At 40.1% G+C, this 72089-nt stretch overlaps 1 protein-coding gene across 2 annotated transcripts; it reads right to left on the bottom strand.

The window, feature by feature from the left end:
- Positions 1–11683: 11683 nt before the first annotated feature.
- On the bottom strand, positions 11684–51043 carry fam49al (family with sequence similarity 49 member A, like). 2 transcript variants are annotated; one of them, XM_066674062.1, is made up of 12 exons: positions 50700–51043; positions 30295–30387; positions 24962–25042; positions 20235–20356; positions 19782–19887; positions 17811–17947; positions 17571–17648; positions 17299–17415; positions 15353–15432; positions 15045–15171; positions 14618–14688; positions 11684–13983 (listed from the first exon to the last, which is right to left on the bottom strand). In XM_066674062.1, the coding sequence occupies exons 3-12, from the start codon at positions 25029–25031 to the stop codon at positions 13920–13922; spliced, it is 972 nt and encodes a 323-aa protein (XP_066530159.1). In that variant the 5' UTR covers positions 25032–25042; positions 30295–30387; positions 50700–51043; the 3' UTR covers positions 11684–13919. The 2 variants fall into 2 exon arrangements, with proteins under 2 accessions (XP_066530159.1, XP_066530158.1); XM_066674061.1 differs by lacking the exons at positions 24962–25042; positions 30295–30387; positions 50700–51043 and adding exons at positions 24334–24413; positions 28259–28417.
- Positions 51044–72089: the final 21046 nt, after the last annotated feature.

Genomic DNA, 72089 nt, shown 5'->3' with positions numbered 1-72089 from the left:
TCACTATTGTCCCCACTGATCATTAATTAAACCTCTAAATCTAATATGTTCCTCAAAATTAAATATTTGTATATTCACCGAAGTAACTTCTAATTAAACCCCACCCCTTTCTCCACCCACTACATCACTGCAGCTTGAAAGACCAAACCTGCAAGTATTGATTCCATAAGTTGTGACATAAGGAAACCCTGGCTCTCTTTGAAACACTGCAGTTTGAAAGCGGATGTGCTCCACTATGGTGTTAACTGCTTATTTTGCATGGTACCCTGTACTAGCCTGTAAAGAAGACTTGACTTTTAGGGTCATAAACAATTATGTTCCCAGATTGTCCTGGAGTGTGGGGAGTCCATAATCCAGTCTTTTCTCCTCCGACCTTCTCCCAGTGCAGTCCCAGTGCCGTCCCAGTTGTGAATCATAAATATGAAATGTTAAATATTTACAACTGGGAATGCTGTAGTTTGGAGTGGATGCCGACTCCCAAATGTGAAACGTGACATTAAAGTAATGCTTAAAAGACCATAAACCATTAAGGGCCCAACTAGGGTTATCTGCCCTGTTTGTTTCCATGTAGTTTGTGAGAGACTCCCACTTGCTCTCGCAATGCATCAGTTCATGAGATGCTCTTGTAAGGTTTTGCGGACCAGAGCTGTCTGTAGGTCGTGAGTAATCTGAAAATGTGTGGAGTTCCAGTCAGGCCAGGTTGTGTAGTGTTGGGAACATCTGAGGACTAACAATGATCAGGCACTGGAAGCTATCATGTGTGGGGTGTCTCATGTATTTTACATTGGTTAAGGTTTTTAAATCCTATATAAGGCATGAGATGAGAGATGCAGCTTTGAGACATGATATTTGATGGTACATAACTGAACCAAGTCATTGTTGTGATTACATTTCAGAAAGAACTTCAGTCCATAAATACATGTCTGCAGTATGGATAATTACCCTAGACTGTGTTTTGCTTGTTCCTGTTTATCATGCCTCCATTATGTGACATGCAGCTTAAACCCTGTTACGTTGTCCACGTTAATACTTCTGCATAAGCACTTCATTTGTTTATGGATCTAAATGCTGAGGAACACACTGGTGCAGGCCTTGATTTCCACACCCTCCTCTCTTCCTGTGTGTGATAGAGGGCGGTTGGCAGGGCTGCTGGATAATCCGTTTTCCCCGTTTGAGTTGGCCGCCTGCCTGCCTGCTCCACTCTGTGCCCCTGGTTGAACTTAGATTTCAAATGCTCCCTCGCCACCATAATAAATATGTCTTTTTCTCACAGTCATTTTCTCTCAGACTATGTTTTAATTTCTCTCTCTCACACATCACTGCAACTTTTAGCCTGGGTCTGTGAGGAATAAAAGTTAGATCTCCTGTCATTTAAATCAGTCCATGTTGTTCTATAATTTTGGTGCGGTTCATGCACTAAAATACCACAGTACAGCAATTCCTTATGGTCTCTCTCTGTCTCTCTGGTTTACATGGAGTCAAATGGCTTTATTGGCATTTGGAATAGTAATGAACATATTAGTGACTTACCACAAATGCAGTATTTGGTAGCAACTGTTGCTAGGTTGGGAAAGTTTTACAAAAGGTTAGCAAAAACCCCATCATAATGATAGATGTTCTGAGATGCTACAGACACTGAGATTCCAGTTTAAAATAATGCACTACAGACCTGAGCTGTTAATATTAACCAGTACTAGGCAGCGCATAGCTTTAGCACACAAAAACAAAATAAATCCGTGGGATCACTGTTTCACCTGACAATATTATGTTGATTTACTACACTGCTGGGCCTCCATGCAGGTGTTTTGGTAAAAAAGGGTTTCTCTTTAGGTTCAATGAGACGTTTGCCAATGTTCTGGAGACCTTGAACAACCTTGTAGTAGTTGGTACAAGGACATATCAATAAATAACTGCTGCCAAAGCAATGAAAGGAATACTTAATTGCTTAATACCACTTACGCTGATAATGTTGACGACAAAAAGATAATTACATTTGTTGATAAGGCCTCAGTGGACCATAACAAGACCGAATAAATGATACCTCCTTGTTCAGGCCGTCAGTGAGAAGCATGATGTTCTTTCTCACTGCTATATTCTTTGGCTGTGTCCTTTTCTTGCTTTCTCAGTCGTGTTCTTCTTACACAAGGTCGTAATTTAGAACGTACATGACATTTTATATCTCAGTTGATAAATGTGTCAAAGTCTGGGAAAATTCAAGGCCATTACTGAGAACTCTTTAAAACTATCTTTCCTATATATCCTTGTCCAGCAGCAACTTTCAAGCTCAGATTGACTTCCGGTTTTCTTCTATGCAGCTGCAGTGTTGTATTCTGTTGTACTCTGCTTGCTGTAATCATTTAGCAGCCATCTTATTTGCATGGCTCTGATTACAACCACAGAGCAACGGCTAACTGCTTTCCTAGGAATCGCCACGCCCTGTGTTTGTGTGAGAGAGACAGAAGACAGCTTTTAACTTAAATTTCCATCATCTTAATTGTCTGAGAAGGGTGGGTAATGCTATGTGACTTTGAATGTGGCTGTACAACTTTACAAACTTGCCAGTAGAGGTATTGGGTTTATGAAACTACCTTCAACGCAGTAGTAAAGTCATAACACCTGCACCCTTTGTTTTCCCTCTCTTTGCTGGCCCTAGTTTGCTTTGTTGCGGAAATGATCTTGGATATAACTGATAATGGCTGAGTGTGTTTTTCAGATGCTTTTACGCATGTTCACGAGGAAACCACCTGGTCAATAAACAATAACGCATTTTTGTTCCTCATTGCCAGCTGGATTAGCACCAGAGATTTCCTGTTGCCTACACTTTGAGAGAGAATGCAATCTGCCATTTGTTTCTTCTAACTCTCTCTCTTTTTTCATTCTGTAAAGTTGGTCCAGAATTATTTGGAACGAGTTGTCCTGTACGTATTACCATTTTAGAGATACTGTATTCAAGGCATGTCAGTGTTCGCAGAACACTAGAATTTGTCAGTTCTACTTCTTTAATATGCCATTCAACTGTTCACATACAGCTTGTGTAATCTCAATCCAACCTCGAAAAGCATAAAATAAAACAGACAATCCCGATCAGTCTGGAAGAGCTTAATACACAGTGCCAAGGATAAATTAGTAGAGTATATAGTCCATCAGCATTAGGACCAGCGTTCTCTAGAGTGATGGAGCGCCATCCTATACGTTTGGGATAATTTGGAATGGCTTTTGTGATTCAGAGCTGCTCATCCGACTACACTACTGCTCTCTCCTTACATGCTTGGGGCTAAATGGTTTCAAATCCTTACGGCACTGTTACAAAATGCATTGCAAACCCTCCCAAATAAGAAGCAGTTACTTCAGCAGGGAAACTCCTTTATGAATATCCTTAGTTTGAGATGAAGCATTGGAAGAGCAAACTTTGGACAATGTACAAGTTCTTAAGACAAAGGTTATTTGAAGAATTAATTTGTGATGTCTCTTGTCTTTCAAAATATCAGCTCAATTTCTCTTTCTCTCATGCAGCAACACCCTGTGTCCATTCACGTCTCTCCTTAAATTAAATCAGTCAGGGTTAACACAATGTGCCGCATTTGCAGGGTTAATTACGTGGAAGCGAGACTGAATCAGGCTGAGGTTGTTTGAGGCAGCTTGAGCAGCCTAATGAGTAAATGGATTTGTGCGAGTGTACGGTGGCATGTTGTTAGTGGGTTAGTGGGAGAAAGGAGGTAAGTGACCTAATAATAAAGTGGTTTAAGAGGTTTTTACAGGCCTGACAGGCTTCACCGTCTTGACGGGTTCAACGGAGTCGGCCAGCTGGTTCCACTGGTTCCTCTGAGAATAAGATTGTGAAGGAGATTAACTGGTTTATGCATGACAGCGTTTTGTGGTCAGTTGTGCTTAAAGGTGTTATGAACAGTGAAACTAACACATTATTTTAATGTCAGGTTTTTAAAGCATGTGCCAGTCAGTAGCAATCTAGATAAAACAGTCAGTGGCAATACGTCTCAACATAGAGAAGTACAACTGAAACTAATTTCTCAATACTGTTTCTCAGAGAGGGAGAGAGAGATGAAATGTAACCAACTTGGAAAACTCAACTCAACATTCAGTAGGAGTCAATGTAAAAACTATTCCGTGTCATTTTGGAGCATTGCTATTGGTCTATTCATCGTGAAATGTTCACACAAAGTGAAGGATAACTGTTGTGTTCAAGTGATGTGGGAAATTTAAAATCGACGATAATGGAGATACGATTTTCTTTGGCCAGCCTTGTTTTGATGTCTAAACTTTAAGCTTAAACTCTGGTTTTATTGAAAGTAGTAAATGAAAGCGCACACAATCACTCAGCACACTTGAGAATCCTTGAGGGAAGCTAATGTTCTGGCCCCATGCCATCTATAAATGTGTGTGGTATGATTTGTGTTGTGCCAAAGTACATGCCACAAATGATCAAACAGTGTTGTATACTGTGTGTATTGTTTGTGCGTGTGTTTGGTTAGTGGCTTGTTTGTAATATGTGTATAAAGTTTTTATGGTGTGTGTGTGTGTGTGTGGTGGAGAATGTTACAGCAGTCCTGCAGATTTCCTGCATGGTTATGTAATGCGGGGGCTGCTCTTTGCTCCCACCCTCCTTTCACTCCTTTTTCTTCCTTGCTTGCCACACCTCCTCAGCTTCCTGTTTTCTCAGTGGCACACTGAACCCTTTCCCAGGGACAGGAAGTGGGGTGGCAGGCAGCTGCTCAGCTGTAAGGAAGCCCCCCCTTAATACACAAATGGACACAGAGACTTGCAAACACACTAACACATCCCCTGCAGAGCCTTGGGCTTGAGCTTTAGTCCCTGTCTGTGCCTCTTAATGTGCTTATGTCATTCATCCAGAAGCTGTATTTCAGTTGCAGCATCTGTTTACATTGCTTGTTCATATTTTTGTGGCCTCTGTATTAAATGGTTTTGCTCGACTAAGTCCCTGACAATGACATGTTAGTCATACAGAGTACACAAGTAAACCTAATTACAATATACAGCCAGCGCCATACGTGCAAAACTGAAAAGAGACATTCTGTTCATTTACCGCAATAAGATTTGTTGTCCTTTCTTAGTTTTATTCAGATTTTAATGCTGCTAGTTATTGAACATTGCTGTACTAAATTGTATGTTGTGACTGGTTTTTAAAGCCAAATATATATTTAAAACAACCAGATTTTCATTTCATTTTCATTCATATCTGATGGATGATTCATAAGATGATTATTTGCTTGTGGGGCCCCTTTAACTGTACAGACTTACACTAGCTTCATTCTACCAACGGTTATTTATAAACTACAAAATACGCACAGCATGTGTAGAGAGGAAATGAAGCAGGAAGTTTTGCATCATAACCTTGAATACATAAAGAAGGGTGAATGTACATATGGGTTAAGCTTCTACTCAAGTCCACTACGTTAAATATTTTGGGGCTAGTGCCAGTTCATCTGAGGTGCTAGTTGAAGCTGGTGGAAATTGAAAATAAACGTTTTATATAAATTTACTGCACATTATTGCAGCACAGAGCCGTGTGTGTGTTTGAGTGGTTTGCATGTGGTGTGATTGGTGTCTGAGCTGAGAGACTGTACTGGGCTTGAGTGTATGGGAGAAAAAAGCGTTTTTACTGCTCTAAGTGTCAGATAAGTGATCTGTTCTGTGAGGCCTCACGTCTCTCTCCTCTTTTCTTCACTGAGCATGTTTGTTTATCTCTGAAGCCGGTTGCCTCGTGCCAAAACGCGGGAAAAAACCTGGGCGTTCCCTCGCACGCCTTTCGTCCCCACGCTTTCCTGCTCGCGCCCCTCTATCTCTCTGTCTCATGTGTCCAAATTGTCTTTACCCCGCTCGTGCACTGTAATATTCCCCTCTTGCTTGTACACTTGTCCGTTGGACTTTTCCCCCTCTTTTATGAGTGTTTTTGCACGTTGCCTGGTTACGGCTTGTTCGCCTGGCCGCCGGTTGCCGGGACACGGAGGAAGAGGGCGTGGTCATGAACGCTCTGCTGCACTCTTGCTGCAGTTTTCACGCGCTGCTTTTCCCGCGCCTTTGCAGCCGGGTGCAGGGGGCGGGGCTCTGGCACAAAGACAGCGCAGCGCGCACACCAGCCTTTCCCGCCAAATGCCTCGCATGCAAATTAGCTGCTCACCGAAGGCGGGGCTAACGGTCGACTGCGGCAGCGTTAACCCTTTCAGTGCTTGTCCTAGGGAGCGCAGGGAGTGTGTTATGTAAGTGAATGCTCTCACCTTTATGTCCAGACTTATGTAACAGAAAAACAAAACGTCTCCTGGAACTGGGACATTTTAGTCAAGCAGCTGTTTCTCCACTTAGAGATCCACAAGTACACACTTTAGAAAAAAAGTCTTGCTATATTTTGCAGTTTGGATTAGAAATGCTTTTGTTCTCAGATGTTTTACAATTCAGTACATTTTTAACAGTAGGTAGTGAGACCTGATAGATCTCCAAGCCTTACAAAAATACTTTTAATGTAATGCTAAAATATGTACTGTTTTACAAGTAGACCCTTATATTGAGTTTATTGTAAAATGAAGACCGTTTGGACTGTATATCTACTGAGGGTTTGACTTTCTTCCATACCTCAAAATGTGCCTCTTTCCTGTTTGCTCTGAGTTCCCGTGGATAGTGCTTTCAGAACTTCAAGTTGTAGATTTTACACACAACCTTGTGGGGGTTACACAGATTTCCATTAATTTTGTGGAAATTTACCATTACGTTTTCCTGTTTAATCAGGACCATTTACAAACCATCATTGTTTTTGTGCTTGTTATAAGAACTGTTACAACATACGCAGAAACAGCTTGAAATATTTGTATGAATTTTTTCCCCTGATGAATGTAACTAAAGTATATAGAAAACATTAACTTTCAATTTTAATATTTATTCAAAATACAACTGCGGTGGGTGGAGGGAACCCCAAAGCAGGATGTAAAGTGTTTGAACACAGTACACCGAAATAGCCCATGAATTTAATTTTGGTCAAAACATGACTGCATGTTCAAATTAAATATTATAAAAGAGACTCTTACTTCAGGCTTTCCGTACAGTTCGTCAGTTCTTTGCACTAGCTGCTCTTCCCAGATGCAGCGTTTATGCAGTTTTAGGTGGTGTTTTGCTGTCTTTTCTAGTTAACATGTTCATTAATCCTGTACATTTACTGTCTGCTGGATGTATATTCTGTATGATTAATCCATTTTGTAATATTTAATGTGTTAATGTCTTACATTGGCCCATGAGCCTAAAGAGGGGAATTATATTGCAGAATGTTTATAAAGCCTACTTGATTTGGCTTGAATAGAGGTGAAGTGTTAAATGTATCTGAGTGAGGCAATGTGCACCCATGTTAACTGACTTTTGTCCATAAACACACCACCTCTTTTAAAGCATGCTGTGTGGGTGTGTGTATGGAAAGGGTAAGGTACAGTGCACTTGTTTTTGTGATTTAAGTGCAGGTGCTAGCAAAACAATAGTGTAGTCACCTGCCACGATTTATCTGCAACAATGGGACAAAAACAGACAAGTATAAAGGTGAGGCAAAAAAATGTGTTTGTTTATGTTACTCGGGGATATAACTGATAAAACGGCTTAGCCGGTGCTGTTAAACGGAACAAAATTACACTTTCATTCCAGCTGCCCCAAAAACATTAAGCTGCTGTCATGAAACAGATTAACAGGCAAATGAGTCTGTAACCGTCCATTGTACTAAACAAACCACCTCTAGATACCCATTAACTCCCTCTCCAAGTACTTCCCTCTCTGCCTCCCTCCCTCTGTGGGGTGCCAACGGCTCTCACTCATGTTGGCTGCTGTGTTTGCTTTGGCTTGCACCTGTCAACGGACCCACTGCTCCCCTACCTACCTGGAAACTTCCCAAAAGTGTGGCTGATACCAAACCCGGTCAAAAATGAGTCATCAGAGTGACCCAGGGCTTTATTCCCTGTAGCAATGGGCAGCTGCAGCTTGGCCTCACTCGCTTACAATCCATGTATTATTTCCATCTTAACTGGACACGGCCATTCCCCTTATTTACAAGCTTTTTATTACTGTAAAAGGGACGCCATTTGAAAAGCACATTTTGCCTTCTGTTTTGAAATTTGCTTAAGTTTGTAAACTAGCAAAGCGTACCTTACTATTAAAAGTTGCTAAATGTACCATTTTGAATGGCTTTTGTGACGTGAGAGAACATCCAAACCATGTGCATATATACATCAAGGAAATGTGTGGGAGGTTAGCTGAAAGGTATGTTGAAGTTGTAGTGAATGTTGACAGCTTGGAATGCTTTTGGGGGGGTGGGGGGGTTACTTATGTTAATGCAGAAATAATCAGATAAATGGAGGACAAACCCTTTGTCCAACTAATTACTAACTAATGAAATGTATGAAAACTTCCATCCAGTGTATAATTTATACTTGACCAAACATGGTGGTGCAGCCAGCAATAAGCGTCATATCTATATCTAATTATTTTCACACTATGGCTAAAACATTCCTACTTAAGTACTTTTGTCTATTCCTGTTTTTTGCAGCTGTAACAACTTCTATGTTTTTGTTAGATTTGAAATATCTTTGTGAGGATATGAAAACATTGTCAGAAGAACATTAGAGAAGTACTGAAGTAGGATGATTTAGTTTAGAATCACAACCAAATACTAGAGGTCTTTACACCTCTCTAGCCCACACTTGGCATTGAGAATGGTTAATCTCAGCTGTACCTGATGCAGCGTGTCCCGTTATATTTCTTGCTTTTCTATTGAGAAAATACTTGACGTATTATTGAACTGTGTTGTACCTTAAATACCTGAATTCACTCATTTTAAGGGATGTGTTTCATTTAGACATAGTTTATGCTCCAATACAAAGAAAAAAAACAAAAACCCTCTTGTCGTGATTAGTGAAAGGCAGTGCAGATACACACTCTGGTACCTGTGTTAAAGTCAATATGTCAAGAGGTTGAAAAACGACTTCTTTTAATTTCCTCCTGTCCAGTCTACTGTAAAAGAACTGACACATGACCAAGCAACACGAACAGCCCAAAGAAGAGCTCAGTCCTCCACGTACTTAACGTACCTTGAGGAATTTATTCTCCATGGGGCTGGTGGTGGTCCAGAAACTGCCTCTTTTTGGGTCTTTTTTTAAACTCTCCCATGACAGCATTCCAGTAATAGCCCCACACACAATCCATATCTCATCTCCGGTGGCTCTTGCCCTAGTTCAATGGAGTAGATAGAACACATGCTGGTGTCTAAATCCACAAACACATCTTTACGCATTTAAATGTGGTTCAATATTAAACCAACATTTTCTCGTGGCAGTGACCTAATGGAATAATGTTAAATACGGTTATAATTACTGTAGGAAGGTAAATAATGTTAAATAAAACAATTAAGACGTGTGTGCTGTATACGATTCATTTTATAATACTGTGCTGCCCTCTAGTGACTGTATTCAAGAACGTCAACTTTTAGGAGCAAGGTGTGCTGAGCTCTCCCTGCCTCTAGTCTCCCCCTAGTGAAACAACAGAGTCAATTCAATGAAGACTGCACTACCCTTCGCTTACTAGGATGCAATCAGCTATAAAACAGACATCACAGACCGAAATTGTTTATTCACGACCGTAAGCTGGGCTCGATAGTGCAATTATGTTTAGACTAAAGGTTGGGAGTTCAGCATGGCATTTTCCAGTGTTTGTGAATAAAATAACTTGTCAGAACAATATATTCATTCATTCATTATCTGTAAGCGCTGATCCAGTTCAGGGCCGCGGTGGGTCCAGAGCCTACCTGGAATCATTGGGCGCAAGGCAGGACTACACACTGGAGGGGGCGCCAGTCCTTCACAGGGCAACACACACATTCACTCACACCTATGGACACTTGAGTTGCCACTCCACCTACCAACGAGTGGTTTTGAGCTGTGGGAGGAAACCCACGCGGACACCGGAGAACAAACCAACTCCTCACAGACAGTCACCCAGAGCGGGACTCGAACCCACAACCTTGGCGTGACTGTGACACTACCTGCTGCGCCACTGCGCCGCCCACAATATTTATTTTTTTAAATAATGAAATCTGAGCACAAAACAAAAATGCTCAAACATCAGTAAAATCTATCTATCTAAAATCTAACAAAAAACTATTACGTTATATTGAAATGAACTGTTCCTTCTCCTACAAAGTTATGGAGCTGTGTATTTCTGACCGAGGGTTCTGTAGGTTCCTACCACAGAGGCTTCACATGCGACAAACTTGAAGAGTATTTGACTGCAAACCAGGCTATGGGGAGGGTACAGATGCCCACACTCTCTTGATTAAACTGCACTACTGCTTTTATAGCCTCTCTCTCAGGATTAAACTAACTCCCAGGGGGAATACATAGTCACAGGAAAACATTCTCCTTAACAACACACTCACAGAAAGAAACCACATGCATCACACCCCCGCCCCATATCTTTGGACTGTTCCACGCAGAAGTCGGGTGATCCTTATATTCCTCTTGTAGGGGAACAGGTAAGTGCATTTCACAATAAAAGTCTTTTGCGTCACAGTGACCCAAACGTCCTCGGGAGATCAGGAATAAGAGAGTGTTCCATTATCATGTATATATCCCATATATATATAATTTCTTATTGTGGTCGACGAAGCATGCCATACATAACACTTTCACTGAGCCTCAGTGAGGAGAGGAAATAAGAATTCACTCTGCATTAGTTCCAGGCAGCACTAGAGGAGGGTAGGGTCAGTACCATGGATAGCAGCACTCTTTTTGAGGTTCTTCCCCAATTGTTAACCCTTTTTTTTATTTTATTTTAGACATATAATTCATTAACCATGTGGAACCCAGTGCAGACTGGGTCAGTTATGGAGGGACCTTTTTATAAGTTTCTGGTGTGAAACGATGCCTTGTATCAGCTTGGTTGTGACCGGAACAAGGGGTTGCCATGTCTTCTGTACAAAAATTTGTTGTATAAACTTAAACTATTTAAAAAATGATTTTAATGTTTCTATTTTTTCTACATACGTTTAAAAGACTGTTACTTACCCTCTACCCTTTGTTGAAAGTTCACGCAGAAGATTAGATACAGATAAACAAGAAGCTTACATTTATCCAAAATGACCCATGGACTTACAGCTGTTTTAAATATGTAATGTTGACAGTGGTAAACTATTGGAGGGTCTGAAATGAAAGAATGAATGTTTTTGGATTTTTTTTTCTTGTTTTACAGTCCCTTTGGCTTTATACGTCTCCACAATAAATGAAGTACCTTTGAGGCAAAATCCTTATCTCAAAACTATGGTAAATCAACACACAAGGCAGTGTAATTTGGAGAGTTGGTTACCGGCACCATTGTTGTGAACACTTCTGAGAATGTTTACTAAAATACAGCACTTTATATTAAAACAGTCCGAATGCTGTTGTCTAAATCTTTAGATACATAAACAGAAGAGTGGATTTCATCCTAAAGTTGATATTATTAGTTTTAATGACAGACAAAATCATATGATATTACACAGATTCTGAGTGGGGGGAAAATAATCGAGCGAAAAATCCACAAACCAAACTGGACATAATAAATGACAAGTTTATTGTTGCACAAAATGTACAAAATAACAAGCAAATGGACAGTCCCCAGCCCCCCCACCCCCATCCAACCTGCCCATCTCTTTACCCACCAATATGAAGTTGAAGATCTGGAACCTATGACTACAGCAAGTCCAATAGTCCGAGCCAAATGCATGGTTTCTTACAGACAACACACACCCAATTCCGATTCACTGAACAATTGAAAATGAATAAAAACACGGTATTTACACAACCTTGTCTGAAGTTTTACAGCATGCCATCTATATTTATACAGAATATGTTTGTGAACATACCCCTGTATAAAAAATATACTGTAAGATCAAATTAAGTTAGACTAAGGGCTATAGACATCGAAAGAACAACACTGCATTTTGTTGTGTTTTAATTTTTTTTAAATAATTTCTTTTTTAATACCCACTCTTTTTTATAATGTGATTTTTTAAAAACAATTTATTCATTTACTAAAAGAAACATCCTCTAGCTGAACTGAAGCACATTTGTTTGCGCAGGCCTCTTAGACGCCTGGTGGAAAATCTTATTCACGTATTTACACCAAGACATTCTGAGTTTTATTCTGCTCTATGCCCTTTATTGTGTATGTGCATGTGTTTGTGTAAGTGTGTACAGTACCAGACCACAGTCTAAAACCACCCTTCATTCATTTAATGTCAAAGTCAAAGCTGTCACTAACAGTTACTTTACCCCCCTTTATTTTAGAGATATAGAAATTGTCTAGCAATCCCTCCACTGGGAGAAGACAGTCCAACAACAAGAAGCAATTTCTAAGAAAAGGAAACATGTCCTACACTGAACATTGGAGATATGGAAAACAGTCCCTGCAGATTTCTTTAAAAATGAAAGCAAGGATCCCAAAAAGAACAGAAGCTGTTATAAGGCAATATAAATATATATATATATATGCCCTTAACGGCCATACTGAGTGGAAATTAAATGAAGGATGGTGTCTGACCATTGATGAGTACTGTGTGTGTGTGTGTGTGTGTGTAAATGTAAGCAAACAGTATGATCTCCAGTGTGTTAGGAGACTAGACCTGCCTGTCAGTTGATTGTGTGTCCAAAAAGGCAATATCATGGTCATTTGGCCATAGTCTGTGACCATAGCAGAAAGAGGACTGCTATCACTCTATTGATGCTGTGTTTTTACTGCAGGCTCATGACAGGTTGGCATCAAACCGGCTCATTTGATCCTGGGCCTAGGCCATCACCACTCGGTGTATTCCTGCATTGTAATAGACACCTGCCAGGCCACAGATGAGATACAGTGGTAGAGAAGCAGCTATGGCACTGAGCAAAATGTGAGACAGTTTCATGGCTTACTCAGAGTTCCAAGAATGCCCTTCCCAATGGCTCACTGGAGCAGAAATACCTTAGCAAACGTTCTTATATGTACAGCCTTCCTTCTGTTCCTGAACATTTGACTGTTTATACTATTGTTGGCACAAACAGCTGTATTGGAAAAACAGGCCACTGCCTATTGCAGTTGTTACCTCAGTGGAGTATTGCTGTACAGCACTAGTGAATAAGTCTAACAAAATGCTTAACTTCTTTACAAAACTATCCTGTGCTTCTTTTGAGTATATACAGCAACATAAATTAGTCTCTTTTTAGAATCGCTTGTGGGTTCCTGTTGAGAAATGCAGAAATAGCATGGTGTGACTGAGATCCTGTGTCTGTAACTCACAGGACAAAACAGAACAGAGCGCAGCTGCACCAAGGAAAACCACAATGGAAGAAGCATGTCAATGAGAGTGAACGTGTTAAAATCCAGCTGCATGGAAACGGATTGGAGTTAACCCCATCATGTAAAGCCATTTCAAAATCTCTGTGGTGAAGGGGAGAGTCAGCATGGGTTTCTGTGTGCAAAAATAATCTCCAGAAGTATATGAACATTTGTTCTTGATTTCCTGTTTTCCTGACCATATGCTTATATTATAGTCACTCATATTTATCTTCATGTTCTAAGTCATCGTATCTGGTAGGCCATGGTTCTGTTCCAGTTTGTACTTTAATATACCTAGATATATATATTTCTATAATCTTTTTCATGTTTTTTTTTTTACAAAATCAGAGACATGATGAACAATTGACAATATATATTTATATATTTATAGACTTTTTCATATTCCTTTCTCTCTTTTTTTTAGGCTATTGAAATCGAGATAAGTTTGCATTTTATTCTTGTAAACAAACAGGTTTCTGAGGTTGCTTCACCCAGGACTGCCAGCCGTCGTCCTTCATTCCCTGTCAGTCGCTTCCACTTTTCCCTCTCTTTCATCACTCTTTCCAAATGTCTCATTGGAGCAGAGCACGGATTTGTTTGGAGGTGCTGTCATCGTTTAGATGTCTTGTTGTATACCTGCAGGACAGATGCAGCACAGGAGGAGGTTGGAGTGTTAGATGACGAGTAGATCTTCTGAATCACCTCAGGGTTCAACTATATTGCTTTTTAGGACAAATGAACTTGAGCACCAACAAGCTGTGGCTCTACAGCTAGAAAATGTATTCTAGGCCCAGGCCCTTTAGGCGTTGTTACTGATTCTTTGGAACAGAATTCTATGGTCTCTCCTTTAGAAAATCAACATACAACTCTGGCACCAGCTATTGATCTCGTTATTCACATTAATTCCACATTGTAAATCTCAGCAAAATCTTTTAAAGGAAACAAAAACACTATATACAATTGATATATTTTTAACAGAAGTGTCTTAAAAGTAATATCCCGTTACTAACACAGTTGCAAGAACATTTTTCAGTAATTCCGGATCAGATTAGAGAATAAATAGCAAATAATATGAACCCACAAACCAATACACATTCTCTCCAGATCCTTCAAGGTCCTACATCCTCAGTGGGTTGATTTTTCTGCTTGTTTTTCATAGAAAAACTGACTTAACAAATTGCACATGATAAAAAAAAAAAGAGCATCCATGATGTATGTGCTTTACACCTGCAGTACAGTATATACATGTAGACAGATGAATGTGACTCACCTCAGTGCATTCAGCAGTCCCTCCACACTGTTTGAAGGTTGCTCTTTCAGCACCTTGATGCAGCCCTTCATCTGCAGGATAAACACACACACGCTGCTTTAGAGAAAGGTCAAATACTTCTGATCCTTACCCCCACTGTGCCTTCAAACACACCCTCACACTCCCTAATGAGCAGTTGTGGTACATATACACACACACACAATGCTACTCCACATCATTCAAGGAAATTGAACATTGGCATCAGGAAAACTGTACTGAAAACAGACTCCCATTACACTACACTAGTATATCATACAGTTTTCGAGGCACAGGTATGTTCAAGTCGAACATCGTGAACAATGAAGTTGGCTAAGTGCTTTGTTATAATTTGTAGCTGTAAAAGTAGGGAAAGAAATGTAGAATTCAGCAATAATATGGAGTGACTTACATCAATCTTGGAGGTTTTAGCGAAGGCACCCACAGGGTGAACGTGATCATAGAGGATAATGACACCCACCATCACACGCATGCAGAACAGCATGGTGTCTGTGTTAGTGAAGCGACACCGGTACTCCCTGCACACATGGAACCATGCCACGTTAGTCAGTCTTTCAGCAACATTCATCAAGCTGATACTGTTGCTTATTAATGCTGGCACAGTTTTAGAAAAGATGAGAAGGTTCTCTAGGCTAGCACTTACAGAAACAGTCACGACCTTCAATGTTAGTTTGAGCAGCCTGAGAAAAACAAACTTACGGGGTCTCTAGCATGACCCGGCACACACAGGCCATAGTGCTCAGGCAGTCCGTGGTGTCCTCAATGGGCAAAGTCTTGTTCTGTAAAAAACAATGAAATACACGTTAAATACAACACCAATGACAGCCTCTATAGTCTGAGCCATATTTTATTGAGCCTCTGAAAGGACATACAGGAAACAAAAATGATATGGGTTTTTCTATATTTGGAAAAAAAGTAGCAACAACAAAAAAAACCCCTCCTGCCTTCAAAATAACTTTTCACAAATTAATTATCTCGAGATAATTATAATAAGATAATTAAATTGAGAAAAATAATCTCAGATCATTTCCCAGGACATAAGAGAACACTGTAGTGCGTTACCCACTCTGGCCTGTAGGTGGCACCGATATGCCACTCGTCATTATCTCCTCCAGGATTGCTGGAGTGAATTTGCACTATTTTAATGTAAACTGTCCGCTATTCAGCACTTTATTTTGAAATTGTCCGCTACATAGCACTTTATTTTCATATACAAAGACATTAGAGGTGTTAATTATATCAGAGCAACATTTGAAACCTTTCAACAACAAACACCCGTACAACTTATATCAGAAAGTTGTACTTCAGTAACCGATACCTCAGATATATTTGTGTCACACGTCCTCTGAAACAGTCCTCTGAGACGTTTCAAATGGCGTTCTGAAAAATGACGGTTGGGGAGCACTGAACCAATGTCTTTGTGTGTGGGAGGTCAAAAATAAACAGTTGACAATCGCGAATAGCCTATTGGTGCCATCTATAGGTCAGAGTGGGTAGAGTGTTAATTTTTTTCTTTTATTGCGTGGGAAATCACCTGTGATTATAATTAATTATCCAGAGAAAATAACCTGAGAGAAAAAATAAAACCCTCAAGTCTTTGCCCAGGTAGTTTTTAAAATAATGATATAAATCCCATGAAATTATTTTTTCCCTCTCTCAACAATTTGGGGGCTCTGTTTTCCATAATATGTATCCAAAGCAGTTTTACAGTTAGATCTGAAAACTGATGTCTTCTCAGTCAATATATATAAATGAAAAAAACCTCCTGGCCCATTAAGGACCTCATGCACAAAAATCAAATGACATAAAATAAAATTTGATTTGTATTGTGCTTTTTCCAACAGATATTTTCACAAAGCAGCTGTACAGAATTAGAACAGATAACAACACCTTATTTCTACGTTTGCCTGTAGGTGTAAGGCCTACAAGGCTGTAGAGTATTCCATATTGTTTAATTTTATCCAACAAATCTGCATAAGGTTATTACCCATGATCCACTGCAGTCCAAGACAGCTAAAAATAACCTCTACAACTGTAAGTGCAATATAAGCTAAGCTTTTTCTTTGTTCAGATGGTTTTGTAGGGCCTTGTATTTGAACATGCTGAAGTTGGCGAGGGTGGGGGAGCTCTTTAGCTTGCCTTAATGACGTTAACTTATAACATCATTACAAGGAGGCACAAGCTAAGTGTGTCCTAATTTGGTTTTCAACTTTCTGATGCCCTCAGCTATTATGCCCCTCTTGATTACCCTTCAATAACTGTGCTCTTCAAAACAGACCTAAGGGCTTAGGGCAAGAACTGGGACAGAGCCAAATGTGTTCAGACTGAAGACACACATCGTACATGTGAGACCTCTTTTACTCCAGTGTGTGAGATACTGAAATACAATAATCTCTGCCTCCACTTTGTGCATTCATCAGATGATTTCTCTTACTGTAGGGCAGTGCAATAGATTAATATATAGTTATATTTTTTTAAACTGTGTACTGATGATGACCGAAAAAGCACCATCTGTCTTTACTTTTTTCAAGTTTACAGTGCCTTAAATCCATATGCCCTTGTGGTTTAAACATCAAGAACGGATAAAGAACCAATGAAGATATGGGATTCATCCTTTTACATCATGAGGTGAGGTTTGTACTTGCCTCTGACACAAACTTAGTTGTGGCATTGCTCAGGGTTTTCAGCATAGGTGTGGCCTCCGCATAAAAGAGCGACATCCTATTGGCCATCTCGTTATTGACTTCATTCTCTGCCTCTAACTGCAGTGAGAACAATAATTGGTTAGTCTGCAGGTTCTGAAGCTCCACACATGATTCGTTTACATAATCCTGTTCAGATCAGCAGAAATATACACGCTAGCTTGAACGTCAAACAAATGGTCCATTTGGCACAGCACTGACACGGAGTAAGTTACCTGCTGATTATTTAACCGATTCCTGCTTATGGTCCTCCTATAGTAGCTGAAATCATTCTGAATAGCTGGATTCGTCATCTAGGAGAAACAATAAAACTCATTTTGTTCATACAGTAATCATTAGGGGTGCAAGATTGGAACTATGTACATTATGGAGATATGGATATTCACCAAACAACTTCCATACTATCTTAAAGATCACTTCTTTAGAAGGAGCAGCATGTTGCTGATAACTCTCACCTTGAGCTCATCAAAGCTGAGGGTAAAATGTAGGATCTCTGCAAACTGCTTAGCCAGGGCCTGCTCTCTTTCTAGATGCTGCATGGGGGCGTATGGGGGGCTTGTCAGTGCCTCCAACAGGCTCCGCAGTGCATTCTCTGGACAAATGAATATTACACAGAAGAATCACTTAAACCTCAATGTAAACCAAACGTCTATTACTCTATGCTGTTATTTGTTATGCTAGCCTTGTTCTAACTTGAAACCACTGTTTGGAATTACTTCTTTTATTATTTATTGTACAGTGTACATGGGTGTCTTGATAGGTGCTTTTTATTCACATAGAGGCTGCATTTATTTTCAGACCCACTGTGTATCCCTGTCCCAATTTAGAACTCTATCTCACTTAAACCTGGCAGTTTTATGAATTGAAAGACGAGTTTATGCATCAGAAATACATGGAACTCCTGAGGAATATATGCAGAATTGTTGCACATTGATAGTGAAAAGGAAAATTAAAACCATGCTTGGGTTTCAAGGTGCTAATGACTTGCTGTTTTTTTTGTAATTTATTTATTCTTTTTTTTTTGTGACAAAATTTAATCTCTGACGTGAATAGCACAGTGAATAAAGGAGGCAGGGGCTGGTAATAGTTTCTATTTCTCTGCCATTTTTAATGAGGGCTCAGCCTTCAGAGCTGAGCTGTCTATTAATGTCATTAGTATGCTTTAGCATGTCTCCAGAGAAGCTATCCTTTCTCCTCATGAAATATTCAGCAGTACTTCCATAAATAACAAGCAGATATGTTTTATCCAGAGGCCTGCTGCTGAGAAACCTGACTCTCTGGAGTCATGAGACAGGGACCGGATATGCAGCGGTGGAAGGAAGGATAGCAGGATGTGTAGAGAACTATGAGGATGTGTTTTTTCCTGAAGTAATCATTTCATTGACTTGGTGTGTGTTGAATTTCTCCTGAGTCAGGTGGTCTCCTATGGTCCGTCAGTGAAGGCTATAGCGTGGCGTTACTGGCTGTAACTGCACACTGCCTCTAAGTCAGCACAGGAGCAGTAGAAGTGTAAGGCTGGCAGTTATCACCCTGAATCTGCTGAACACTCAGCGCGTGTAGGGTGGAAGCTCTGCCTGGTCCAGGCTCTGCCCGCCGCGGTTACCATGGCGACGCTGCTGCGAGGTCAGCCGCAGAGGAGGAGAAGCAGCTGCCTGTGCTCTTTCATCTGCACCACTGCTGTCCCTGTGCACTGCAGCCATGTTGGCTCAAGCACTGGACACGCAAAAACACACCCCCTTCATCTAGAGGTGTTGTATCTTTTATGACACTAATTTATTAACCTTGAGATTCATCCAATACCAATGCAATCATTCAGCAGTGTTCGTTTTACATTCACACTGTATGAAAGTGGCTCTTATCCAGCAGCTTGCAGTTTTAATTATGTTACAGATTTAGTTATGTAGAGTTAGGAGTCTTGCCCAATGACACTTCTACTGCAGCATGCTGTGGTTACCCAGGCAGGGAAATAAACTCTAATTTTCTGTGTAGAATGCAGCTAGTTAATCTAACTACTGTCGTCTGTTTGACAATGGTTTACTGGCAGTTAGAGTGGTAGTTCCAAAAAATAAAAATAAAAAATAACTTTGATGCTTTAGAAAACATTTGTGAAGAATTACTATAAATCAAAATCTTATTTGAAAACCGTGGTCCCTTCAGGTAACAGATTCAGCCTGGCAGGTAACGAGGGATGCTCTTGTCTCAGATATGACACAGATTGCAGGCTTCTTGCTATTTTTTTTGACCCTTTTAAGCTCTTTTTACAAATATGATTTTTATTAAAGTGATAAACCATAAGAGGTTTTTCAGTCTTTGAGACAGAATTGGATTTTTCCTCCAATATTCAGTACCTGGTATCAGTTTAGTGACATCTCTACTTTCATACAAACATAAACAAGTAGTTTAATAATAAAGTGCTGTTCACTCACCTAACCTGAGTGAAAATTCATAGAACCGCTTCAGCTTGGCCACTAGGGGGCACACAGCGTTCCAGGCCTTCTCTTGTAGCTGGAGATCATTGGGGTTCTGAATTGCCTGGAGAAAGGAACAGAAATCAAACATAACGTTGAATGAAAGGTTGCTAGCTGTAGAGGCTAGGGTGTAATTGCCCAATCCAGTGTACGTAAACACACTTGGATTGCTACAGGTCTCTATCAGCATCGGTTGGTTCTGCTTTTCTAACTGAGCTGCTCTCTTTGATCTCTGGGATCTGAGAGTGTTTTTGCAGCTGAGTGAAACATTTGTACACAGTCGTGCTACATCTGAGCACTCTGAGCATACGCCACAGGACCTGTAAAACCAACCCATTAATGTGTATTTATTCATAAAGAGGAATGAATTTTAGATTTCCAGACGTTCAAACTTCAGGGACGTTCCCTCACCTCTCTTATCTCTTGCCCCGCTCCATTGTAGGACTGTAGCTCTGCTAGAATCCCGTGAGCCTCCTCCAGCACAGCGCTGACCTGGTTCCACACAGCCGTCTCTGCCTCCGTAGGCTGAGCATCTAGAGGCCGAACAGGGTCAGAGCGTCAGAATTTACGGAAGTCAATGGGAATATGAATTAAAGTCAAAGGCAACCAACGTTATTTCCGGTTAAGTTTCCTCTGGCCATCTGGATTATTTATCACCTCTGTCGGACACAGGCACACATTTCGTCCTTTCTCACTGGCAGCCAATAGCTTCAGCTTTAACTGGCCTTGTAGTTACATTAGCATTGATTCATGTTGATGGCAGTAAACCAAACAACACGCCCTGTTTCTGGCATTGATCAGAAACGGAGGCTTCTTTTAACGTCCGATCTGTGTAGAGAGGGGGAGTGCGAGGGTCCTTCTTGTGAGCTAATTTTGGTGTTAATATTGGATTATCATCTGTGGCTTTGGCACCCAAAGAGAGCGAGAGAGAGAGGGTGAGCTGTGCTCAAAGACACTGAGAGATGGGTTTTTATAAATCTGCACAGATTAGTTTGGTAATGACTACGGTGTTATTCTGAGTGCGAAGTACATGAGGAGGATTTAGGTTTTGTTGGAGTGTATTGGAGGATTTGTGGGAATTGAAATAGCTCTTGAGAGAATCTGGGAAGATGAATGGATGAGCAGGGGACTCTGGTTTGGGTGTGACAAATAAGGCCTTGGTGGGACACGTTTCTGAATAGCTGTCCGGTCCACCCGCACCCATCTGTCTCCTTTGTGGTCCCTAGAAGGGTCTTAACAACCCAAAACAGGATTTCTAGGCTTTTGAATTAAACTGATTTTCACTCAGTTTTATCCATGACATTATTTTCCCAAATCCAGGGGAAGGATGCTCACATCACAAGGTACATGATATGAATGTTTCATTGATTTATTCTGCAAATGATTAATGAATTTGATCCGTAAAGCAGGTTTATTTACATCAGTGGATGTAAGGGCCATGCAACAAATTGTCAGTTGATACTGACTTGATACTGACTTGCTATTGTGGCTAATTAGACCTCTAACCACTGTTAACTTTTGCCGGAACTCATACTATGTGCAGTAATCGTTGTGATCAAGAATTTCTGTTAGATTTTTGATGAATTAAGGTATTTGTGTATTTTTTTTATTCAGTGATGCATTGAAGGTCCAGTATTGTCAACTGTACTGTAAAATATAGCACTTTTATTACAATTGTAGTTTCCTGTCCATATCTAGTGTGTGTTCACACTTAGGGAATAAAGTTCCTGCTTTCAAAGTTCCCAAATTTTGGGACTAAAGTCTTGCTAAGAGAGCACTTTTTCCTCAGACCGTTTTTAATGTGGAGGGATGTGTTTATAGAGAGCTGTGCAAATAAACTCTGCATAAGACAAGCCATCTCCCAGCCTGATTTAATGCTCTGTTCTCACAGGAGCCTTTTGTTGGTTTTGGTTTTGGTTCTGCAATATTGCCTAATATAATTACATTATTAGAGCACCCCCCCTCCCTCCCTCCTTCCCTCTCTCTCTCTCTCTCTCTCTCTCTCTCTCTCTCTCTCTCTCTCTCTCTGCCTGTTTGAGTGGATACATGTGCACATGTTTGTGTGCTAACAGCCATTGTGCTGTCAACTGAGCAAACATGAAGCAGTGTTCACCCTAGGCCTAGACACTCACACACACAGGGAATTTGAGCATCATTGCCAATGGGATCCTCCCAGTCCTTCCACCTCAGGCTCTATTTACTGATGCTCTTTTCTTTTTTTTCTTTTATTTATTTATTTATATATTTATTTTGCATTTGATCTTTGGGGAAGTCTAACTGTAAACTGTCTGTCATTTTTTTCACTTTGATATAATGGGCTACTTAACTGTCCTATTTAACTGCTGCCCTGAGATAATGTTTATATTAAAGTAAAGCAAAGCGTTTCCATTTTCCATTGCTTTTTATTATACACCGCTTTTAACACCGGAGATAACAGGACTCAATTTACAGCAACGAGTTCAGTTTTGCTCTGTGGCTGGCAAATACTTCTGAAATCTGTGAGAAAGGGAAATGAGAGCCATGACAGAGGTGACCATTCTCCCATCCAGTACCGAGCAGTGAAGGCTGCTGTCTTAGTTCCACATACACAGTTGCTTTGACTTTAATTTTACTGGGAATAACAAGGTTTTAAAGGTCTATCACACTTAAACTTTACTTAATGGCAAGTGAAATATCTTAGCTCCAGCCACAAATGCAGACTTTCATAGCAGCTCTTGCTAGATAGGATAAGCTGTACATGACGCTGACAAAAACCCCATTGAACTGAATCATTTTTGTTAAATACTGACCTTTATTTCAAACAGTGGGAATGTTTGTTTAGATTTCACTCCCAGTTTTCCACATGTTGCTAATGGGCTGGGCTACGTTAGTGCTAATCAGAACTACACAGATTGGAAGCAACATTGCAATTTGGAGAATTCACCACAGAGCTAATGTTAATTAATATTAAAAACTATACTCAGAGTACACTAAGTGTGTAGTGACTTATGATATACACAGTTCTTATCGGACTGAACAACTTCACAACAGTTAGTATAAAAGAATGAAATTATGGCTGGAGCATGCAAAGTACAAATGTGATAGATGTTAATGGACTAGTTTGTTATAATTATATCTAATGGTTGGGTACAAGGCATTAGCTTGTACAGTTGTACTTAATTACATTTCAGTTTTAGTCAGGCGGCACAAAGCCTGAGTGGACAGCAGCCTGTCTGAGCTCACTGGCCACTCATGCAGGTTTAGCTGGTGTAGCACCAGAGAGGTGTTAGAGGTGGAGCTGGCAGAGGAGTGCAGGTATTGGACAAGGAGTGGTTACTTGGGAAGGAGAGAAACATTAAGGAGTTAAGGAGAATAAAAAAAAGAGAACAGAGAGAAGTGGAGAATCCTGCTCTCCATTCCCAATTCCTCAGTTCATACACAAGACATTCGTCATGCAGTCTCTCTTCTTTCAGGCGCTCGCTGACACCCGCACACACGCTACACATCCTCATGGTATGAACAGATGGCATGGGTGTTTGCAAAATGCAGAGACGAAAGGTGAGGAGAAATAAAGTTAGATAGAGGTTATTGTGCGTGGGTTTAGCTCCAGTGTAGCTCCCTTTGAAATATGCATGGCATTCTTGAGATTAGGGCTGTCACTATTACTCAGTAAACCTTTACTTGATACTCATGAAATAACTCCATTGACGTTTACGTTTTGATGAATCAGCTTGGGGATTAGTTTGCTGGGTTTATTCAACTGAGTGAGGCTATATTTTGGCTTTATCCTGCTGAGAGTCTTCAAATAAAGGTCACTCTTAATTGGCAGTTCCTAACAGTGCTTTATGGTAACAGTAACGATTGATCAGATTTTAACACTAATTTCAAATATGCTTTTGAAAAATCACTGTGTCACTCACTTGATCATTCTTTTATGGGTTTATAGGTCTCTCTTCATTCAAAGAAAAAGGAGCTTGGTCTTAGATGAGCAGAAATAACTGTCTGGCAGTGTTACCAAGGTGGAATTCTTATTTTTATTATGCATCTCCAATAAAACAATAACAAAGGTTTTCACAATACGAATGACATCCCTTCAGTCCTGAGGCTCACCGCCTTGTTTTCATTTGAAATGGTAGGTCCTCATAATTTTGCATTGGTATCCACAACTGTGTGTTTTTTTTGTCTGTCTATTTATTTAATTATTTATTTATCTAAAGATGACGCACCCACCAACTTCAACAATTACTCATTAAATATAGCTAGATTACTTGATCACCATATGACGGACAGTGACAGCCCTATTTGGGATTAAACTTAGCTTTAGGTCTAGAAATACAAAAATAGAATTACAAACAGTGACCAGAGTTGAGGACACTGTGCAGCACTTGAATGCCAGCAATTAATGCACAAATAGAGGAAGGGGGGAAGAGGGAGGGATGAAATCTGAGATGACAGCGAAGGGGAAGAGCAATGTTTCAGGGAAAAAAAAAGAAAGAAAGGAAACCCAAAAATAAGAAGCTGATGATCTCACGTTCAAAGTCAAGGAAAACTATTGGGCCATGCTCAAGTTCGGCGCAAGCCAGCACTTTCAGGAGATTCCCCATGAGCCCCCTGGAAGAGAGAGAAGGGAGAGGTGTGTGGGTGATGGAGGGTCAGGGATATGTGTGTGTAGTGTGTGGTGTGTGTGTGTATGTGTGTGTGGGTGTGTGTTGGTATGTGTGTGCATATGAGTGTGTGTGTGTGTGTAAGTGTGCGCGCACGCATGTGTGGATTCAGGGGGATGTACAGGGCATAGGGTGTGGATGGAATGGACTACAGAGTGCTGTAGAGATCAGGAAAGTGGGGGCTTTTGGGGCGATGTCATGGTGGAACATTTCATGTTTTCTTCTTCTTTTATCTGCTCCCTTCTGGTTCTAAACAAGGTTTTGTCCGAAAAACACATGCAAGCACCCACAGAACCTCCTCCAGTCCATCACACTGCCAGACACCATCCACATACCTGTTTTTTCCACACCTCAGCACATCCACCCCAACCTCTCACACACACACACACACTCACTCACACACACACACACACACACACCCAGATACACACATACAAACACACACAAACACACACAGACAAAACACCAACATACTACACATCAGCGGACACTTACTTTCAAAATCCAGAAAAAAATGTGGACAGTTCTCTAAATCCTTGCCAAGGACCTTAATGAGGTTCCCCATGGCCGGCAAACCTGGGCAAGGGAAACAACAGATGCATACAGTGCAAAAGCAATAAAACCTCTTTCCTCTGCATCAAGTAAAAGAGAGGTTCAAGTAAGATGAAAGAATAGAAAGGCCTCGTTCTTGAGTTTTTGCAGTATATTCAAGTCAATCAAAGGCTGTTTATTTCACTATACAGTGGTCTGTTGCAGTACACAGTCAATAGATGGTTAATTTTTATAAAATAAATAAATAAATGAAACGTACAAGGAAAAGAATCATTCTATGTTTAAAGAACCTCTGCAGCACATGTTTACCAGTCTATTGCAAAAATATTAGTTCCAATAAACATTTTATTTAAAATTAACAAAAAAAAACTGTGTAAATGTAAAGAACTTCCACTACTAGTTCTTGGGTTATTTTTGTTGTTCCTGGAAACATAGAGGTGTAAAGCACTGTGCAAAGTGATTATAATAGCTGGTCAGTTCTATATATGCATATATACCAGAAGATGTAGAAAGGAAATGAACTTTTGGTGCATGGTATGTTTTCCTGTCCCTGTTTAGTCACTCTGTAGAGCTGCTGTAGATATTGAGAAATTTATTATTTTTCTTGTCACCAATTTCAGTTCCAAAACAAAAGTGTATTTGAATGTAAAACCCCTAATTAAATATTTAAATTGAGTAGGACTATTGTAATAATACAATGGACTGGTAAATTTACCTGAATAGTTAAATTGAATAGTAATACTGAACTCATAGTTTCTGTGTGAAAATCTGGATATTTAAAGGAGATGCTGAATGTTTAACTGTGATGTAACAGAATAAACAGCTGAAATAAGCAGCAAGATAAAAACATCCATTAAGTTTAGAGTGGCTCTGTTTAATTAAAACATTATAAAAAGAGCACACGTATGCACCGAAGAATCCACAGATTGGCCAGCAGTTTTCTTCCACCATGAATCAGAAGTAGTATAAGGACAATATATCAATGACTTGCATTTTACTTGAACTGATCTGAAATGAATGGAAATTCGTTAATCATAGTAATAATTCAAAATCTGAAATGAAAATCATACTTTCTCAGGTCTGTGACTGTTGTTGTTGTTGTTGTTGTTATTGCAATTCATTTACTAAACTAGTTTGGTTATATTCAATCACCTCTAATGCTTTTATTGTGCAAAGGCATTCACTGGTCAAACCTGGTACAAGAAGATAAACTGACACCTGCTCATTCAAAATATCTCAGTGATAAATAAATAACAATATGTTTTCCCCTGTTTACTGCATCATCTCAAAGGTATGGTGCACAGTCGCTCTAGTGACAACAGTTCCATGGCTCCACAGTTCAGTGTGGGGTTGTATGCCCATCTAGACACTTACTGGCGTGGCAGGGTGACCCTAAGCTCACGCGCTTCCATTTCATTGTATGCTTTTCTATGGATGCTACATAAAGTCTGTTTACAATGTGTGGGCCTTAAGGTGGACATATAGTGCAACTTTGAATACTATGGACTTCCAGAATGCAGTAACACACAAAATGGTGTTATTATTTTCTAGTATATGTCATGACCATATCATTTACAGATAATTTTCTTCTGCAAGAAATGTGATCATTTCCGCTAATCAAAACGAACACTCAAATTCACCAGATGCTTAACCATCAGCCACCAAATTACACTTTCCTCTACACCACGTGTAAAAAAGCTGGCACATTTGCACGTTCAGACCTCCAGAGAACTGAGACAATGTTAGAGGTCAGCGAGCGTACCCAGTTGCCTCTGATAATGTAATCTAAAATCCATTAAGGCCTTGCTCAAGAGAAAAGTGTACATATTAGCGTTAGCATAATGTATGTACAGTAACAGTGTTTATAACCATCAGCAGCATAAGATCATCTCTCAATACTGCAATAATAGAACGAGAAACAAAATCCTGAGCATTACAACTACTGAGCATTCAATAAAGTAGGAAGCTGCACTTGTGCTTTAAACATGATCTGAAATGGTTGCTAGCTAGCAGCCCCAAATGGTGTTTCTCTCTCTCTCACACTCTCTCTATGTGTGTGTGTGTGTGTGTGTGTGTGTGTGTGTGTGTACAGCTTAACCACACACACATGTATGAACAGTACAGAGAAAGCTCATCCCAGCCTGTTTATCACTGCCTGTCTCCTGGCAACCACCAGCAGAGCTCTGTTTCCATGGACTACTCAGCTTTTCCTTCCTCCCTCCTGCCTCCATCTATGGATGGCTTAGACTTTCATCAGCTGTACGGATCCTTGTCGGCTCCTAAACTTATTACAAACACCTGCTTAATAGTTGCAGTCCCACTTCGAGCTGCTGGACAGTTTCCTTGCCCTTTCATTTACAGATCTAGTGTTTAATCTGCATTAAGACTTGACCTAAAGTGTCCACTTAAATATAAAGGTACTAAAATTATTTGGAACCTCTGTGTTTCCCTGAAAAATCATAAGCCACAAAATATTAATGTTGAATGATTTTCTGATCCTTTGGAAAGGTTTTACAGTAGATGGAACATTTTTAAGAGATGGTGTTCAATGCACTAGCACGGCCAGGTGAAAACAATGCTTGGCGCCATTATTTTTATGAGTTTATGACAGTTTAATAATTTTATTTGGACTACACATTCAAGCAAATAACCATTTAGAAAACTATGCTGTTAACATTTCAACTCCAATTCTCCAATGCCTTTAGATGGTTCAGATGCTTGAGGTTTTTTTACATTGTAATTCATCATACTCAGGTATATTACTGATTAATGTGATCTACCTTTAGGAATGAATACTTATTCACTGATTACTCTTTTGTGTACAGTTTCATTGACTGTATCTGTACTGTAGTGTGCTTTGTTACACTTCTGAATTTTGAGGTTTGCCATTTAGCTTTAGGCTATGAAAATATCAAGATGAGCAGGACAGAACTCAGCTGAGGTCACTCTGCTGATACAGTCCTTCATGCATTAAGAAGTTCCACTGGAGTTTCACTGAACTTACTCTGTACTTGAGTAGTTTTTTAAATGGCTACTTTTGTTCTTATAATAAAGTCTTCTTTTGCTACATTTACTTTCACTTGAGTTATTAAACCAAATAGAAATACATTTCATTTCAAACTAGACGTAGGAAACTGTAACCATCTTTGATTAATTCATAAATTCGAATGCATCTACTATAGCTTTTAACAATTAATCTGCAGCATGAAGCCTCATGACTCTGGATTATCTATTACCTACCAGCCAAACTCTGCTCTCCTTCTCCCACCTGTTTCTTTGTCCTCTATCTCCTATTTTCTTTTATGGTAGTGATGTAGCTCTTTCTCCTGTGGAGGTATTCCTCAGAACAGCAACTCTGTACAGTCTCCAGCTCTCAAGCACAAAGCTGCACAGTCCTGCACGCACTGCGAGCTTCTCCTCACTCAACATCTCACTCTTCACACTTCTCTTTTTCTGACTGCTATTTACAGACACATTGTGTTTGAGCATGTGTGTATGTGCATTTGGTAGAAGTGCACGAATGTGAATGATTGTGCTGGGGTTTGTTTTTCATACCTTTTCAGAACAAAAATATTCTGCATTTACATAAAAAGTAGACACAAATCAACAACATGCTAACATCAAGTTTTTCATTTCTCCTTGGTCATCGAGGTTATGGCTGGTGTTACGATGAGGATTAAATAAATGACAGATGATATACTGTACTGTGCAAAGCCAGTGATCTCTATTTTTTTGTCAAAGAAAATAATAGGGCACACATATTTAATAGAGAATTATACAGAAGCATCAACAACAAAATAAAATATTAGCTATGTCAGTACTTGTGTGTCCAGTGTCTCCTTTGATTACAGCTGTTATACTTTTGGAGACCTGCTTTCTTGCAGAATTTGGCAGAGATATTTTTCAACACCTCCACAGTTCAGTCCTCTCAAAAACATTTAGTGATGTTGAGGTCTGGGCTCTGTGGCCAGTCAGTGTCTATGTTGGTGGCCAACTTCTTTGACAGGTAGTTTTATTCATTTATTTATTTTGTCCATATTCTTTATTCTAATGGTTCACATTATAAACAACATCCTCAGAAATAAAAAAACACAGTATGTGTAGGTAGTGATATAAACAAATGGAGCATGCATCATATTTGACACCATGTCCTCACAAGGTACAAAAACAAACCAGTGAATGAGTATTTGTGTTTGTGTTTTTCTATTACACTAAAGTATTTGTCTGTGGTCTTGTGTGAAAGGAAGGGGTTTGGAGGGTGTATTATCTAGGGCTGATTTTACTGACTGCGTGAACTCTAACTGCAGCTTCCTGTGCATATAAAAAACAAAAGGCCCCCGAACTGAATTTGGTGTAATGTGACCATCAATTCAGCTTCCGCAAAAAAAAAAAAAAAAAGAAATGCTAAATACTTGACGTTTTTGTTCCTTATTTTTAATTTAGAGGTTCACAAACTGACCTCATTTTCTGACCATGTTTTCGTATTTGCATTTTCACTGAACGAATTTCATTTAAACGCGTAGGTAAGAAGGAAACAATCCTTAGTGCCGACTGTGTAGTTCAGAGCGGTGCAGTAGGTCTGAGTGCTGGTAAAGTTAACAGAAGGCTGTTGATGATAATGAGGAAGTTAAGCTGGCAGGCGGTTTTGCCTTGCCGCTGTGGGGCTGGAAACGCTCGCTGCCTCTCCACTTTCTTGAGCTGAAACTAGAGCAAAGGACTGCTTTTGCACAACCCCTTCTGATCTATGGTGGCTGGGCTTTTCCAACTGGTGCATTGCATAACTATAAATATTTTGTGAACAAATTACTAGGATATGTTCCCTGTTTTAATTGTGATACTGTGGTACTGTAATGAGGACCCTGCAATATTCTGTTTCATAAAGCTGTATAACATAAACCATCAAGCTTTTCTTGAATTTCTTTATAAATGGACAAATGCAAAATGGACCGAACTACTTCACAAATTTTGGCAAAAATGTGAACTAAATTGTTTCTACTTTAAGTTCATTTTTATTTATAAGAATACTCATTGCTTTATGTAATTTCTACAACTATTATGTTTATGCTCTCGTTTTATAATTAAATTCTCAGCAGACGCACTCAGGCTGTCTTACTCACTGTAAGGTCCTGTTTTTGTTTTATATTAAGAAAATATGCCTGCCATCATTCATGTTTATTTTCTTTTCCTCTGGTCTTTTTTTCCTCTGACTTCATGTGTCACATGTCCACATAACAGAACAGTGCCGAGGCCACAGCTGGGCCATTTGGAGCTCATACCTTTGCTTGCACTTTTCCTTAAAGAGCACTTCACTGCATCCACTGGGGGTCTTTCTGCTCCTCTGCCACTAGCACAGCATCAGCATCCACCACCTGGGAAAGAAATGGAGGAACTGTTAGGTCATGGATTTCCAGAATTATTTTGGAAAATATAAAAAAGTGAAAAAAGGCAGAGAACTAAATAGTTTGAGTCGATCTTGGCCATAGATTCTGTCTTGGCCAAGGTAGGGCTTGTTGTAAAGGTATGAGCATGCAGCAGATAAGATACTTTACACATTTACCACTGCCGTTTATGTTCTGTAAACTTTTAATGACATCTGGACCTATAGAAGTTGTCCAGAATTTATTGGAATAAAACCTCTTTGTACAGCATATCATAAAGTACATATAAAACTGCAAGATTTGAGAACTTTATTTATTGTGCACTTCAGAGCAATGTAATAATCGCAAAGTGAGATATAGTGTTGAGCGCGCGGTGACAAGTGAAAGCTTTTAGGTCTTATTTGTGGAGTGCCAGTCAGACAGTGCATTTGCTGTGAAAGGCCAGTTGGTTACTTTTCAATTAACCAAATTATACTGGATCATAGCCCAGCACAGCTTAGAATAATGAATAAACAGTGTCTGCGAGGACTATTTTAGAGGATTTCAAGTTTGTTGGACCTTAAGAACCCTGGTCTAAAAACAACTGAAAGACTTCATCACTTCATAACAAGACTTTAGTTCCGCTGTAAAAAGTGTATGGGTGCTGGTGACTGTGTGTGTTTATTGACACTGTATATTTTGCTCTTGCATCATGCAAAGCAAAGGGATGTTCTAACAAGATGAGTGTCAGGGGAGATCTGTAGACGGTCTGTGGTTACTGTAAAGTGTAATGACTATAAGAAATACAATGAACAATTCAAATTCTTGAAGATCAACTACATATGTTCTGTTCTTTCAGGCCAAAGCAATATCTTTCTGGAAGACAAAACAATATGATGAAATGATGAAAGCAAACATACATCTGTACATCCTTTCTGTACCATAGAGTTGCAATCAAAATTATTTAAACACCATTACATATGCAAACTTTCAGCTAAAATAAGAAGTAGTGTCTCCAAATACAAACTAGTTCTCAGTGGCTGCTCGACTCCATGTGGAAAAAGTGGGCAGTCACAGAGGGTTGTATCTTGGATTCATTCAAGAGTGTTTTACTTTTATTTCATTTCATATATTTATTTATTTGACATGGTACAGCAACATTGGAACTGTAACGTATTACGCACAAAAGCCAAATGCTCTTTATACAGTGTTTGTAGCAAAAAGCTAATTTACAACACTTGTCCATAGAAGCTTTCCCTTACAAAGGTACCATTTCAGAGACACAAGGCTTTGTTATAACAGTGACACTGTCAGAACTCAAGGCAAATGAATACGTTTTAAATGTAATTTTCCAAGACCTTTGCCATTTAAAGAATTCTGAACTATGTTTTTATGGGGGCTTTATTGTCTAATAGTGTTTTAAAGTACACAAATCCTACTAGAAGACACTGTGGTGATTAACCCTTAGTGGGTCATGGGTGTGTATTTCATAGCTAGGTCACAAGTTCGATTTATCTCATAAGGGTGCATGCCACTGGAGTCTATATATCAGACATCCTATCCAATAAACACAAACATGCAGAGACACACACACACACACACACACACAGAGAGAGAGAGAGAGAGAGAGAGAGAGAGAGAGAGAGAGAGACTATATAAGCAGTCAGCCTAATACATAATACAGCAGTGTCCAGCCTATAAATCTTAGACTTGGCTTACTGCTGTGGCTTCTGACCTGCCTGCTGGCCTGATGACCACTGCCTGTGCCTGCAGCTTTCACACTGAAACTCTGCATGAGCTATAGCACTGACATGATCCGTTGTATTTCCAGCAGGAGTGACAGAAGCAGAGCAGTGTGTTTTGAGGCAGCGGGGGATTTGCTCCTATTTATGTCTCTCCCTCACACTTGCCTGTCATGGGTGCTTTTCAGATGCTAGGGCAGAGAGAGTTTAAGCCAAATGCATTGAAGTGTATTGACGGCTCTGCATTGTTAACAGATTTCAAGGGTCAAACAGAGTCACGGTAGGTCAAGAGATGTTTTTGAGACTTTGACATTGTGCATTGATCATATGTTTCTGGGGCCTGACAGAGCCATGGCTAATGCTTCCTTTTATTCTTCCCTTCCTTTTAAAGACATTGAAATCTTTGTCATGGTCCTCAAATCATTCCTGTTACAAGTTTGTCATTTCCTGGACAGTTTTGGTAGATGCTAAGCACTGCATATCAGGAACGCCCAGATCCTTATGTTTGTCTATTTTCCCTGCTTCCAACACTGTTCTCTTGCTGCCTTATACAGAGATTGTGCTGTGCTTGATCCACTGGTACCAGCATAATGTCAGTGTCACTGCAGCGCTGACAGTGATCCACCACCTAAATCAAACCTGAGGACTATAGTTTGTAATTCTAGAGCTACAAAGTCCTCCTGTACGGTCAGTGGATCTAAGAGAATGGACAGTGAAGGTATAAATAAGTGGGTACTCACTTTAGCTGTCAGTGGTTTAATTTTGTGGCTGATTGAACATCCTCTTTCAAAAGCCTTTTATTTTTTGAGGAAACAAATCAATAACAAACCCTTAGCTGTTTTGAAAGTATGAGCCCAATAAAGGCAGCATTGTACTTCTATAACAGCACAAACACGAACTTCTCTCTGGGCACTTTGTAAAGAGTTAAAAGGCATTTTGCCGAAGTCTCTGAATTGCCAGTGATAATTTACATAAGATTAAATTAATGAAATTCAACCACAAAAGCTTAAATATTATGATGGGTCTGCTTTTTAAGCTGCACGGTCTAGCAAGGTCAGCTACTCCTCAGTGAACTTTAACCTCTGATATCGATGCTTTGGCCTACTTCTCTTCAGTTGTGGTCATTCCAATAAGGCATGTGCTGTAATGACTCTTTGAAATATAGAGCATTTATGTTTATGCCCAGAGCAGTTGTCTCATTGACTTTTTAAACATCATAATGCCATGGTAAGAAAAGTTAAGCATTGGAGGGGGATGATGTTTATTTCTTGAAAAAGAAGTCTAGGGTCTGTATATGATATTTATGGAAAAGTGCTTATCACTGTGTCAGGGGTAATTCTCTAAAGCACACTTTAGTGCTGAGCAGTATATAATTGCCTTCTCGCCTGGGCTTGTTCAGTGTATTATTACTGCAGCAGAAGTCTCTATTTCAGTCACTAAGAGTTCTGCAGTGTCTGGATTAGGTGCATTTTTGTGGAGGCTTGAATATAGTTGGTGGTATTTCAATAAGACCCACTACCTGCAGAGAGCTAGAGTCTTTAAAAATACCTTAGTTTATCTTTGTCATTCTGGTTTCATTTCATGTCTTGTATAACATTTACATGAATAATCAGACAGTGTAATCAGATGTCCTCTGAGAGTCAAAGGTGATAAATGCGAGTTTTGGAAATGCAACAGACTGAGAACTAAACAGTGCTAATTTAACTGTAAAGAAATAAAAACTGAAATATGGTGCATGTCCCAGTTCATAATAAGTACATTTCCTAGTGCCATAGCTTTTAAAATCCCAAACTCTAATGTAAATGTAGAGATTTTTCTTGCTGTAAAATGCCATCTGATGCATGTTTTTATAATTAGAAACCTGTGGGTGAGGAACACTAATATTAACTATTAATTTCCCTAACCAGTCTAATCTGGAAGGATAAAATCATACCCCACCCTCGTGTCCAGTTGGCCTGTGTTACTTGCAAATGCATCACTTTAAGGAAGTATGTGTCCTGATTTCTATTTCATGGTCAGTTTGTACAGTTTACTGGGTAACACTGAATAGCATGCAGTAAATGTTGTACTTATTCACACACACCTGGCAGTTTAGAGGTTTCCAAAAAGGCAGCTTATAGCCGGCAATTGCTTTTGTTTGTGTCAGTTTTTAAGAAATAATACAGTTATGAACCCACACCAGCAGATGTGGGTGTCAAAATAAGAGGAGAAAGAGTTTATTGACGCAGACCCTACATTGGAATACATATAATGAGGTTGTTTAATGGTTTATAAAACTTTTGAGTAAATTGCAGAGCATCTTAGTGACCAGCATGAAATTGACTGATGTGACTGAACCCTCTAACATCAAAAGATGCTCATAGATGAGCAGCATTACACCAGTGGAGTACTGTATCGACTGGCCTATTGATTAATTCATACGTTCTTTGATTTGACATGCAGAATGGCATTCATATGTCAATCTGGCTGCTTTTATCAAATGTGTTCCCTTCAGATTAGATACAATGCTAGATACAATAGACTGTATAGTCTTTTTCTCCCTCAACAAAAGATGAAAGCGAGAGTGACGTGAGGGAAAATGGATAGACAAATGCAAAGGGAACAAAACGGCCACTGCATAAAGGCTTCTCTCTCTTTTTTCTCAGAGAAGTGAAGTACTTGGTTGTGATTAATTCTGGTCAGTGAGCAAGGCTTTTCTGGTCTTTCTGCCAGAGAGGATGATGCTGATTATTCTTTATTCTGTTTCCCCTCTGTCCATCCTTATTTGGAGTGAGAGGGGCACATTGGCACTGGACATTGGCGTGGCTAGTGAGGCTGTGGACAGTGTGTTAGCATGGTGGGCAGCTGGAGGGAGATTGTTATTAACACAGAGCTGGGCTGTGGGCTGATGGGAGATGTCACTGTCAAGTCTGGGCTGATCAAAGGCCTTTCAGATCGACCGATAATGCGATGCTACAGCTTATGGTACCAAGATGACCAGTCATCATACAGAGCTGTCCTCAGCACCATAGCACTGTGAAGCAAGTTTCTACGAGGGCTACTAGGAGAGTACCAGCAGGAGAAGAGGGAGGGGGCAATCATCTCTTACCACCCTTCCCCCTTCTTGCTTTCTCTATCCTCTGCAAGGCTGGAGGAAAAACGGCTGAGGGCAGAGAACGGTGCCTGATAAAAGGATGATTGCAAATTAGCATTGTGTGCTATGGCTCCAGGGCTAACAAAAGAGCAAGGAGGCAGAGACAAGGGTCTTGATGTTTCAGCTCATTTCATGCTTTCATTCGGTTTTTTAATTATTTACTTATTTTATTTTTATCATTTGTAGTGGAAGGTTTTGTAGTTTTGCACTGAATCAGGTTCATCTTTAGATTTCATAAGACAAAAAATGTCATTTTTACTCATTAGAACTTTTTCTTTTGTTTCATCTGAATAAGTCATATTTTCTGCCACGTGTGAGAAAAAGTCAGAAAACGGTCAAAAGGATAATATACTTTTTAAAATTTGTTTCATCAAGAACATTTGGAAGTCAGTTACATTTTGTTGTTTGATAAACTATGAAATGAAGATATTGAGTGTAATAAGTGTTTTTAAATGCTGTATGAGAAAAGTACGTATATAGTAATACATATTGTTTGTTTTTTGTGGATAAATAAATAGATTACTGTAACACTTTCACTTTGCATGGTTTTGTTTCTTAAACAGTATGATGGCATTTAAATATAATTACCGCAGCCCCAAGTCTTCAGACAATCCACAGTCTTAAAGAATTGACTGCCTCAGATCTTCCAGTCCGGAGAAATTTGATGGAAGTAAATGTGTGGAAAGTGTCATTAAGCATTAGCAATGAGTTCATGCTCTCATACACTTACACACTTGTGCTCTCTCTCTCTCTCTCTCTCTCTCTCTCTCTCTCTGTTTCTCTCTCTATCTCTCTGTCTTACTTTCTCTCTCTCTCTCTCTCTCTCTCTCTCTCTCTCTCTCGTGCTAGCAAATTCAAAACAGGCATAGTATCTATATATATACATTATTATACATGGGGCAACTTTAACAATGTTTCTGTACTGCATTAAACATATTAATTCACATGGACCGAGGCAAACTTAGTTGCAACATTATGGCCACTTTTAAGTGTGTAAACAAACGTCCTCTGTCCTATTTCCTGTGATCTGATCTCTGCCCTTTTTAAGAGTATAAATAAAAGGTCTCTGTTATCTCCTGTTTTCTGCTGGTGTGTGTGTGTGTGTGTGTGTGTGTGTGTGTTGTGTGTGGTGCCTATCCTCATGTTCCTCATGCTCTTCCTCTGAGGAACACACCTGCTCAAGGTCAAGAGCAGGAGTACTCGGCTATATTTATCAGAAAGTGTTGCATAGCATTGACAAAAGCGAGCACCTTTGTGCTTTGTGAGGTATGTACTGGTTTAACTAGACACAGGTCAAACCTGAGCAAATGGTGATTGCTGACTCTGTAAAACATGGAGCATTACTATTGGTTATTTTCATCAAGAAATGTTCACACAGTGTGAAGGACAGCTGCTGTTTTCCAATGATGTAGTAAACTAAAAATAAGCAGCTAGCATATACACCTTTACCTCCCACAGTGGGTATTGAATATCCATGACACCACTAATGCAATTTCAAACTGCTTATAAAGCAGCTCAATTGGGCAGCTCAACACACTAGGAGGAGGACACTAATTCCCATTTAATTTCTGTCAGCCAACAAACACACACTTATGTTAATTTAACACTGCATGATTGATGAGAAGGAGTGCTGTTTGACCACACCAATGAAAGCCATCATGCTTTCTCAGGCTGGTGATCTCCTCACAGTGTATAGCCAATACCTAAATAGTTGTGCTACCCTCATAGTCCCTGGCCACACGTCTTGTTTGTGTGAGTGAGTGAGTGAGTGAGTGAGTAAATGAAAATTAGTGCGAAAACTTTGATATGGGCAACTTTTATTTTTAATATGATGCCCTGACCCACTTTAAAAGTGTGTGCGCTAATCTCACTGTGTCTGTTTGAGTTTGTTTATCTCTTGGAGAGTGTGTGAGTTTGAGTGTGTGCCAACAGCTCACTCCTTAATCCACTGCATGCTCATCAAATAGTGTGGTGGTATGGCTGCCAGGCTGCCCCTTACACCCCCCGTGCCCCGGGTCCCCCAGATAGAGGGATGATGAAAGATGAGAGGAGATGAGAAGCTTTCTCTCTCTGGGCATGTGGCCTGCAGTCCTGCTGGGACTCTACCCCACATTCTCTGCAGTACAAACCCTCTCAGCCACACACAACTCTCCAGATTAGTTTCATCTAATCCTTCAGCGATATAAGAGATAATACGTACTTTAATACGATGAGCTAGTCAGACTCAGCAACGCAAATTAGCTTATACTTCTTCCTTAAAAGTGTTCAGCATTAATAACAAGGAATCTGGACTCCTTTCTGAAACATGTCCCACCCTTAATAACTTCATGGTGTACATGATGTTAAAATTATTTTTGCTTTTTGTTGAGCTGTTAACTATTTGTAGCTAAAAGATACATGTGCAGATATTTGTTTAGAGGTGTAGATTCTTCGCTTTCCATCAATAACACACTAACGAAGTGAATTATTGTTATAGTCGTCTTAAAATCCAGACTTCTGCCAATTATCAGAGAGGCTCGTAGTTTAATGTTGCAGTGTTATTCGACTGATAAATACCTTGTGAAATCAGACAAGGTTTTCTTACTTCCTGTGCAACAAACACTGTATTTTTATTTTTATTAAATATAATTATTGTTGTAAAATTACACTGTGCAAGAAAATGCATTGTTTTTTTTTTTTTGGAACCATCCATCCATCCATTATCCACCGCTTATCCGGGTCCGGGTCGCGGGGGAAGCAGTCGGAGCAAAGAAACCCAGACCTCCCTCTCCCCAGCCACCGACGCCAGCTCCTCCGGGGGTATACCGAGGCGTTCCCAGGCCAGTCGAGACATATAGTCTCTCCAGCGTGTTCTTGGTCTGCCCCGGGGCCTCCTCCCCGTTGGACATGCCCGGAACACCTCTCCAGGAAGGCGTCCAGGAGGCATCCGAACCAGATGCCCGAACCATCTCAACTGGCTCCTCTCGACGTGGAGGAGCAGCGGCTCCACTCCGAGTCTCTCCCGGATGTCCGAGCTCCTAACCCTGTCTCTAAGGGAGAGTCCAGACATCCTGCGGAGAAAACTCATTTCAGCCGCTTGTACCCGCGATCTCGTTCTTTCGGTCACTACCCAAAGCTCGTGACCATAGGTGAGGGTTGGGACGTAGATTGACCGGTAAATCGAGAGCTTTGCTTTTCTGCTCAGCTCTTTCTTCACCACAACGGACCGGTACAGAGCCCGCATTACTGCTGCTGCTGCACCGATCCGCCTGTCTATCTCACGCTCCATCTTTCCCTCACTCGTGAACAAGACCCCGAGGTATTTAAACTCCTCCACTTGAGGCAGGATCTCACTTCCAACCTGGAGAGAGCACTCCACCCTTTTCCGACTGAGTACCATGGACTCGGACTTGGAGGTACTGATCCTCATCCCTACCGCTTCACACTCGGCTGCAAACTGGTCCAGCAAGAGCTGGAGGTCCCGGCTCGATGAAGCCAACAAGACCACATCATCTGCAAAAAGCAGACATGGGATCCTGAGACCACCAAACCGGACACCCTCCGCCACTTGGCTACGCCGAGAAATTCTGTCCATAAAAATTGTGAACAGAACCGGTGACAACGGGCAGCCCTGACGGAGTCCAACTCCGACTGGAAACCAGTCGGACTTACTGCCAGCCATACGAACCAGACTCCTGCTCTGTTTGTACAGGGACTGGATAGCTCGTAACAAAGAGCCCAGTACCCCATACTCCCTGAGCACCCCCCACAGAATACCCCGAGGGACACGGTCGAATGCCTTCTCCAGATCCACAAAACACATGTAGACTGGTTGAGCAAACTCCCATGCACCCTCCAGGATCCTAGCGAGGGTAAAGAGCTGGTCCTGTGTTCCACGACCGGGGCGGAATCCGCATTGTTCCTCCTGGATCCGAGGTTCAACTATCGGTCGGACTCTCTTCTCCAGTACCCCCGCATAGACCTTACCGGGGAGGCTGAGGAGTGTGATCCCCCTATAGTTGGAACACACCCTCCGATCCCCCTTTTTAAAAAGGGGAACCACCACCCCAGTCTGCCAGTCCAGAGGCACTGCCCCCGATGTCCACGCGATGTTGCAAAGACGTGTCAACCAGGACAGCCCCACAACATCCAGAGCCTTGAGGAACCCGGGGTGAACCTCATCCACCCCCGGGGCCCTACCGCCAAGGAGTTTCCCTACCACCTTGGCCACTTCAGCCCCAGTGATAGACGAGCCCCCCCCCGGGGTCCCCAAGCTCTGCTTCCTCTGCGGAAGACGTGCCGGTGGGATTGAGAAGATCCTCGAAGTATTGCTTCCACCGTCTGGTGACGTCCCCAGTCGAGGTCAACAGTTCCCCACCCCCACCATATACAGTGTTGGTGGAAAACTGCTTTCCCCTCCTGAGTCGCCTGACGGTTTGCCAGAAACTTCTCGGAGCCGACCGAAAGTCGTTTTCCATGTTCTCACCGAACTCCTCCCACACCCGAGTTTTTGCCTCAGCGACCGCCGAGGCTGCGAGCCGCTTGGCTCCTCGGTATCTGTCGGCTGCCTCCGGAGTCCCCTGAGCCAACCAGGCTCGATAGGACTCTTTCTTCAGCTTGACAGCCCCCCTCACCCGGGGTGTCCACCACCGAGTGCGGGGATTGCCACCCCGACAGGCACCGACAACTTTGCAGCCACAGCTCCGTTCAGCCGCCTCAACAATGGAGGTCCGGAACATGGCCCACTCGGACTCAATGTTACCAGCCTCCCCCGGGATGCAGTCGAAGCTTTGCCGGATGTGGGAGTTGAAGATCTTTCTGACAGGTTCCTCTGCCAAACGTTCCCAGCAAACCCTCAACACACGTTTGGGCCTGCCAGGTCTGTCCGGCATCCTCCCCCGCCATCTGATCCAACACACCACAAGGTAGTGATCAGTTGACAGCTCAGCGCCTCTCTTCACCCGAGTGTCCAGAACATATGGCCGCAGGTCAGATGATATGACTATAAAATCGATCATCGAAATGCGGCCTAGGGTGTCCTGATGCCAGGTGTACTTGTGGACACCCTTATGTTCGAACATGGTGTTCGTAATGGACAAACTGTGACGAGCACAGAAATCCAATAACTGAACACCACTCGGGTTCAGATCAGCGGGGCCGTTCCTCCCAATCACGCCCCTCCAGGTCTCACTGTCATTATCCACGTGAGCATTGAAGTCCCCCAGCAGAACAATGGAGTCCCCAGAATGAGTGTTCTCCAGCACTCCCTCTAGGGTCCCCAAGAAGGCATGGTACTCTGAACTGCTGTTCGGTGCATAAGCACAAACAACAGTCAGAGCCCTTTCCCCAACCCGAAGGCGCAGGGAAATTACCCTCTCGTCCACTGGGGTAAACCCCAACGTACAGGCGCTAAGCCGGGGGGCTATGAGTAAGCCCACACCTGCCTTACGCCTCTCACCCTGGGCAACTCCAGAGTGAAAGAGCATCCAGCCCCTCTCGAGGAGATTGGTTCCAGAGCCCATACTGTGTGTCGAGGTGAGCCCAACTATATCTAGTCGGTACCTCTCAACCTCGCGCACCAGCTCAGGCTCTTTTCCCACCAGAGAGGTTACGTTCCATGTTCCAAAAGCCAGTTTCAGTAACCGAGGATCGGAACGCCAGGGCCCCCGACCCCGACCACCACCCGATCCACAATGCACCAGACCCGGATTACTACCTCTCCCACAGGTGGTGGGCCCATGGGAGAGTGGACCCATGTATCCCCTTCGGGCTAAGCCCGGCCGGACTCCATAGGTGAAAGTCCGGCCACCAGGCGCTCGCCAAGGAGCCCCTCCCCCAGGCCTGGCTCCAGGGTGAGGCCCCGGTAACCCTACTCCGGGCAAGGGAGGCTGTGTCCTCGTTGTCTTTTTCATCTGTGTCTTTATGGATCACTCTTTGTCTGGCCCATCACCTAGGACCAATTTGCCTTGGGAGACCCTACCAGGGGCTATTGCCCCCGACAACATAGCTCCTAGGCTCACGCAGGCACGCAAACCCCTCCACCACGTTAAGGTGGTGATCCAAGGAGGAGTTTTTTTTTTTTTTTTTTTTTTGGAACCAAATGTTAAAATTCTTGAAATGACTAACAGAATGATCCAGCAGAGACTTTATTTTCTTGTGTTATTAAAGGAGATACTGCCAATGAGCTCCACCATTTGTTAGGACTTCAGCAACTAATCCGAAGACCTAATTTGTTACTTAATTTACTGACCTCAACATAATGAGGAACTGACAGTGGAACCACTATTCACATTTTGATTAAGAATAGTTGAAACCAATGTAATAAAAGTGTCATACTTTGCCTTGTGAAAGTCCTAGATATATGAGTGACTGTGAGAATGAGGGGTAGCCTGACTGACAAATGTGCCTCAAGCATTTGTTAGAAAATGATAAGAATGGCAGCTCCATTCCAGGCTTCTTTCTGAAAGGGGTATTGTAAGAACGATAAATACTGCACATGCAACTGGTTTGCAATGGGCAAATATTAGGTCTGGTTCAAAGAAAACCTTTTAAAATGTGACCTTAAAAAACCTTTTTCAATCCATTTGCTATATCTTGCTAATAACCACTCGCCATAGAGTGTAGAGTGGGAGAAATTATAATTTTCTTCTGTTGGAATGAAACAGGAGCACGGAATTGCAAACACACCAATATTTATAAAACCAGTTAGAACACAGCTCGCAAAACTCTCATGTCAGACAGTCCACACCTCTGTGGGCACAGCTTCTGAGAGCGACCGTTATTGCGCCTGCATTCACTCTCAAGTAGAAAAGTATCCTTCGTATTTTGGTTGTTTTTTTGTCCTTCTTCACATCAAAGCTCACAGAAAATCTCAGACTCAAAGCTGTTGATACAGAATGTAAATTGAATGCAAATTCATTATGTAACTATGAAAATGGTCTAATTACATAATTTCATTAATCTAGTATATCAATATTGCAGCAAGTGTTAATGAGAAGCCTGACCTTTATGGCCATAATGTATCCCATCCTAAATGACCCTCCCCAATAATCTTTAATTAGATTATGGCTATCTTCTCATAACACTACAGGATTTGGTCTGAAGCTGCTGGATGTTGTGTGTGGAGGTCAGCTTGTACTTACTCATGCATGGATAAATATAGGATGGATGCAGCCTCATCTCTTGCTTACACTATATGCCTTAGTTAACCCTTCCATGCCGTATTGTCAAGTACTACAGTTTTGTTGTTTACATTTGAATATGTAATTGCATTTTTATTTACATATTAAATACACTTTCATTATACTTACATTCATTATATTAAATTATATTATATTATATTATGAAACAGCAGAATATTAACATCAATATGCTGTTGATTAGAATTCACATTTTCCACTGATTGTTTCCAAATGCATCTATGAGCTATGAGATGTAATGAATAAGTGAATACAACCTAAATGTTATTTATTGGTAGCAAATATAACTTCAAAGGGTTAAACTCATTAGATGCTCCTAGTCAAGGGTTGTATATATTGGTGCTCGGTGCTAACCACTGCAAATCAGTCTGAGAGTCATTTTACCATATTGATGAGCATAGTTCATGTGTCATAGACATGATGTCTCAAAAAGCTCAGTATCATTATTCATAGTGTTCTTGAACTTTGCAGGGTGAGGGTGAAGGGAGTCACACTTGTGCTGAAGAGGAGATTTAGCTTCATAATGTCCTCTCACAGCCACAGCCATTTTTCAGTGTTTTCTTTCTATAGAAGAGCCTTTCACCTGTGCTCTTTAACAACATCACTCTCATTTTCCATTTGGCCCAAATGCAGCTGTATATCACTGCACTAAAACAGCCTCCTGCCAGTGACAGACAGCTCAAGGACTTTTGAGTTGATAAGATGAGGCCATGGCCACTCCAAGGACTGTTTGAAATAGCAATATAAACTGTATACTGCGTACTGTACCAGTATATAATTTGTTTTTTTTTAATAAGAGCTAGGTCTCGAGATTGGGCCATTAACATCAAAACTCAATTAATGTCAAAACTCAAAACACAAGAAGCCGGATTGAATTTCTAATTATTTGTAAGTGTTGAACACTGGTTCTAGATTCATTGTAGATTCTGGAAGCTTTTAAAAGACATTACATATTTTTTTAAGCTTGAGGCCTTTATAAGGAAGGCATTGATGTGTAGCATATTAGACTATTTTGACTTTTGGAAATGTTCATCCATAGCCAGAAAATATTAGGCATGTGCTGATGGACTGACCACCCCAGAACCTTCTATGATGATTTCCCCACTTGTGTACAGCACTGCATTTACTTCTCATATTAATGTACAGCATAGCCAATGTGTGGCAATTACAATCATGCATCATCTGCAACACTTTATGTTCATATTACCACCAGAAGATTATGTTTATTGTAATGTCCTCCTTAGAGGACTAGACTACACTTTGGCATGACAGGAATTATGAAGATATGATAATCACAACTGAATATTAGCACATTTGGAATATTGCAGAGAGTTATAGTGGCCACATATTACATGCAATGTACCAAATTTGGGCACATGTAATATGTTAGCAGTGTGAAATATACAATTTTGTACATAGCCAATATCTAAGTCATTGAGTATAAGACATCAAATGTATACAAGAGCATTGTCATCAAAGTGGGAGAGCAGTTATCCTGGGAAATGTGGCTTGAGTGTTTTACTAAAACACAAAATTGAAGGAATTAAGGCTGCGGGAATTAAGGTTTGCAGCCAACAAACCTGATCAGTGGTCAAGGATGTCAATAAAAGCTGACATGTAGATGTTTTATTTATTCAAAAAGTGCTATTATACTCTGTGTCATTCTTTAAATGTGCAGTACACTGCAGGAAGAAACATTCAAGCATTAAGGTCAAGTGCAATAAGGCAATTAATCATATGATGACAGTTAAAATGTATTACAACATTGCATCCCTACGTCTTTAACTGCAACACAGCTTTAAAAATTTCTCACATGAAAACAAAACAGAAATGTAATACAGTCACCATTAATTTAATAGGAGAGCATGCCCTCAATACACTGCTGCAGAACACCTGAGCAGGTTCATCCATGTATCGATTTAATCATAATTCCAACTAATGGCCTCTATTTACTTACATTTCTGTGACTTAGCCCTCAGAATTAATTGGCCGTTTGTATCAATGCAATTAGCTTAAGTGTGATGTGTGAAAAGCTTTAATGTTTATAATACATTAATTCATTTCACGTAATGAAATATTAATGAAAGTAAGATATGGAAAACTGCCAAGAAGAAAAAGGCAAAATTGATATTTTGGTCACTTCGGAAGTTTTTTCTTCTGAATTTATCATGCTCTTTAAAACCTGCCCTAGTTTCAGATGATGCATAGAAGCAAAATATGACACTGCACAGAGGAATGCAAAAATAAATACATATTTAAAAGCAATCCAAAGGACATTCAATAAAGCTATGTGGTCATTACAGCCCATTAGTACCAATAACAATCTCCTTTAATCCTCCTTTAAAAGAGTGGACTTCTATATTCTGTATATATGTAAATTGGACAAGATGTGAATGCATGATGTGCCTCTGGTTTACATCTGTTCACAAACCTTTAGTCTCCAACCATGGACACAGTAGCTTAATGTTGACTGGCTGTAGGGCAGCTTTACTGAACCCACATATTCATTACAAACTATGATAAACTAATTGCTGAAATTATACTTTTTTGGAGTAAATGTTGCAATGTCTAGATTTGTAGCATGTTTTCTTAAACCACAGTAAACTGCAGCATGTTGAAAAATCTCTTTCCAAATTTGTGGACACCTGCTGATCCAACATTGGTTCTGGAATGAAGGATATTAATGGGCAGTTTTCCCATGTTATCCCATTCTTATGCAGTTCTAGCTTCTTCTTGGATGGGTATACATGAGATATTGGATAATAGCTGTGATGGTTTAATGGTTTTCAGCCACAAGAAGGTACTAATTTTGGATGATCTCATTCTATACTTGTCCACTGCTCCCCAATAATTGTGTGCCTCATACCACACAGCACTTGGCTTGATAATCTTAGGTTTACGTGCAGTTACTTCAGAGTGCTCCAGTTCATTTTATTATTCTGTACAGAGATTATACACAGAATGGATGCACGTAGAAGGGGTCAAATTCACTGGGAATTCACACGGGTAGATAGATTATTTCATGGACAGTAATATGTTACTTGGTATTTTTATTAAGCACATTTCAGAACATTTACAGCATTTCTTAAACGTACAACAGGCATCTTTAGGACACCTCTCCTTTCCTCCAATATTTCATTCAAAAATTCTTGTTTTTTCCTTTAAGATACGGATATAAAGTTATCTTTTAGTCTTTTAATAATCCCAGACAAAATCTGCTTGCAGAGTTATTATTATATACAGAGGAGTAGACTCACACTCACAGATATTCACACACACACACACACACACACACACATAGTCATACTTCAGTAGTGACAGTTAAAGCTTGTCTCAAGGTTACTGTATATCCCTTGCACCCCCCACTGCATTCCCTCTCTGTAATGTATTGTTTCTTATGTTCCAGAGCTTGGCTCATAGCTCATACTAACGGAACAAATGTCTACCCTCATGGAGTCAGCCCTGCCCAACACATCTTCTCCAGCACACAGCACAAAGAACTCTGCATTCACCAACAAGTATTCATAAAAAGCCTCACAATCATTACAGTGCATTTGAGGCAATAACAAGCAAAAGGTGGGCTTTTATCTTTTTGCATGTAACAAAATTGGAAAGGCTGTGAATACAAGAACTCAAATCTCTTACACCAAAAAAAAATAATGAATACTTTATTAGATTTGCCTCTGTTCTTCTGGACAGCTCTTTAATCTGTTAATATTAGTCTCTAGCCATGAACATAGAGTTTATCATGCATATGGAACAAAGTGAAAATCCAGCATCATGGAGTCGGTAACCCTAGCCCAACACAAAGAACTCATAACACTGCATGTTCTCTCTGGACCAAGCTAAGTGGCTGGACCAAACAGCCATCAGTGATCTCACATCTTCACATTTACGACATCTGCAGACACCATTTCTTATCATGAGACTAACGCAGTGCTATGATTCTCACTGGTATAAGGCACGATTCTGTCTGAGCTGGGAATCGTACCCTGGTGTGCTATGTGAACGGAAGTAGGGTTACTTACTACAATACATAGTACTCACATTCTACTCATATTCACAACGGTAAGCAATGTCTTGAAAAAACATCATTGGTTCCCTCATGAACCATGTTTAAAAGGATTAATGGGTATACTCATCATCATCTTCTTTGCTGCTTAATCCATTACAGGGTTGTGGTTGTGGGTACACTGAATCTTTTAAATGTTTTAAGGTCCGTTTACATAATCGACAGATTCTATAATTATACACATATTATAATTAATATAATATTATAATTAATACAAATATTTTAATAGAACCTTTACTTTATAAGGTGCCCTGGATTTTCTGGAAATTTTATATTGTGTGGTTTATATTTCAGAATTATTTTCACATTCACACATCTCTTCTTATCTCTCAAGGACCCTTCTCTTAAAACACATGGTCTTTGAAGCAAAACTGATTGTTCTGTGGTACTGCACAAAGAACAATTCATGGCATGTTTGTTGTCATTTTTCTTTCCATCTGCTGACTGTGTTCATCCTGCCATTCACCCTCATATTCATTGTTTTAAAGACCCATCAATTGTTATGTCCTTTAATGATCTACACAAACCTAGTGTAAAGAAGGACTGCTGACCCCTCTCCCGAAAGACAACACTTCTGAAACGACTCATTTCAGATCTGAAGGTTTTCACTGCAGCTGCAACATTGTTACATTGGTCTACAAGTGACCATTTTACACTCATTTAATGAGTCTGCAGTACAGACAAAAACATGGAAGACCTGACTAAAAACATTCACATATTAAAAAAGCATAATTCTGTCAAAATTACTATGAAACCCAGAGAACAACAAAAGAAAATGTAACGTAACTAATCTTTAGTAGATCTGTCCTCACAGCCCATGGGATCAGGAGAGAACCTTCAGAAGAAATACATTTACATTGCTTTCATGCATTCATTCATTATCTGTAAGCGCTTATCCAGTTCAGGGTGGTGATGGGTCCAGAGCCTACCTGGAATCTTTGGGCACAAGGCGGGAATACACCCTGTAGGGAGCACCAGTCCTTCACAGGGCAACACACACACACACATTCACTCACACACTCACACCTACGGACACTTTTGAGTCGCCAATCCACCTACCAACGTGTGTTTTTGGATGGTGGGAGGAAATCGGAGCACCTAGAGGAAACCCACGCGGACACAGGGAGAACACACCACACTCCTCACAGACAGTCACCTGGAGCGGGAATCGAACCCACAACCTCCAGGCCCCTGGAGCTGTGTGACTGCGACACTACCTGCTGCGACACGTGCCGCCCTGCTTTCATGCAGTTCCTACTAATTTAGGAAATTGCCGATAAATCCTCTCATAACATACTGTGTTTCCTAAAATGCAGCCAATACAGAGTGATACACACAAACCATTCTATGTATACTGAATTCAGAGCGTGTGCAGCAGTTTTCCCCACCAGTGAGTTCACACAAACTTCTTTCTCTTGCTGTTATAAAAACACGTGTAAATAGTGAGTTGAGTGTGGAAATATGATTGGTTGGTGAGTCTGCACAGGTTAACTATTTATGTGCTTCATGGCTTCAAACAAATCCTCCATCTGTAACCACTCTGAAAGGCTTTTGCCTTTATTTGCATCAGAATATTTTTTGTAGGCCCACTCTTGTGACCCTCCAGGGACCAGGTACAGACCCCCAAAAGTTTGAGATAAGGACCACTGATTTAGTCGTTTGCATTAAATTGAACAAATTATTCTCTACTTCTCCTCAAAAGGAATAGTGCAGTAGTATCCATGTCACATCTTATACCATCTGTGCATGGTGATGGGGGTTTTCACTGGGAAACCTAGTCTGATTTGATTTCAGTCTGATATGAATTGTTTCCTAACAATGAATGATAGATTTGCAAGAACACATTCATGTGGCCTTTCCCACAGACACCATTTTTGGAACGGAAATGGCAGCAAAGCTGTTAGAGTGACTCAGAGCAGGACCAGGCAATGGACAAATAGGTGAGAACACACCCTTAGATAATAGCCCAAGAATGAAGAGCCATAGCTATTAATCTCGCATATATTCAGTATAGATTTCTATTGTCTTGTAGGTATTGTACTTGACTTGCTCCCACTGTATGGAAAATTCAGTTATTATGTCAATTCAAATACAATGTCTTTTTTTATATTGTAATATTTATATGTCATTAATCCTTACTTTCGTTCCTAGTTGGAGAATATACTCCTGCAATAAATGTTACAAATTGCATGAGCATCACAAATACTAGTGAATTCAAGGGAGTGGAGGGCAGATACTGTAAGATAGAGAGAGAGAGGACCGCAAATACTGAAAGACAGGGAGGGAAGAGGGCTGATATTGAAAGACAGGAGAGCAGAAAAGCTTCACAAAGCATGCGTCTCACACATTTACAACTCAATTAATTCCTCTTCTCATTCCCATTCATAAAGATCCCTTGTGTATTTATAGGTGGCTAATCGAATGCTGGCCACTGCTGGTCACTGCTGCTACTGTATGGCTTATGGCGAGGGAGAAGATTTGCAGTGAAAGGCGTTGTACTCAATGAACCTGCCCTGTGACATGCATTCTTATGTTTTCCAGCAGCAATGTGATGCTTACAAAGAGACGGCTGGAGGAGATCTAGATAGACAGACGGACAGAAGGACGAGTGGCTGGAGGTGAAAGAGACAGAAAGAGAAAGCGGGTAAGAGAATGAAGAGAAGCAGATGCAGGCATGTTTCCATGGATGGAAGGGAGAGATCTGGGGTGAGAAACATGCATCAGCTGCTGCGGCCAATCAGAACATTCCTATAAAATGTTCAAAGGGAGTGTCCTAGCAACAGACGAGTAAATATCTTTTCAGGCTCTGCTGGCTCTGTATGTGAGAAACACACATTTGCGTGAGGGTTTCACTGAGAGAAGCTTTGCTGCATATCCTAATGTATTTCTCTGTAGGAGATATTTCGTGCCCTGACTCAGGTAATGATATAGGGGTGGGTTTTCATGCAGCACTCATAGTACAGTCATCACCAACCTTATAGCAATAGTTATTGTTGTAGTCGTTATATTGTGCATAAAACCAATGTGTTTCACAGCCGTGTCATATCATATTCCTCTGTATAATATCTCCTACAAGAAATATATAATTTCATATATGGTTTCATCCCTTCAAAGGCAATGTGGTTTAGAACTGTAAGAAAGCACAGATTATGCAGCAGCCCACTGAAAGGCTTGGTTTTGACACTTACAGCCAAAAACCATCATGTTCTCTCTCTCTTTCTCTCTCTCTCTCTTTCTCTCTCTCTCTCTCTCTCTCTCTCTCTCTCAAAACACACAAGGCTCAGACATGTAGTATGGCGTGTGTAAGGTCTTGTTGTTTTCCCACTTCATTCACACATCGTTCCTCCATCTCTGGTGAGGTGTGAATTCCCTCCTCTTTCATTCCCACCATCCAGAGGGCAAATGGTTGAAAAAAAAGGAGTGGTTCATCCCTCCATTCACGCTTTCATTCATTTTTCTCTCTCTTCTTTACTGCCCCATTTGTTCCCATCCCTCCTGGTAAGGGCTATTGTTTTTAGCCAGGTGTGAGAATGTTAAAACACACACAGGCTGATGAGCTCCACATCTCCTCCTCATTTTGAACCAAGCAGCATACTCTTACATTTATGGGAGACTGGTCACCTTTGATAATAGTTATCGTATGCGATACCAGTGGTTTCAGAATGACTAACAAATATGTGCTTTTTCCTCCACTACTAGGTGATGCTATGTATATATTTGTATTACAGACAGATAATAATGCTAAGGGTTCTGTATAAAGGGGATGCTGCTGATCTGTTGTAGAGCATGGATTTACTGCAGAGCAATGCTGAATGTGTGTGTATGTGTGTGTGTGTGTGTGTGTGTGTGTGTGCATATGTGTTAATGGAACTGCTTGCAATACTACAATGCACTGCAGTGAAAGAGGACGAGCCCCAGTTCTTTGGGCTACGAAAAGTAGCACACTCCTCTTTCTCTCCCTCTTCCTCCGTCCCTCCCTCTTTCCCTCCATTCTGCATCTTAGCCCACTCTAGCCTTTCTCAATGGCTGGCTGCAGAGGATGCCGGCATAGCAACACCGGCACCATGTGCTCTCGATCTAACCTACAGCATCATTCAGGATAAAATCAAACCACAGTTTCAAGAATTCTGGTCAGGAACGAAAAAGATCACGTTGCAGAGGAATAGAAATGAAGTAAAAACACTGATGAAACTGCTTACCAGTGAGATGTTTTACAAGGAGGCTGTGGTGCTCCTGTCTTCTGCCACAAAGAGGAGGTGAGGGGGGAAATGAGCAAATGGAGGGGCAAAAAAAAGGAAGCAGAGCAGACCCCCTCTGGAGAACACAAAGAGAAAGAAAAACAAGGGGTGAAAAATAGAAGTGCTCCCTTCTCTCCTTTCACTTCCCCAGTAAAGCTGCACGACTGTGAGCTTCCCTGCACACACAACTAGCGCCTTCTTCTGCTTAGTATCTCTACTCTCACGCTCGCTCTCTTACCTCTCTCTCTCTCTCTCTCTCTCTCTCTCTCTCTCTCTCTCTCTCTCTCTCTCTGTCTTGCTCTCTCTCTCTCTCTCTCTTAATTTCTCTCTGCACACTGCTCAGCAGCTGCTCTGCTATGAGAAATGGAACGCTCTGTTCTGTCCTCTCCTTCTCTCTCTCTCTCTCCTTCTCTCTCTCTCTCTCTCTCTCTCTCTCTCTCTCTCACTCTCTCTCTCTTTCGCTTACAAAGACCACCACCAGCCTATCCCCATCACACCCCCTCCCCCCTTGCCAACAACTGACATCTCCAAAGCCTACTGGCACAAGTGAGTGAATGTGTGTGTGTGTGTGTGTGTGTGCGTATGCAAGTGTTTATGGTGTAGGTTCGTGTGTATGTAGGGGGTGTTATTTAACCCTTTCCCATACAGTGCCCCCCACCAGCAGCTGTGTGTGATAGGCTGCTCCCAGAAAGGCCAGGGCTGGTGGCTGGTCGCTATAGCGATGGGGCTGGGTAAACGATCCGTGTCTAACTGGCCTGGAGTGTGTGAACTCAATAGCCATTGTTTGTCCGCACTGGGCTCCTCCTTCCGCGTGGCCGGCGGCAAGCCTGCATCACATTCGCTCTCTTAGCACCCCCCACCCCCCACCTCTTTCTCCCTGGAGTCTGGGGTCAAAACACTTTCTAGCAAGGGCCACAACAAAGCAATGAGATACCACTGAACTTGGGATGTGTGTGATTTGGTTATACCCTTAGATGTTAGTTAGATGTATGTAATAGGTGTTGGTGCTATGTAGTAGGAAATGTTTCTGCGCTCTCTGAGATTGATGTGAATCCTTTCTCAGGCGCACATTTCATTTTTTGGCCTTTGTAGCATTTGGCCAGATTAATCATTTTAATCATGTGATCATTGAGAGTCTTTCCCAAACGCTCTTATTTGTAAAGTGTGGTTTTCTTGACAAAGCTTGGCATTAGCTCCTGTTCCTTCATAATGGGGTCAGCGGCATTACCCGCCTCACTATAGCAACCAGGATATACCAATATTTACATTTTTGCATCCTGGTGTAGCTCATTGCCTGTTGGGGAAAATGTCATAAATGCATGTATATACATTTATGTAAGCAGGTACAAAACAAAACAAGCCATGATACCACAACACATGCTGGCAAAGCATCTGAACTCTACTAAGGCAGAAGCTGATCATGCAAACTGCACAGAGGACTATCAACTAATTGCAGTTTGCTTGAGAATCACAGGGTTTCAAAGGCTCCATGAAATAGTGGAGTCAAAAATAAGCTTGGGACAAAAGACAAATTGCAGTGTTGATGAGATAGCAGTGTTAATAAATGGAGTGATTTCCCCTTAGAACATTCTACTAGGGGTGGGGGATGTAATTCTCTTCCAGCTCAAATAAATAAATAAATAAATAAATAAATAAATAAAGGGCGGCATGGTGGCGCAGCAGGTAGTGTCGCAGTCACACAGCTACAGGGGCCTGGAGGTTGTGGGTTCGATTCCCGCTCCGAGTGACTGTCTGTGAGGAGTTGGTGTGTTCTCCCCGTGTCTGCGTGGGTTTCCTCCGGGTGCTCTGGTTTCCTCCTACAGTCCAAAAACACACATTGGTAGGTGGATTGGCGACTCAAAAGTGTCCGTAGGTGTGAGTGAATGTGTGTGTGTGTGTGTGTGTGTGTGTGTGTGTTGCCCTGTGAAGGACTGGCGCCCCCTCCAGGGTGTAATCCCGCCTTGCGCCCAATGATTCCAGGTAGTCTCTGGAACCACCGCAACCCTGAATTAGATAAGCGGTTACAGATAATGAATGAATGAATGAATAAATAAATGAGAATGAAAAAACATAGTGTGCTGTTATGTCGCATTTTGTGACCAAATCAAGGCATATTCTGTTTATTCTGGTCCTGAGATACTTTTCAAATAGTGTTAATGTTTTACTAAATGTCTCATGTCATTAGGCCTGAGCCTCCATCTAGCTGCTATGGCTACTGCTAAAGAAGAAATGTAGCCTCAGGATAATAAACATTTGAGGATCTAATTAAAGCCTGGTTTCAGAAGAGGAATCTGAATCAGCTTTATATACAAGAGATTTTCACCATTACAACACACACATTTCCCTTTCTACCACATACACACTATCTCACACCTGCATTCATGCTTGTAGATATTCACATGTACATACTGTTGTGAATGAAAGTAAGTGCACATGCTGAATAAGAGGTAAAAGGTAAATAAATACATTTCATACTCATTTTCCATGGAGAATTGCTTCAAGGACCCCCCTGTGGATAGTCATGTCCTTTATATAAAATGGCATAGTATTTGCATTTAAACTACACATAGCCCTCTGAACCCTGAATATATTTAAAATCGTGTCACATTTATAATACAAAACACACTATAAAAATACTGCGTAAATAGTTGTTATACTGTATTCTATTACAAAAAAAAAAACGCTTTTACGTATTCAGTACACACGCAAATAATGAATGAAGCAGATGCCAGGTGAACAATGCTCAAACAATTAGTGCTGGAGAGTGAGTTGAGGATGTGTGAAATGGTGGGAGGCTAAACACTCTTCATTTATATGGATCTAGCAGAATGCACTGCTGGCTACAAATTCAGGGTTTGCTGTTTGAAACTTTCTGAAATTAATTTTTTGAAAATATAGGATCCAGAGTTGGTCATATCTGATAACATGGTCTCCTTGGATATAAGGGGCCATCCTTATAGGAATAAAACCTTATGAAAATAAAATAAATAACAATTCAAATCTCATCCATCACTCCAAATAACATGAATCCATTCCTCTACAGTCGTCTACAGTCAATGTCAAAGGGCTTTACACCCCTCTAACTTTTCATGGCATTGTGCATGATGATCTTATGCTGGGGTTTTCCAAATCATTCTGTTCTTATGCATTGCATTCCTTTGGAGATTATATGACTATGTGTATGCTGCATTTTCACAATAACTCCAGCTTAAAGAAGTGAATACATGTATAAAAAGGAGCCTCTGGATACTTTTAGGCCTACAGCATATGTCGTGGCTATGACCTATTTCAGACATGGATGCTATGCCAGTTGGTGTATCAGCTATTTGGTGTTTCTGCATCCAGCTTGTATGTGACTCATGCTCCACCATCATAATCTGTGGAGCACGCCTCCAGAATGCACTGGCACCGTGCCCACTACAATATCTTCCTGCAGTGTTAACATCTATCTTACTCATGTGGAATGGCTGGATGTTATTAAACTTGATCTGTCCTTGGACACAGAATGTGACAGATTTGCATGATCATTGACTTTCCAATCTAAGCCCTACCATGTAATTCATTACTGTCGGTAGTAATCCTCGGCTTCTGCACAATAGTTATCACTGACTATTTATAGTTCACTAACTAGCAAGCATTTTATTATTCTGTGATAAATATTATTGATTCTTCAAGCAAAACTTCCAAATTGGGAAGATTGTAAGTTAACAACCTTGTCCAATGGCACAACCAGCTATAACCATGCAATCATGTAAACTCACAACTCTCCAGCCCAATACTCCTCGTACTAGATTTGATCTCCATAAAAACAAGCAGGATTTTGATTTACTTTGTCATCCCCAAAGCCAAGAATTGTGGCCAAATCAGCTCATGAAACAATGTTTTTCCTTGCTTTTAAATTGGATACAATACACTCAACCAAATGGCTTTTCCTATTGAATTCAAGAAGGTTAAGTTGAATAGTTTTTTGATGGCTTCTGACGGTGGTAGTTCAGACAGTTGAATGACAGTTTCAGGGCTTGCACTCTCCAAATGCTTTTACAACACATCCAATATCTCCAGGGTGATGGCACAAAACCAGCATGAATCACCTAGAATGAGGAAGTGGGCAAATTGTCATGTTAAAGCAGAAATCACCAAAAATGACTTGATAAGGTAACTCCCAAAAAGTGCAGATAGAGAAAGAGAGAACAAAAGAAAGAAAGAAAGAAAGAAATAGAGATGTACATGACAAAGCTTTTCAGTTGTCTTAGTGCTCAGCAGTAAAACAGTTTTGTGGTGGACCAAATAGCCGAATGAGACAAATGGGTCTAATTATAACAGTGTGAGTTCCTGTCTGCCTCTCTTTTTTTACAATGTGGTTTCACTTTTGGCCTTTTTTGTCAGTATCAGTCACATACAGTGAAACTTAATGGACTGCATGTCATATGCTCCGTTGCAAATGTTTGCTTATATAAAGTATTTTCTGTCATAGCTGGATCAGGTGATTATCTCGGTTAATGTGTGGTTGCTGTTTACTGTTTTGGAGGCTTGAGGTGCTTTGTTCAGTGTCACTGAAACTACATGCACCATCACGCACTGTTCTGCTATGGTTTGAGTGATGGCACCACTTGTGAATTTCAGTGGGAAACCTACGTTGTCATCTGCTGATGCCATTAGTGGCCTGGCATGTTGCCAGGGGACCGATGGGGGGCTATTGCACCTTGTGACATCAGTCAAAAAGTAAAGGCTAATCTGGGATACCTGCAATTTACTGACTGCTTGAGTCTTCTCTTTATCAATTGCTCTGCTTTCTGTGCTGCTTCATGACACAGTCTAACCACGCTGAGCAGATAACACTATTTGTGGGTGATAGGAAATGAAAGATGAGGTGTTAAAGATAGCTAGCTTTTTTTACCCTGCCATAACACACTCATGATGAACACACAGTTGTATGTGCTTAATGTCTTCTTCCTTTGAGGTTTAAGAGTAATAATTCATCACAAATAAATTATTGGTCCAGGCTTCAATTCACCTCTCTTTTATATTAAAGGATTATTATACTGATTTCTAAAATTGGAATTGTATTAGTAAAATTCAAACAAAGTCATTCAGAGTGGTTTAATGAGAAAACTCCAATTTTGCATTTACTTAAGAGTCAGAATTCTAAACTGTAGTTGAAACAGACTCTAAAAGCTCCTCCCTAGAATGCTCTAAACAGAGAGTTGCCTAAAATTGAGAAAAAGGTTTGGCCATTTTTCTAATCCCATTCATGGTTAACAGAATTAGTGGTTACTGTGCTTGCACACAGAGCATTTATCCCAATCCATGCAGTGAAACACACGTTTACACAGGAGCCGTGGGCAGCACTAGTCACAGGGTGAGGGTTGCTCAGGGCACCTCAGTCATGACCTGCTGGCTCTGGGGATTGAACTGGCAACCTTCCTATTACAAGCCCAGTTCTCTAACCACCAGACCACAACAGTGGCTGTATTTGCATTGTAGACATTGCAACAACTGGTTCCTATGAGCACCATTGTAAATAAAAAATACGTATATTGAAGTTAACACCCCTTTAAGGATAGTTGTATTTTCTATGTAGATACTATGAATGTAGAGGGGTTAAAACTCAGAAACCCCCCATTTGCAGACAAGTCATACACCCTTAAAGCCGAAATAGGTGATTTAGAGTCAGATTTAGAAAAAAGAAAAAAAAATGAAATGACTGTATGGGACGTTTATGAGACCTGTGGCCTATATTTAAAAGGAATCTTTTTCTTTATGTTGTCAGAGCATATGAGTGATTGCTTTCTATCGGGATGTAAGGAGTATTTCAAGAAATATTGCAAAAATAGTTTTTAAGACAAATAACCTCCTCTGCCTTTAAGGCCTATTTCATAATACCAGCTTTAGTCTTTATGAAATCTGTGCTGGGTATTACAACCTAACCATTTGCTCTTGCATCATGTAGCATTATTTTCAGACTCCTTCCAAAGATGTTTTTGAAGCAACACACATTTGCCCCCCACCCCCACCTCCCCTGCTATATCAGCCCCAGCACATTCACTTGATTATGGGAATATTAGCCCAGTGACCTAAATATCATAGAGGCTCATGATACTGTAAAAATCCTAGCAATCTGTGAGTGATCTTCTCAGTGTTTGGCCTCCACAGGAAACCCTAGAGAGATGGTGGGAATCTCTGTCAAATTGATGTCACTCAGTAAAATGGTGGATGTTTTGTGCTGCAACGAAGCTGGCCACCATTCGTGTGGATGCACACTATGATCGAGGAGACGGCTGGCTGTGGGGGTGTGTGTGAACGTGTGCACGTGTGAGTAAAGCTAGAAAAAGACACACACACACTCAAACCACATGGTTGTCATCTGACATTTTTTTCACATTCCCTTTTTAATGCCAGTCAGAAGGTTGTTCAAAAATAAAACTGTATACATTGAGCTGTCAAATTCTTAATTACATCTTTTTAAGCATCACATAAAGCAAAGGTTGTAAACTTAATTTGTATCTTATGCAGCCATAACATGCAGTTTATAGACTATGGACAATAATTTGAATGCAATTCAGGACCATTTCTCTCTGTGTACAGAGATGTGTCAGAATTATTAAATGCAGCTGATTTCAAACACATGAAATTAACCATGATGTTTCACACGAGTTAATAAAAAATCAGTAGCAAATTTCAGAAATACCAACAAATAATGTTTTTAACTATTCCTTCCATACAGTATGTCTCTGCTTCCACATTTTTCATGTTTTGATAGCAGATGTGGCACAGAATAATGGTAAAATCTAGTCTATTTCCTGAAATATTCATGCCACAGAATTATTTCCACAAAGCTCAAAGCTGAGGCCTCCATAATTCATGTTCTGTCCATTATTTTTTGGGTCAGTTGTGACATCTTGTGTGCCATTTGCATTCTATTCTAGAATGAAGGGATCCACAGGAGAGGTTCACAGGTGTTTCATCACAATCACAAATGTGTGAAATGGAGGAGGCCACAAAAGATGTGTGTGTAAATGTAAAAAAAAACAAGTTTATTTTAGATATCCCACCCACATACACTATTACTGTGTGCATAGTGCTTACAGTTACAAAGCTATGACCCATGAGAGGCAGTGTATTACAGTGAAGATAGTTAAATGTGAGTGTTAAGAACATGTACCTTGCAAAATAGTGATTTTACAGGAGAAGGTAAAAACCTTCTTAAATTTCAATGGAAGTGAAGGTAAAAAGATTTTATTCCAAGTAATTTTGGAGCATTTCTATTGGTTCATTCATCATTAAAATGTCACATTATGTGATGGACAGCTGTTGTGTTCAAGTGATGTAGTAAATGAAAAATAGATGTTTGTAACTGGAGAGGGGAGATAGGCATCATGACATCAGTTCTGCAGAAACTGACTCTGATACCTTTAGCTGATGTAATCATTTATAGTTGCTCTGTTATCAGATTACTTCTGTGTTTAGCTGCTAGTCAGCAATGGGAAGTAAAATAGGAGAAAGACAATTAAGAAATCTACTCTCCAAGAAGACAGCTGTTCAGAGATAAAACAGATGTAACACTTTATAAATGTTGACATGCTTGGTCAGCTATAGGAAAATGAATGTCCAGTTAGTTTCTGGATTAAGAGAAGGCTCTGCTGATGGATGCTTGCATGCACTTCAGTTGAATTATTTTCTTGTGTATGGTGACGTCTTTAGCAAGCTTTGTGAACCAATCCTGTTGCTCATTGTGTCTCTGTCGCTCTTGAGCCATGTGGAGAGTTTTGCTATTTAGTGTATACTTGTGCATGGGAATATAGTGTGAAACCGCTAGTGATGAGGGAAAGGCTTTATATGGTACTCAGTGAAAGTGATGCACTGAGTGTACGGCTGACAGTATGAATCCTTGGAATTAACCCAGGGCAACGTTCTGTAATGTGTCATCACCCAACTGAGATGCATACAGACCAACTAATCACCTGCCTCTCTCTCACTCTCTTTCTCTCTCCCCCTTGCCCTCTATTCGCCCCTCCCCCTCCTCCCATGTTCTTGTTGATCTGACCCCCACCCCACCCCCCCAACAGCCTATTTTTGGCCTTTTATTCAGGGGTTCAACGAAACAGTGTGTTACTCACCAACACCATCACTCGCCTCCTCCACTTCCCCACCTTCTATGTCTCATTCTGCACACCCCTGCAATATGAGTGCAGATAGTACAGTCCATCTGCACTCTCGCTCGCCTCCGTGCAGTGCTCTCACTCTCTCCTTATAAGGGCAAAATGCTTTGAGAAAGACAGGGAAAGGGGGCTGTACCAGCGCACACAGGCAGGTAGGGGGACTGTATCTCTGTTGAAGAGAGAGAGAGAGAGAGAGAGAGAGAGAGAGAGAGAGAGAGAGAGAGAGAGAGAGAGAGGAGAGAGATGGTCCTGAAAGGACAGCGCCCTGGGTTTCATATTATAAAGAAACAATGTGGCCTAAACTCCGAAGCCCAAAGAGAAGCATGACATTTTGTCCTCAAGAGAAGGCAATGTCATTCATTATATAGCTACATTCTGAAATGCATCCATCCATCTGTCCATCCATCCTTCTATCCATCCCTCTATCCATCCGTCCATCCATCCATCCATCTATCCTTCCATCGGTCCAGATCTCACCTACATTCAGACATATCCTAGGCAACAAGCCCCATTCAAATGTATGAATGTATTAACATTATATGAACATTCTGAGTTTCCTACTGTGAATGACAGAATGCAGAGTGAATCCAGTGAAGAATGCACTTTTCTAAAGCCACTAAAGCAGGCCACTATCACGTTTGGTCAGCATGGACATGAACTGACCTTTGCTCCAGCCATACAGAGTGCTGACTGAGGGAAAATAATGTGTGAACAGAGCTTGAGGCCAGTTCTTACTAACCTACCCCCACCCCAACACACACACACACAAACACACGCAAGTCACTTATTTTTAAAATAGCCTGTGTCTAACTGACACTCTTTTCTTTTGCATACAGTAGCAGTCAAATGTTTGGTCACACCCACTCAGGGAGGGTTTCCTTTGTTTTGGGCCATTTTCCACATATTGTGATTGTGCAGAACCAGTGAAAAGTTTGGACATCGTCTCATTCAATGTTTTTTCTTATTTTTTTCTCATATTCTACATTGTAAATGAATATGGAGGACATTAAAACTATGAAGGAACACATATGGAATAATGTAGTAAACAAAAAAGTGTTAAACCAGAACATGTTTTATATTTTAGATTCTTTGAAGTAGCCAACTTTTTCTTTGATGACAGCTTTGCACACTCTCTCCATTCTTTCAGTCAGCTTCATGAGGTCATCACCTGGAATGGTTTTCAGTAAACAGCTGTGGCCTCGTCAAGAGTTCATTTGTAGAACTGCCTGTCTTCTTAATGTGTTTGAGACTCTAACTTGGGTTGTGCAGACAATTTTTTTACATAAACATTATATTTAATCTATATGGTAGAATAATACATTGGTGATATAGCACTGTGCAAGTCTCAGGCACATTATGGCAATAAATAACATTCATTCATTCATTCACTCATTCATTGTCTGAAACCATTTATCCAGTTCAGGGTTGCAGTGGGTCCAGAGCCTATCCGGAATCATTAGGCACAAAGCAGGAACACACCCTGGAGGGGGCGCCAGTCCTTAACACGGTGACACATACACTCACACATTCACTCACACCTATGGACCCTTTTGAGTCACCAATCCACCTACCTGCATGTGTTTTTGGACTGTGGGAGGACACTAGAGCACCCGGAGGAAACCCAGGTGGACACGGGAAGAACACACCAAACTCCTCGCAGTCAACCAGAGTGGGACTTGAATACAATCCCTTGAGCTGTGTGACTGCAACACTACCTGCTGCGCCATCCTACCGCCCACAATTAAGAACATTACAGTATCTTAACATTAGAATACAAAAAAATAAATATAAAATATTACAAAATATTTCATACATCTAAAGTAAGTGAGCAGTTAATATGTGTGTATATGTGTAAAGACAAGGCAAGGAAATCACTGGAATGTACAACTTTAACACATTCAGTTCTGGCATCTCAGATTGCCAGCCTCCAGTCAGATGTTACTGTGACCCCCTGGTTTGGCTTAAATCAGTGTGTAATACACAGGCCATCGTTACTTAGGGTGCACTACACAGTCTGCTGTAATAATTACTTCTGAAATGTACTTCCAAAACAGTTGAGGTGTGAGAATCCTCATTAAATACAACATTTTAGTGCAGATAGAACAGCACATATTTAAGAACAGTGTCATTTTTTTCAGTGCTCTGTCCTGCTACATATTAATTTTTTGTTTATTAAAAACATTCTTAACTTTTAATGAATGTCAATGTAAAACGTACCAAAAGTATTTATATTGGTCCATTCATTATGAGCATTTCACATATTTGAACAGCTGTGTTCAATTGATGTAGAAATTGTCAAAAATGGAAATACATTATTTTATTTGGACAGTGACAAAAAGTAGTTTCATGTCCACTGACTCTGCTGTTTCATTCGTACAAAGCTAATCAGGTACTAATCTATCGCGCCTGTTACAAAATATTGTATATATAATACAGTACACACACAGTGCAGTATATAACCAGAACTAGATAATAACAGTATAGTATAGTATAGTACAGTATAGTATAGTATAGTATAGTATAGTATAGTATAGTATAGTATAGTATAGTATACGGTACTATAAGGTATTGTAATATTGTATAGAACAGCATGTTCTGTTAGTGGATGTAATAAAGTATATTACCAAATAAAATAAAAACAATTTAGTAAACTACAGAACAACATATAATAAAAAGGTGTACAAAATTATTATGATCATTGTACAGTGTGATACAACACAGTTCAATAATTATATACACTTTACAATGTAGTATAGCACAATGCAATGTAGTATAGTTCAGTACATCAAGTAGATATCACACCTCTGTATGCTAGACATCAGTAGACTATGCTAAAGCAGTCTGGTAAAGTTAAAGTCATCCAAATGTAATATCTATGAATTAATATTTGATAAAATTATTATACAATAGTAAAGGATAGACCACTTATAGCCTCCTCTAAATTTGCAGCTGGATGCTTGTTATATTTATATAAACGTTTTAGATTTGCATTCTGAACCTATAATTAGGAGCCCTTTCCTGAGTACTTGCTCTATATGTAGCTGTGAATGTGTTTGTGTGTGTGTGTGTGTGTGTGTGTGTATTTTAGAGAGAGATAGAGAGAGAGAGAATGAATAAGTCATATATCGGAGCTGGGCCACCTTGAATCCAATTGTGTAGACTGAGTTTGTACATGAGCATACGTATTTGCGTGTTTATCTCCAAACAACAGATGCATAAGCTTCTTTTTAAAAAGTAACAACAAAAGAATGTGTTTTGGCATGCCAGAAATAGGAAGATAGGATGATGAAATCTGGCATTTGCCATGTGTGTTTGATCAAAACAAAAGTCTTTTGTTAGTTGTAATCAACCTCTGGTGTATACACACATAGCGGAACTATGCTATGGTGACACCCCCAAACAGTTATGACATTTAGAAACAAAAACATATTCCAATACATTTGATTGCTGGTAAAAATTGAGCATGACATGTACTCCATACACCATAATAATTTGATGTGTTATGTTTGCTTATGTCAGCAACAAATAAAGTAGCAAAAATAAATGCTTTCAGATACAAGTAATTGAAGTTTTACTGTAAAAATATATTCATGAGTTTTTAATCATGAACTTGGCTTCAGAAAAAAGGGCACTGAAACCACAATGAGAGGAACACGTGCCCCTATAACACCACTTTAAAGTTTCATTTCAGTATTTCGGTAAGCACTACATGGCATGCATATCAAAATACAAACATATCAAAACACAACTGAAAGTGATTCACATACCTCAGTTCTTAAGGGCTCATTATTAAAATTAATTGTGAACTTTTATGGAACTGTGAATTGAAGCACTTACTGTTGTTTTGATTGATTTATATAACTGTTGGGTTTGTCTGAGTTAGACTGTACATAGTGGACTGTGACAACATTAAGATCATTTTTAGGATTACTGTAGCTGCTGGTGTTTGTACAGTAAGGGTGTGTGTGTTTGAATGTATATTGGTGTGTGTGAATGTGTGTTGACTTGTGTCCTCTTTTCACCGGACATGTCTTCTTTTTGGGACCTAAAAAATCTGTTTGGCTGGTATTTCTAAATGGCCAAAATGGCCTGGAATTTGATGTCTGAAGGTTTTCCTTTATCCTACTTCTTGCTCTAAGCCCTAAACCCTTCCCTGAAGTGTGCACTTTAATGACGTTTTAGGTAAGCAAAAGACATGAGAGAGTTCAAGTTTTTAATAGGTTGTCTTGAGCAGAATTAGGACACACTTAACTTTGTGTGCCTCCAAATGTTTACATCACTACGGCTTAAACACAATTAACCAAGCTTGTGGAGGTGTTTCTGTGACCCATGTAGCATTTTACAAAATTGAAAGTAATCTATGCTGTCCCTATAACGACATGAATACAACTGACGAGTAAATTACAGGTGCAAAGCTACTTGTTTAACTTTACATGAAAATCTCAGAATTATTAAAGCCAGAACAGCAGAGAGCGAAGAACGTGGCTGCAAATTATATTACACACCTCGCCATTTTATCAGTCAGATCTTTATGTGATATGTAAGTATTTCGAGATGGTTCCCAGCAACACTGCTCCTTAAACTGTGCATTACCGCTGGTTGATTAAAAGAGTTTACAGTTTAAATATTTTATACACTTTGTCATCACAAAGTGTGTTTCAGGAACTGACAATATGTTTTAAAATGTATTTGTTATTTTTGTTAATGGGCAAATATGGAATGGAAAGGTATCCTGTCCATATTCACTGGTTAGTTGACTTGTTAAAGAGTATCTGTTTATGTATTAAAATTCAAATAATGAATTCAAAATAACAGAGCTGAATGATTATGGATGCATTTGTCAACTTTTTTGACAAATAAAAAATGCTACCAACCAGCACCAAGTGTCCTCTTTTTAGAAAACCAAAATATGGTTGCCCTAGTTGACTCAGCTGGAGATCTAGTTTCACACAATTTCTCCAGCACCCTGCAGGGTAAAAACAGTGAGTTTTGTGATGTGTGGCTATGTCACTTATTGCTGAACCTAATTTGACATTTAGAAGTCCTTTAATTATTGTCTATGTCAGTTAAACTGTCAGTCCAGTCTACCTAGCATTTATGACACGTATGCTAACAGGCATGTGGAACGTTTACATAATTAAACCATGGCACTGTACCTCCCATTAAAGCTGAAGGTTTTCATGTCTTAAAAGGAGTAGGTTCTAATGATGGAAACAGTTACTTCAGATGAGTTAATGTTAAAGCTGAGACTGGAGCCCATCAGTGTAGCACATGCTAAGTTTAAGAGGACTCTATATTACAAGGGGTATTTTAGCAACAGAGTATAAAGCAATATAATAGATATAGCACAGTAGTATATAATAGTACAGTACAGTACATCATAGAACAATAATGTGTAGGCTATTGTTAATATATTATAGTATAATACAGGGTAATACAACACAGTACAGTACTAGTATACACTGTATAATAACACTGGAGCTAATCAGTGCAACACATGAGTAAAAATAAATAATAATTCAAGGTTTATGGAAGGCTCATTAGTTTTACATTAGATTAGCAGTTTTTACTGAAACAATGTTAAAACAGTATGTTTTTGAGTGCATTCACTTGTGTTTTTACACTTAGTGCTTCAGAATGCATTTGTATCATTCCTGTCCATGTCACTGATTACTTTACTCCTCCTTATAATTTCGTGAGTGCGTGTGTTTGTCTGTGTGTGTGTGTGTGTGTGTGTGTGTGTGTGATGAGATATGTGATTCCTCATCGTGGGGGCATGGAGGCCTACTGATGTAAATATGTCTAACCACAGAGCTCAAAGACAGGGAAAAAGTAGTAGGTTGAATGGAATGAAGAAATGTGGGTGGTAATCAGTGTTATATCATCAGAGCCATGATAAAGATGTAGAAGGATGTGTGTTTGAGTGTGAAGCGAAAGTGAGGGTTATCAGTGAGGAACCAGTGGCAGTTTGATATCTTCATTAAACATCTGCTTCACTGACTTTGGTCAGGCAGCTTCCTCTAGAAATATGACCAGAACTCTCCAGAGGCTTAAGCTGAAGCTTAATTACTCAACTGTGTTTAGGCAGTGAATACATGAGAGAGAGAGAGAGAGAGAGAGAGAGAGAGAGAGAGAGATTTTGTTATGGCCCAGTATCTGAGATGAGACTTTGTGTTAAAATTTGGCTCAGTTCTTTGGGTGTGTTCAGATTTTTGGCTTTGTTTCGAATGCTGTGTGTGAATGCTCCCTTACAAATTTTGGTGAGCACCAAACAAGTGAACTGAGACCGCCTGAGCAGGTGGGTTTCGGTCCATATTTTAACAAACTCTGGTGCAGTTTGTTCCCACTATGAATGCAACACGAATAAAAAAGCATTAAAATGAATCAAATACAGTGAAATGAGCCTGAGGGGTCATTTATTTATTTTTTATTTAATGGCTAACACTTAGCATGTTATACCAGTTTTGACTAGGCAGATATTTTTGGTTACCTGTCAGGTAGCCTTGCATTATCAGAATCTCTAAGAACAGAACCTGGTACCAGCTTTGACCACAAAGAAGCAGTCCAACTCAATACACTGCCCACGGTTGAAACTGAGCAAATAGCCGCCACACAGCCACAGGAGAGACAATATGTTCAAAGCTGGTAAAGCATGTTAATTCTTAGCACCTAGCTTCTCAAAAAAAATGTTGCCCCTGTTTAACTTAGGAAGCCTGGAGGGGTATAATGTGGAAAAAAAATGTTCAGTATGCTCATTTTTAGCACCTTGATTCTCAGATTTTTTTTCTCTTTTTTTTTCTGTTTCAATATTTCCTTGAGGGGTAAACAAAAAATAATAATTGCCTCCACCTGCTGGTCAAAACTGGCATAACACACTTTTTGCCAGTTTTTGCCATTAAAAAAAGAAAAAAAAAATCTTTTTACCCCTCAGTCTCACCTCATTAGTAGAGAAAAAAACTCATGTACGTGAATTAAGCCCAAGTGTCAACTCTGACTAAAGTGAACAAAGGGCTAAAGTGAACAATGTATCTTGTCATGTTTGGTTCGTGTTTGGTGTTGTACAGTGATGGCTGTTGGTACATACGATCTCCTGTACATTTATTTGTTATAACAGAGCTGGATGAGTCTGTAGCTGAAGGTGCTCCGCTGTCTGACCAGAAGGTCATGTAGTGGGTGTGATGTATTGTCCAGGATAGCAGTGAGTTTGTTAAGTGAACTCCTTTTGACCACCAGCTCGAAACCATCCATTGGGTATCCCAGAACTGATGTGTATACTACAGTTGGATGTGTGACACACACACATAGTGAAACAACAACAATGCATTACCAGCCCTTAACTTTTAGTAGTCTAATGTTAATACTGTCAAATTAATATGCTGTTTAAATCTAAATTCAGATTCAGATATTAACAGTGTATCTACCCTCTTCTAAGAGATAAACTGCACTGACTCTATGTTCATTCAAACTTCAATTATGACACAACTACAATTATGTCTTATGAATAACGACTGAATAATGAGGGTTTAATTGGGGTATTCAGTAAAATACATACTGGCATACTGGACAAAAAATAACATCCCCCCGCTCTCCCCTTCTCCATGTTTGTTTGTGTGTGTGTGTTTGTAAGAGCTTGTGCAAATGTATAATTATATATCTATTGAGCATGTGCTTGAAGAAATATGGTTAGATACAAACTGCTGTTGTTTTCAGGCTGTACACATACAACATGGAGTGTTTTTTTTTTTTTGTGGTTTGTTGCACACAGTAGACAGTTCAGGAAAGAGTGGCACAATAATCTAAACACAGAATCTACTGCACAGCCAGTGTTAGGGATGCAATAAAGGACTGTGCTAAACCAGAATGATACAGTACTCAGTTGTGGCCCATGTTTTAAATTCATTATTGTTATGTTATTGTCTTTTTTTTATGCCTGTATTTTTCACATTACCAGGCCATTGATATATTGACATAAAAAATACAAAGGATAGTTTATGAGCATGTGTGCACATGCTCTCAGTATCTGAATAACATTTCATATACCTGATTATATTTTACTCTAAAGAAAAGATGTTCTCAACAGTACTGCAGCGTTTTACAAAATAAAATCCTTTTAGAAATTTTGGATTTCTATTAGTCCATATATCATGACATTTTCATACATTATGACATGTTTGGCATGAGTTTTTAAATGATTGTGTTTCAAATTTGTGTCTCAAATGACAATATATACATTATATATTACAGTGTGTATGTAAATGTCCCTGTGTTTGTGTGTGTGTGTGTGTGTGTGTGTGTGTGTGTGTGAGAGAGAGAGAGAGAGAGAGAGAGAGAGACTGTATCCATATTATTTTTCTGCAGTGTAATAAAACTACTTATTAACCATCAAAAAAGGCAAAAATATCATTATGGACACCATAATACACCACTAACACACTGAGAGTATTAATAGATGTTGGTGTATGTTGGTGAGTAACCAATACAGAACCTCCACACAGAAAACTGTAGATCAAATCCCAGCCCTATGTAATATTTGGTCAAACATAAACAAGAAAACATAATCATATTATTATAGTATTATTTTTAGTAGTAGTAGTAGTAGTAGTAATGCAGTACTAATACAATACACAATAACAAACAAATATAAATAATACAATTTTTTCATATTTATCATTGCTTGTTTATATTAGCTATTACATAGATGTAAAAATAATGTTTTATTGTCCTTTATCCTTTAGATCAATGAAATAAGGTGTGTGAATTGCATGGCATTAAATACTTTAGGTTTATATTACATTTGTAAATGTATAATAGCAAGCCTAGTTTTGCCGGACCACCATTAGCCATATAGCCATTGTCACAGAGGTGTTTCTTTGTTTTATTATGTGAGTGTGTTGTAGAGAATATATGGAGGACAGGTAATAAATGCAGAAATGAACAAAGGAGCACAAAGTTTTGTTCATATTATTTAACACGGGCATCAGTCTTTTTCTTGTTCATTTTATTTAAAAATAAATACTAGATGATCTCCAACCAAAGAACAAAGAAGACCATGAGCATTTTGTTGATATTAAGAATTACATTGCTTATTTATTCAATGTAACTTGTTCGAGTAAAACACGTGAAGATTAATGTGGCTGTGCACAGCAATTTGGAGTGTTATACACACACTAATGCCACAAAATGTTGTCCAACACAAAGACACAAACTCGTGAAATAAATTCAGCAGTCCTCTTCTCTCTGTGAGATATAATATGTGTGTAAATGTTGCCGAGTTCCAAGCCGTCCTCCTGAGCTTGTGAACTAACTAATGGCTATGGCCAACACAGCCCCAGAAACACACACAAACGGAGAGTGTTCCTGCCTTATTTCCTTATATTTAGCCATGGTTTGTGCTGAAGAACCTACTGTCCTTTGGTTCCAGCTGGAAACTAATTTCTCTGGTTCGCAAACCAGTTTATGTTTATTTATGGAAATGCACAGAGCGGTTCCAAATTTAGTTCACAAACTGGAATGTGAAATATGTCTGAACTAACAACAGACGCGCCACCTTAAGGTCTCTCTGTGAAATATGGCTGAGCTGACAGTTTCTACTCGCGCATTCGTGTTTCAACATTAGGAGTCAGTTACTCAGTCAGTCAGTCAGCAAAAATGCATCTTCTAGGCCGGCCTGGTATGAATTCTGGCAGTAACAATAACTGAAGTTATGTAATAACATAATTTTGGGAGTAGGACCACGCCCAAACTCGTCCTCTCAGCCCTATATATACCCTGCAAATTCACGTCATTTCCGCGTCAGACAAACTCACTTCATTTAGTTCAGGAGACAGATCTCGGTTCAACTGCTTCACTACGTCAGCTCGCTCCTCCGCGCTGGGTCATTCCTGCTGATCCCCATATTCAGAGCCGTGTTCAGCCATTATCAAACCCACCGAGCCTCCTCTAAGAGCCTCCTTCATACGCATTCACAAGCCGCCCTGAACTCCTCCCCAAAGACTTCTGAGTTCACCTCCCCGTTTCAGCCTCTACGGGCATGGTCCGTACTAGTAAATAATAATAATAATAATAATAATATCCAGTTCAGGGTCACGGTGGGTCCAGAGTCAACCCAGAATCACTGTGCACAAAGCGGGAACACAGTCCTTCACAGGGCGACACACACTTACATGTTCACTAACAGACTGACACTATAGCAATAAAGTTATGAGTCGGCAATCCACCTACCAACGTGTGTTTTTGGACTGTGGGAGGAAACCCATGTGGATACAAGGAGAACACACCAAACTCCTCACAGACAGTAATCCCTAGAGCTGTGTGACTATGACACTACCTGTTGCGTCACCATGCTGCCCATAATAATAATAATAATAATAATAATAATAATAATAACAGTAATAATAATGTATTATTACAAGGATAATACAGTGATTTAAACAGTGTGGCCTGTTGCTGTATGTGTGAATACAGAGTGAATGGGAAAGTGGTGTGTTTATGTGGTGGATGTTGCCAGTGAAAGGGAGACTGGTGGGAGTGTGAGAAAAGTGTGAAAGGTTTTTTCATATATATTTGTAGGTGTGTGTGTTTTCCTCCTCTTCTGTGGCAGTCTCTATTTATGAAGAGAAGCATGTGCTTGAAAGCTTTGCTAGAAATGTGTCTCATTTGATGTGGCTAAACTCTGACATGTGTCCATCTGCCGGCTCGACTCAAGTCCAGCACAAAGAGCTGTCGAGTGGACGAGAAAAAAACAGAGGGGAGAAGATTAAAGACAGAACCTGAAGTTAGATTACTCTCTCTCAAGCACCCTCTCTCTCTTTCTATATATGTACTATAGAGATATTTTCTCACCTCTATAACCCCTACACACACACACAAAGCAAACAGCATCCTGAATGTCACATGTACTTTTGACTGATACTTTACTGCTCTCTCTCTCTCTCTCTCTCTCTCTCTCTCTCTCACACACACACACACACACACACACATATCATCATCATCATTGTCATCATCAAATTTCTCTCAGGGCTCTGGCTGCAAGTGTTTGACTGATGCACTCACATCAGCGCTGTAAATGCCTGCAGCCACATGGTGGCTTGATGGTACATTGATGGTCAGATCAGTTTAATCCTCAGCAGAGCCCTTTGTTAACATTCACCATTACAACTCTCTACAGTGTAACGCTTCAAACAAAACCTTGTAGATAAATTTTTTTCCTCCTACACAGTGTGTAGATATTTCACGATGAATGGAACAGTAAAAATGGCCAAGGGGACCGTCTCTTTATTACTGATATATATTAGAGTCATTAGAAAGAAATGTGTCATTGTAGAAAACATAGTCATGGAAATTATTTATTATTGAGAGTGAGTGAGTGTGTGATACCCTTTGATGAAATGGACCCAACTTGACCCTGACCAGGATGAAGCAGTTAAAAATATAAATGAATGCATGAATATATTATTTATTGTGTTTACATTTCATGTAATGTAGGTATTTTCCTGTACTATGAAAATGAACTTTATCATATATATATAACTGGTCCCCACATTGGAGCTGGTATGTTTGAAATATACTCAATCAGTCTATAATATATGTTTATTAACAAATAAAATGTTATTTTATTGAATAAATACATTGAAATACATGTAGCATAAAGATCAACAGAAATGTTACTATTTACTTGCAACAACATCTTTGTCCATTAATTAATTATAATGAACACCAATCATTTTATTCATTCTTTACCATCCACGTTATGAGTGAACTGAACTGTCAGAGTAAAAGAGAAATGAAAAAGAGAGAAGATTTGTTTCATCCCTTTTTGGGGTTCTTCTTATGATATTTTCTTCTCCCACTTGACCTTTTCTTGCCTCTTCCCAGTCGATAGCTTTCTCTGTATTTGGCAATGATCCCCACTCCACCACAATCTCTCTCTCTCTCTCTCTCTCTCTCTCTCTCTCTCTCTCTCTCTCTCTCTCTCTCTCTCTCTCTCTCTCTCTCTCTCCTTGTCTGTCTCGTTCTTTCTCTCTCACTTTCTCTCTCTACTCTAAAAGACTTCTCCCCTAGGAGCCTGTGTCTCTTGGCTTATCTCCTACTCAGAGAATGTGACTCTAGGGAAAATTGACCATTGAGAAGGATGTTGGACTCCACAAATGTGTAGCCATTTGGGTGCCCTAAGCATAAATGTTTCTTTTTCATTTAAGAATCTAACAATGATTCAGTATTTGTCAATTTGCTTCCCTTTGTTTCCAAAAGAATGTCTCAATATTAATGTAAAGTTGTAAATAAAATAAAAATAAAATCTTGATAAAACACTAAACCATTGGTGCCATTGTTAATTTTTCACTGCCCTGAGGAGTTTGGTGTGTTCCCCCAGTGCTAAAACACAGTTGGTAGGTGGACTGGCCGTGCAGCAGTGTCCATAAGTGTGAGTGTGTTGTGCCCTGTGATGGACTGGCACCTCGGTTACAGACAATTAATGAAATTATGGTTCAATTTGTTAATAGTATTTAATAGTTTTGTGTACTAGAAATGCATATTTGTTTTTAGTTTTTTAGCATTAAATTAAGTTGTAGATGCTTAAAGTAAATGTGTATGCATACTTCTAAAATTGGTGAATTAAAAAAATATATATGGCAACTGATTGCCTTAATTATTTTGGGTTCTGCTAACGTATTCAGGTTTACAGTGTGGTGAACGAAAGCAGTGGGAAAAAAAGACGTACCTCGACTCAAGTTAAACACAATCACTAAAACCACATAAACTTAGCAATTTACTGTTTTTTTTTTTACAAATCAGAAATCATATCTCTTAACTTTGTTCAAAATAAGGTGTGCGAAAGCAAAATGAACCGGTTCCCCGTTGGGTGAAAAAGTACACGCACCCTGCTATCTTGGCGTTGTTGCTAGGTTACATGTATTATGGGGAGTGATACCTGAAGAAATTTGGTCCGAGTGTCATTATCGTGTAATGTTGACACTCTTGGAATGTCTCTCAGCCAATCACATTACAGGGTCGGAACTAACTGCGCGCCTTTTTTCTCCCCTGCTCTTGTTCACCAGCTCCGCAGCGCACCTTTGGAGCGATACTCTAAAATATTCACCTTTAACTTAAACAGAGATACCTTGGCATCGGTTAGTGGATGATATATATCACTACAATCTGAATCCGCTGTGAACAGTGATTAAACCATGACATT

The sequence above is a fragment of the Hoplias malabaricus genome, chromosome 6, assembly GCF_029633855.1.
Source record: "Hoplias malabaricus isolate fHopMal1 chromosome 6, fHopMal1.hap1, whole genome shotgun sequence".
In the NCBI taxonomy this organism is placed as follows: Eukaryota; Metazoa; Chordata; class Actinopteri; order Characiformes; family Erythrinidae; genus Hoplias; species Hoplias malabaricus.
Note: the sequence above shows the minus strand (reverse complement) of the source record. Positions and strands in the feature narration are given on the sequence as shown.

Bases quoted from the DNA above. Each gene is read 5' to 3' on its own strand.
- fam49al (XM_066674061.1), bottom strand. From the start codon at position 24,406: ATGGGGAATCTCCTGAAAGTGCTGGCTTGCGCCGAACTTGAGCATGGC. The intron at 17,948-19,781 runs GTGAGTGAACAG...TCATTTGTCCAG, and splicing joins TGAATTTTCACTCAGGTTAG to AGAATGCACTGCGGAGCCTG. The intron at 15,433-17,298 runs GCAAGTACAAAC...TGTTTTTTACAG, and splicing joins CAACTAAGTTTGTGTCAGAG to AACAAGACTTTGCCCATTGA.